This window comes from Ammodytes marinus (genome assembly GCF_949987685.1).
Source record: "Ammodytes marinus genome assembly, chromosome: 15".
Taxonomy (NCBI): Eukaryota; Metazoa; Chordata; class Actinopteri; order Uranoscopiformes; family Ammodytidae; genus Ammodytes; species Ammodytes marinus.
The window spans coordinates 24,395,923-24,447,269 of NC_137219.1; the positions used below are offsets into that span (position 1 = coordinate 24,395,923).

At 40.4% G+C, this 51,347-nt stretch overlaps 3 protein-coding genes across 5 annotated transcripts in view; all 3 read left to right on the forward strand.

Annotated features, from left to right (window-relative positions):
* The window catches only part of atp6v1c2 (ATPase H+ transporting V1 subunit C2), a gene marked incomplete at both ends in the record, with an annotated part of 7,672 nt that extends 3,910 nt beyond the window's left edge, over positions 1-3,762 (forward strand). Inside the window, 5 exons of the mRNA XM_080042084.1 lie at positions 285-377; positions 481-568; positions 1,252-1,349; positions 1,473-1,602; positions 3,673-3,762. Of these exons, the coding sequence (XP_079898210.1) occupies positions 285-377; positions 481-568; positions 1,252-1,349; positions 1,473-1,602; positions 3,673-3,762 (499 nt within the window). The remainder of the gene's footprint in view (positions 1-284; positions 378-480; positions 569-1,251; positions 1,350-1,472; positions 1,603-3,672) is intronic.
* A 1,464-nt stretch (positions 3,763-5,226) lies between these two features.
* Positions 5,227-6,552, forward strand: kcnf1b (potassium voltage-gated channel, subfamily F, member 1b; the record flags this gene model as incomplete). The annotated part of the gene is made up of 1 exon (XM_080043099.1): positions 5,227-6,552. One exon carries the CDS (start codon positions 5,227-5,229, stop codon positions 6,550-6,552), a length of 1,326 nt encoding a protein of 441 aa, XP_079899225.1.
* Positions 6,553-19,699: 13,147 nt separating this feature from the next.
* Positions 19,700-36,043, forward strand: mocs1 (molybdenum cofactor synthesis 1). 3 transcript variants are annotated; one of them, XM_080041916.1, is made up of 11 exons: positions 19,700-19,950; positions 23,297-23,408; positions 23,998-24,165; positions 26,933-27,097; positions 29,385-29,446; positions 30,056-30,167; positions 30,560-30,672; positions 31,003-31,113; positions 32,805-32,925; positions 33,466-33,513; positions 33,786-36,043. In XM_080041916.1, the coding sequence occupies exons 1-11, from the start codon at positions 19,741-19,743 to the stop codon at positions 34,934-34,936; spliced, it is 2,373 nt and encodes a 790-aa protein (XP_079898042.1). In that variant the 5' UTR covers positions 19,700-19,740; the 3' UTR covers positions 34,937-36,043. The 3 variants fall into 3 exon arrangements, with proteins under 3 accessions (XP_079898042.1, XP_079898044.1, XP_079898043.1); XM_080041918.1 differs by having other exon boundaries at positions 33,466-33,528; positions 33,786-33,918; XM_080041917.1 differs by lacking the exon at positions 33,466-33,513.
* Positions 36,044-51,347: the final 15,304 nt, after the last annotated feature.

A 51,347-nucleotide genomic window follows, 5' to 3' on the forward strand; every position in this document is an offset into this window, starting at 1 on the left:
ACAATTGAAGTTTTTTTAATATTTACATGCTGTATGAAATCAGGAACATCAGCTGGCATCATAAAAAACACTACCGCTTTTGCCCAAAGGGGGAGCAAGAATGAACACAAACTGAAAGTTCCTCGTGGCCACTTTAAGTTTCAAATAAAGCCCATCATCACAATTCAATATACCAGCACATTAATATCTTATTATAATGGGTGATTTGCCTTTCTATCAGCCTGACCTTTGGCCGCGTGTTGTCCCTCTAACCCTCTGCCATTATTATTGTGTGTGACGGACAGGAGGCTATACGAGGACGCAGAGGGAGGCGTCTTTTCGGTGACACTCTTCAAGAGGGCCGTGTGCACATTCAAAGCCAAAGCCCAGGAGAGCAAGTAAGCAAGGGACGGATTGCCAGAGAGATACCACCGTCAAGTCAGTGGTATGTGTTGTGTGTGTCCATTATTACCATTAGTGTAGCCTCTGACCCCCACACAGGTTCAGCGTGCGCGAGTACAGCTTTGACCTGGAGGAGAAGAAGCAGCAGGAAATGGTGCAGCTCAGTGTTCACAAGAAGGAACAATACGTGAGTCAAACACAGAGGTGGAATGTTACTAAGTACATTAACTCAATGACTGTACAGTATGCGCTTACTAGATTTTTTTGGTAGGCCTGCTTTAAACTTCTACTCCAATACGCAAATATTCCCCTTTTTACTCTACTACATTCATTGGATTTAAAGGAGAAGTATGTGATATTTCTTTGTTAATATACGTGTTAAAACACTCTATATTCACACAGCAATCACTTAAACAGTATGCGTAGTTCTGATCACAGGTCTCCCATTCATTCAGCTTTGCAATAATTGCAAGATAAACTTTCGAGTATCCCACCGGTTATCCAATCCGGAGACAGAGCGCTATAAAGAGGCGGGTCTCTGTGGCCGTGAACGATGACTCTCTGCTCTCCATCGCGGCAAAGACGGCTGTGTGTTCATGTGGTGGTGACGTAGGGACGAGGGAGGGGACTGCTAACTGCAGTCACTGACAGGAAGTTAGCTTAAAGGACCATATCACTTACTTCTCCTTTAATTTATTTGACCAATTAAAACTAAGCACACGAAACATGAAGAGTTTATAAAATATCGTATACTACCCAAACAGTACGCAAGAATCATTAGTCGATTAATCGATAAATTGACTGAAAAATGTCTGTTTCTGGATATGTGTCTGTGTTGTATACTTTAAACTGAGCAGACCTCCTCCACAGGGGACCTTTGTGCGCTGGCTGAAGGTGAATTTCAGTCAGGTCTTTATTGCCTGGATTCACTTGAAGGCACTGCGGGTGTTTGCGGAATCTGTCCTCAGGTCAGTTCTGAGGACATTAGTGATTTTTCTCTCATTTTCATCGTTGAAAAGGCTTGTGATTCATTTTTCCTGAGACGTACATGTGTCAGTGAGTGGACTCATAAGGGCTGTCTCCTGCTATAGGTATGGCTTACCGGTCAACTACCAGGCTCTTCTGCTGCAGACGGACAAGAAGCGTTCAAAGAAACTGAGTGAAGAACTCTCCTCTCTGTTCACCCATCTGGACCCCACTGCCACCGCCAGCAAGACAGATGTAAGAGGAACACATAAGGAGAACGCGTGTTGTCAATATCACTATTTTGTCATGATCAGTGAATATCTCCTCACAATCCACTACCTTTCCGCACTGTGTGTGTGCACGCTGAAAAGAACAATGTTGTACACAGCCTAGGGTCTGTAAACTGGTATGAAAAACAAAGGGGTACCACCTTAGCTTGCAACATGCAGGTTTACAGAGCCTAAACTGTGTATTAACACTGGATTTTTTTTTCAACGCACTTACAGGACGGATATTCACTAAATATGACAAAAAGTGATTTTGACAACAAAGCGTTCTCCAGAATCACTGACTCCACCTTTAAATAATTATGTGTAATGGATAACTTGTAATTTACTTGTATTGACTTTTTATATGTGACATACTTCTACATAACACCCAGTAATGTTTTACTTAGTTACTCTGCTAAATTGACTGTTGGGGTGAATATGATGCTAGGTTTAGGCTACAACACATACCACCAGGGATAACTCACACAGAAACATTTGGGGTGGCCCAGAGCAATTAGCTTTACCAATGTTACTCCATTAAAGTGGCCAGGGCAGTATTATAAACCCTGTTTGGCATAGTACAGATAGCGCATGTCCCCGTCGGTTGATACTGTGAGTAAGCAGCGAGACACAGCAGTACTGACATGCTAAGGAGGTGTTTGAGGTCATTTACAAACAGTGGTGCTAGTGCATACATTGTCCAGCAGAGGGCCCTGACATGTGTGAAACTTCCCCCTCAGTACATAAAGTGTCTCACAGTCACAATTGAACAATCTAATTTAAAATATCCTGACTTTTAAAATGTAAAAAAAATTGAAAATTCCCTTTGGATGTATCTTAATATATAACATATATAATCCCATGATAGACATACCTATCATGTATGACATCTTGCTGCATTTTATTATTTTTTTTTTAAACTTTTGACCAAAATTATATTCTGTGTCTTTGACCTCATAGGCAGAACAAATAACAAGTAAACATGGACGTGTTTGAAGGCAGCTTTCAGAATAAAAACAGAGCAGCAGGTGCAAATGCATTCAACAGGTTTTGTCAGACTGCAAGGACACACAGTGCATGAGGAACACAACGCAAATAGAATGTTTGATTGCTAACAAGACAAACACCTGTCAGGTGCTGTGCTGGTTATGTAAGTTATTATGCACCTATAAGCACTTTGTACATTTATTTAGAAAGGTGCTATACAAATGAAGGGTTAATTATCTGCCTCTGTTGAAACAAGGTTGATCAAGCAGATGAATTCTAAGTAAAGTTTGGAGGAAATACATAGTTGGGGGATCATTTGTTGTGGCTTTATTGCTACAAGCAACCCCTTCCACATTGTCCGTAGTAATTCTATCTTTTTTTCATATAATAAATATTGATTAGATCAGCTTTAAGACTTGAGTAACATTCTGGATGCAGCACTTTTAATTGCAATGACACTTTTTTTAGTTGTAATGCTACTTCTAGGATTTGAATGTCTTCCATCCCTGCATGTAGCCAGGACATTACATCTTTTTTATTTAGTGTGACACACTTACATTCTGTTTTCCAAAGGTGCCAAAAACCAGCCAAACAAAATCAATTTTATATAGAAAGCAACAAATGGTTCAAGATCATTTGACAACGCTCACATCTTTTTGAATTTAAAAGGCAAATGTCAGCCGGTAGGTGAAGTGTTTTTCCAGTCTTTTTTTGCATGCCTGACCCAAAATGAGCCGTGTGTCAGCCACCTGCCATCCAGCCTAGGTGTAATGATATCTGTCTCACATGCAAATTTCATCCATGGCCCTGTCAGATCACAGGGAGAAAAGTCATTTGTGGGCTAATACTTAACAGCATGCAAATCGGCTGCACGCAAATAAAGCCAGGACAACTCTGGTGAACTCTACCAAATACAGAAATGCCTATATACTGTTTGTGTGTGTGTGTGTATGTGTGTGTGTGTGTGTGTGTGTGTGTGTGTGTGTGTGTGTGTGTGTGTGTGTGTGTGTGTGTGTGTGATCTATTTTTATGTGTTTTCTTTTTGTTTCTGTCTCCCTCTGCCCATTAGATAAGCTGTGACATCCCAGGCCTCTGTCCACAAGAGTACTCCTCCTACATCTGCTTCCATATCAACACCAGTGTGCTAGAGAGCAGCTAGCAGTCAGTCAAGTCAGCAGACAGAGGACACACACACACACACACACACACACACACACACACACACACACACACACACACACACACACACACACACACACACACACACACAGCAATGAGGGGCTTCCCAACCAAAACCATAGGCGGGAACATATGAACCTTCAGCACTAAATGAACACACTTGCAGGGAAGAATACTGTATGTCCTTCAATAACTTGGTTTTTCGTGAGCCATAAATAACTGTGGTGTTGGTTAACAGTGGATGGGGTTGGTTCTTCCTCAGTACACCATCAGTTGCACTAAACCTTTACAATGTGCTGCGTATGGAACTGTGGAACCGTTCACACACTGCACTGTAAATGTCAACGTCAGTTTGCGGCTTCAGGCATTTCAAGTGCGAAATCCCCAAAGCCAGCACGGTGTAATAAAGTGGATTTTTTTTTCATGCCCAGTTGCACATTATTCATATTGATATATTATTAATCATATCATCACTGCATCATACAGTAATATCTGTAAAAGGAGAATAATGAAGGTTTTGAATGACAGATGTGTGAGGATTACTCAAATGCCTTACTGAAGGTGAGTACACATTTTAACTTATAGATATCATCATGAAACTGTGTCTATCGATTACTTACATTAATATAAGACAATATTCTTTATGTATGACAATTGTTTTCCGGACATTTTTATAAACATGCAAATTTGGCAATATCTTACTAATTATGTGTTTATTTAAAAAAAAAATCAAAAAGTACTATGTAGGCTACAGGTCTTTAAAATGCTGTTTTTTTGCCATGTTTTTAAGAAGAAAATGTATATCATAAATCAGACAACAAATCCTTCTTTAATGATCTTCCGAATCCGAATAGTGCTAAGAATGACTATGGAAAGTTTAGTTAATCTAAGTTCTTTAGAAGTCGAGATATGTGGTTAAGGGACTGCTTTTAAACAAAAATATATCAATCAATAAGGTTGCCATGAGAAGGTTTCCTTTGGATATTAGCAATACTGTTAACCCCAGTAGATGAAGGTAAAGCACAATGTGGCAATGACTATCTAAATTGGAACAGGACATCAGGCTTGTAACCACTGCGCCTAATTATCTGCAATACAGGATGCAGTGCTGGTTAATGGTGCTCCTTTAATTATTGACTGCCCGCAGGACAGGAGAAGAAAGACCTGCAAGTGAAATTTGTCTGTCTGTCTGTGTGTGTGTGTGTGTGTGTGTGTGTGTGAGAGAGAGAGAGCTAGGGAGAGAGAGAAAGAAAGAAGGAAGGAGAGAGAAGGGGGAGGAGGGGTGCTAAGGAAAAGCTGGCCGCTCAAGCTATGCCATTCACTTCATGAAACAGTCCAGAGTGGCATCATTTATGCGCCGATATAATGGAATCTAATTCTAGTTGTAGCACTTTTTACTTGACATTATAAGATAAGTATTCATAGAGTCAATCATTTAATAAAAATGTGGACACTTCCTAAGCCAAATTATAAAAGTGGTTTGTGCGTCGAGGGGGAGATCGCTGTGAACATTGGCGGAGTGCGAGTGGTGCTTTGCGGGGACGTTGTGAACCGCTACCCCGAGAGCAGACTGGCGGAGCTGCTCAACTGCTCAACTCAGAAGAACCACGAAGACGTCCCCTCCTCCCTCTGTGACGACTTCGACCCGGGCCGAAAGGAGTTCTACTTCGACCGAGATCCCGACGCCTTCAAGTGCATCATAGACGTTTACTACTTTGGCCAAATCCACATCAAGCGCGGTCTTTGCCCCATCTGCTTTGCCAAGGAGCTGGAGTTCTGGAAAATAGACCCGAGCGTTTTGGACGAATGCTGCAAAAGTGAGCTGAGCGAGAAGGAGGAAGAGCTGAAGGAGATCGCGGTCAAAGTGAAAGTCATCCTGGAGGACCTGGACGAGGGGCGGTGCGTGACGCGCGGCCAGCGGTGCCAGCGGTTCCTCTGGAGGCTGATGGAGAAGCCCGGCTCCTCGCTGCCGGCGCGCGTCATCGCCATCGCCTCCTTCCTCTCCATCCTGGTGTCGGCGGTGGTCATGTGCGTGGGCACCATCCCGGAGCTCCAGGTGACGGACGCCGAGGGAGAGCTGACGGAGCACCCGGCCATGGAGGCGATCGAGACGGTCTGCATGTCGTGGTTCACCGCGGAGTACCTGCTGCGCCTCGCCTCCTCTCCGAACAAACTGCACTTCGCCGTCTCCATCATGAACGTCATAGACTTTATGACTATCATGCCTTTCTACGTGCTCCTGGCTCTCACGTACCTCGGGACCTCGTCCATGATGGAGTTGGCCAACGTCCAACAAGCCGTGCAGACGCTGCGCATCATGCGTATCGCGCGCGTCTTCAAGCTGGCGCGCCACTCCTCCGGCCTGCAGACGCTGACCTACGCGCTCAAGAGTAGCCTGAAAGAGCTGGGGCTTCTGCTCATGTACATGGGCGTGGGGATCTTTGTCTTCTCGGCTCTGGGTTACACCATGGAGCAGAGCCACCCGGAGACGCTCTTCAGGAGCATCCCGCACTCTTTCTGGTGGGCCATCATCACCATGACCACAGTGGGTTACGGAGACATCTATCCCAAAACGACGCTGGGCAAGTGCAACGCGGCCCTGAGCTTTCTGTGCGGGGTGATAGCCATCGCTCTGCCCATCCACCCCATCATCAATAACTTTGTGATTGTCTACAACAAGCAGAAGGTGTTGGAGACGGCGGCCAAGCACGAAGTGGAGCTGATGGAGCTCAAGTCAGGCAAGGACGCGCGCAAGAAGAGCAGCGATTGAGATGAGACACTGTGGAGGCGCACCCACAGTTTGAGCATCCAGGTCAATGTGAAACAATGTTAAAATATAATGCATCAAAACAAATGTTTAACACTGCAGGTGAATATGTTAATTGTTTTAACATTTATTGTATATATAATAATGACACTTTGCCTGTTCATAACTGGCGTTACACGATAATATTTGTATGACGATTTTTCAGAAATGCCTTTTTTTATTTTATAAAAAGAAAAAGAAAACATGTAGCCTTCATGTCTTAAAAACACATTTTCAGCATGTTTTTAAGAAGATAATGTCTCATAAATCAGACAATTGACAATATATGAACAATACCTTCTGTAATAATCTTCAGAGTAGTCCTATGAAGGAGAAATGTAGTTGATACAAGTTGAGTGTTGAAAAAAATTGTGTTGAGATAATGGCCTTAAAAGATGGTTGTTTAAGAGAAATATACTGTCAGAAACAAACAAGGTTTATTCAAATAAACACCTAAATGTAGCCTACATTTTGGTCCTTTTTATTCATATCTAGTATGATTGAAGACATCTTATGGAAGCAAAATAGATAAAACATCTCCAAATCGACCACTGCTTACGATGTTTTTGTTTACCTGTTTCTTGCCTTAAAGTAAAGATAAACTTCAGCTTAAATATGGCAGACATGGATATGATGACATTGAGACTGTGTGAGGACCTGCAGACACACTGGGACATGCAGTGACACCTGTACATAGGTTATAACAGAGATTAGGTCTTAACCACAGCTGTATTGTATTTTTCTATTCACTCCTTGTTCCATGTTACAGTTATTTTGTCCTTTATTGTGCAGGCCCTTGTTGTTCTACAATTAAAAGTTGTGCATGAAAAACACTTGTGTACACTTGTGCATATAAGACCACACTGGTCATTGAACGGTGGTGTGTACTCAAAAATGAAAATAAAATAAAAATCAAGCTTTTAAGCAATCCAAGGCCATGCTTGTGTCTTTTTTAAGATTACCATTAACAATGCCACCCGGTCCAGAGATGCGGTCAAATTTGAACAGATTTAATATGTGTGTGTGTGTGTGTGTGTGTGTGTGTGTGTGTGTGTGTGTGTGTGTGTGTGTGTGTGTGTGTGTGTGTTGGTGTGTGTGTTGGTGTGTGTATATTTTTTAATTTTCCATTCATACCAGCATATTCACTGTGTTTCAATTTCAAAATCTGTCTTCGTCTGAACACTGACAAATTTTTGTCATTTATTCCAAATTCCAAATTCCTTCATGCAAAGATCTTTAGTGAGAATGTTGTAATTGGTAATTTGAAACTGTAGAGAAGAGGTTGATTATTACTGATTCACTAGCAAAAAATTTTTTTTAGGGAGAATTAAGTTGTATGCAAGGCCCAGTTTGTTTGCTGTATGGTTGAATGCCACTGTTGATCCTGTGAGATGTGTGTGTGTGTGTGTGTGTGTGTGTGTGTGTGTGTGTGTGTGTGTGTGTGTGTGTGTGTGTGTGTGTGTGTGTGTGTGTGGATATTGATACCTGTCTATAAGGCTGTCTATAAGGCTATTCATCAATTTTGAAAATGTGGGACCTAGGACCAGATCTTGTACAAACCATAGACTGTATATTAAAAAACTAACAGATGTCCTTGAATGCAAACAGGTCTGAACTCAATACTAATGAGTCTGAAGCTCTCATGTCCTGAGTAAAAGAACACACCGTAATATGACTTAGACCCTCCGCTAGTATAACAGGGCAAAGCAGCAAATACGAGAGCTTTCATCAGTGGGACATATGCTCAAAACCATTGTTTCAACCGTTTTAACTCACTATTTGATAGATATGAACTAAACAGACAATAAAATAGTTGATATTACGAAGTATAACTTTAATACACAGCCTATAGGCTCTGTTAACTGCCATTCACACAAAGGTGTGTTAACAAAGCGGGCCCACAGTGACTAGCAACATGCCAGTTTACAGAGCCTAGGCTGTGTATTGGCTGTGGCTCCCACCTTTAACTGACACTGGCTTTGACCAAATATAGAACTTAATATGTTATGCACCAGCAACCATCACAGGAGACTACCCTGCATTCCAATACCCATACTTCCATACTATTTAGTATGCCATAAAAAATGTAGGATGTCCCAATACATGCATGTCAAATGTAGCATGCAAAAAACACCAAGATGCAGCATGATTTAGTATGTAGTATAATAAAAAGAAAAAAGTATGTGATTTGGAACACAGTGTCAGTCTCACTCATGCTTTATGGCACTGTCTGGGACACACACAGGTTGCAATGATATACTGCTAACCACAGTTTGGAATGACCTTCTAAAGGTGTTACGAGGAACTTTTAAATATTTCTGAAACAGTCCAATGTTTCCGCTGATGACCATAAATTCCATGCAACAGCAAACGAGACCATCAGTGCAAAGAATGCAATTTTTATATAGTTTTTCTTAAAGCCTTTGTCATGGGGACGCTCACCCAGGTTTTTGTCCAAAGGTGGAGGCAAGAATGAACAAAAGCTGAAAGTTCCTTGCAGCACCTTTAAAGCAAAGCGGAAGAGCAGAAAACAACCTTCACTCAAAATACACAGCCAGTATACGGAACATCCATGTTACTGACGTAAACTGTATTTCTTGGGCACTGCTACAATGTTAGATCCACGGCGACCTGTAAACAAATGCATCAAAGAGGAGATGAGCTCCTTGTCAATACCCAGCTCCCTCCCTCTACACCACGTTGCTTTGATGGAGACGTCTCCCACGGTCCACACAGTCCCACAGTGTCTTGAGGCGGATTTCAGGTAAATAGCTTTTGATTGAAGAATGGCTTAACGCTAATGATTAGTTTAGTTTTTAATGAGTTCCCACTGGTCATAGTAATGTAGTATAGTGTAGGCGAGCGCATGGGTAAGTTGAAGTTGAGCAAGCGGCAGTTTCACACACTCTGCACGGTTTCTTGAGCACTGCAGCAATCCACACAGATTCTCCAATCCCCATATTAGAAAAAAAACACACATTTGATCTCATTAAGTTACTAGATAAAAGTAAAGTTTTACAAACCAAACGTTTTCTGACAGAACAGTTGGTGCGTGCAGGCACCAACATGTTATCAAACATTTGGTAAATTAGGTGATTGTTAATGTCACATACATCATGAAAACACTCTGGACAAGTCGAAGGTTGAACTTTAAAAGTCAAGACTAATGTGCGAACTGCAGGTAACTTAGTGGATGGAGTGCATGTTTTAGCTATAGCAACTAAGCACTACGTATTAAGTGGCCACGCTCCACTGGTGACAGTTAAAATGTGGTTCCCAACCTTTTTTGGGCTGTGACTAGCCAGGGATTCCCAGACCTGCCACTAGGCGCTGGCAAATTAAATTTGCTGCGCCTATTGGTCTGGACACTCTCCATTGAAGCTTTTTCAAAAAGACCAGAAATCCGGGCTCACGTTTCAATTGGTTCTATCTAATATGGGCGCGCCAGAGCCCTTTATATGGTGCTCTGGGGAGAACGTAACCGGATGACGACAGTGACGTGCATGCGACGTCGAAGCCGTGATAGTAAACATCAGAGATGGCTGCGGATATGTTGTGTGAGTTTGAGACTGCTTTGGCCTCGACCCTTTACGATTTGGAAGACGGCACTCAAATCTTTCATTAGCAAGTAAGTGGAATGTTCTGTTTTGCCGACCGACCACGGCAAAAGTTTAATCTAACAGTTTAACAGCTGTTCGCTAAACGAACGCGGCTTAATACGTCACCTTGTGCATCGCTCTGATTGGTTGTATTGCTATCCAACTGCGTGCAGTGGCATTTGAAATGAACGAGTAGGAGCCAACCCTTGAGTTGGAAATTACTATTGATCGTGGCCAGACCCTCTATCGTTCAAATTCTTTGAGGTTCTCCATTTTGCATCAAAAATTTCTGAGGACCCCAGAGACATTTTTTTCTATAATTAGTTCTTTGAACATGTTTGTTATACAGTTTTGCAAATGCAGAGTAGCCAGGATTAGTGCACAAATTGACATCCCCGCACATCGTTTTTACCATTTTGATAGCAGCTGGCAACATTAATGTCTCAGCAATACTATGCAGCTTCATAGCCCTAGCAATGAGATATCTCACCTCCAAAGAAGCTTTCAGGGCCCATTCACTACAGTCACAGTCTTTTTTGAGTACACTTTTTTCTTATTCAGCTCGGCAATTTTCTTCTTGTTAAAAGATCTTGGTTTGCAGACACACCCCTTGCGTGTTGTCTGAAAGTGCCTTTTGAGTTTGAATTTGGGACACTGTGGTGGGGACCCTGGACCTTCTAGAAAAAGTTGAACCTTTTAAAGTGAAATTCATCAATTTGGTGCACTTTGAGAATAAAATTGAGGCTAAATCAACTGTGTCCATGTGAGCTATTTAGTACTTTTTTCTTGAACACTTTTTTGAAGCACAGAATTACCAAAAAGCAGAAAGTACAGGTTTAGAACATTTTTAAAATAATTCCTTATCCTGAAGCTCCTTCTCTCTTTGAAGTCTTTTAATGACTCAATATAAGCCCCTGATCTTTGTGGGCCCGAACAATGTTATTTAAAAAATAAATACAATTTACTGCCACATGATAGGCCCCTGATCTCCGCATGCCCCCCTCTACTAAGATCAGGGGCCTATCAAGAGCCAGTCAATAATTTATTTTTACATAACATTTTTTGAGTTCTTCAAAGATCAGGTGCCAGTATATATCTTTTTTTAACTCATTTGTACTAGCATTTCAGGCGACCCCATATAAATTCCAGGCGACCCCACATGGGGGAAACGCTGGACTAAACTGTATGGTCATATGCTACAGTGTCCATGTTTTCTGGGTTTGATTTTCCTGTCAAGTAAAAGCACAGGAGAACATCCCTGACCTTCTCACCAGTAGGCCTATGTGAATATATCTCCATCTGTAGAGCATCTTACATCTTACATGAGTTGAACACTTAGCCCTCTGCGTTTTGTGTATTCGCAACAAATGACAGTGCAGGCAGCATATCCCACAATAATAATCAAAACCTCCCACATCCAATACATTATTTTTGTTAGATTTTAAAGAGCAGATGAAAAAAAAATAATCCTACCAGATATTTTGAGCTGTTATAGAGTTGGACCTAGGGAAGTTGGTGTATCACTTGAAATCTGACCACGTCCCTTTGTGATAAAATATATCAGCTTTGCACTAAGGATATATAACACAACACAACATACAACACCTACAGTATCTCACACCTGTATTCAAATGCTAATAATCATAATGACTGATTCAGTGTGATGCTTAGGCTACATGGTTAATCAGAGCAGTGAATCTGGTATGGTGGGTGGTGTGAACGGTGACGAATGGCCTCTCCACCTTGCTCGATGTATGAGCCCTTTTCAGACATGGAATTCACTGGGTTTCACCTGTCTGTAAAAGTGATGGATTTTTGTCATACAGATATTCTATGTCAACCAGACTCACTCAACTATTACTCTAATGCTGTTTCCTGTAGTGTTCAGGGATCAGATAAACATTCAAACCATACGCAAACTCAACTTTTGATTGTATCGCTGTTACCTCAAGCAACACCCTACATTCACAACACCTTGCATTTTTCTAGCCCAGCTGCCTTTTCAGTCTGAATTATTCGGGGAACAACTCTTTGAAGAAAGTTATTACTAGCGCTACTAGTGGCGAAAAACTACACAGGGAAGAAATCACAAAAGGCAAATGATGCCAAACAATATTTGGTGTTAGAAATGTTATTTATGTGATGCCAAAAACAGTCATAACACTTCTTCCACCAGGGACAATGACTAGATGATTAAGTGTGGAGTGACTCAAGCCTTTCATGTGTCACTTAATGTATGGCTGTGTCTTTTGAGCGTCCATAGTCAAATTGTTTTGGTTTTGGTTGCCATGTTGTCTGAAAAACGTCTCACTTACTCTGGTGCAGAGTCTTTTAACTGTGAGACCTTTCCCTTTGCGACATGGCTCCATGTTTGGTTCAGCATCCCCCCCCCCCCTCTCGGCTTTCTCTGTGCTTATGGAAAATCACAGCACTCTCATCAGCGTGAACTTTACACTCTTTGTGAAGAAATCCTTCAGTTTAGCCGTCAATCTGGGAAATAAATGGTAGCCGTAATCACACACACACACTTTAGCCTCCTTACCTATTAGATTCAGCAGTCCTTCTGACGGCTACATTTATCATTTCTCGGGAATTAATGTGTAAAAAGCAGCAGGATGGTGACCTTTCAAACGTGTGTTTTTTTCTTTTTGTGTGTGTGTGGCGCAGAGCACTCAGCCCTTGCCCACTCGATGATTGCGCGGCACACCTCCTCCTGGCTCACAGCTGGTCACTCCGTCTGGTTTCTGTAGGGCTTTTCAAGGGCCTACGCTGGAGACTCTTTATGCCTCGCTTTTTTCAAAGTTTTTCCAAGCACTTCTTCATGGTCGATAATGCATGTGCGCCCCGGCAAAGGCCACTACCAATGGGGGGTGTGGGTGAAAAAGGTGTTTTTGTTGGTCTGTTGTTTGAACACGTGCTGTGTTGGTTCCTATTAACTCACATAACAGAAGGTGAGTAAGACTTTTTAGACCATATGAGCTCAGTGGTTGCACTCTGACCAGACACTGTGTGCCCTGACAAAGAAATCCGGCGTTGATACACAGCCTAGGCTCTGTGACCTGGTATGCAAACAAACGGGATGTAAACAAAGTGGGCCCACCGTAGCTAGCAACATGCCCGTTTACAGAGCCTAGGTAGAGTATTAACACTGGGTTTCTTTTCAGTTTGTACACTTAGCAAATCATCGAGGAGATATTCACGGATTTTGACAAAAAGTAATTTTAACAACAAGCATTCTCCGGAATGTCTGAGTCCACCTTTAAACCTTGAGGTTACATATTGTTGTGGTGTCCTTGGAAAATGAATACTTCTTCTGCGCGAAAACTGCGGCACACTTTTTTCATGATACTTTGTATCTCCCATGCACTGATCATATTCAGATTGACAAATATGCTACAGCAGTTTAGAGGCTGAAGATGCTTTATTGTATTGTTATTTTTATTTTGTTGAACATATGGTTTATATAATCAAATGAGACTGTTTATATCACCGTAAGAAATGAGTGCCCTCTCAGCCATAAGAAACACACAGGCCAACTTTGTGATTCTTGAGGAAAACCAAGCGTGGATAATGTGTTCGGCTGAACAGTCGTGGGCTGTACGCCTTTCGTTTAAATATCGTTGAGGACACGAGGGGAACTCAATCACATGGTTGAGCTAGCGTCCTATACACATCCGTTTCTTGCTAATTACTCTTTTTAAAATGTCACCGGTTGCAATAATGCAAAATCATTCCTCAGGGAGTAAGAATGGAATTTTTTTTAGTCTGTGGTGTTCTTTTGGTCATGTGTACATATAGCTGCATTTCCTGCCTTCTGAATACCTGGGGACAAACAACTGAAAGAACAACTGATGGGAAGGAAGCTTTTATCTGTGGGCAGATTTTCTCCAGTGTCCCAGTAAGGAGATGTTACACCACGCTGCACGGTCACGTAGAACACCGTACCGGTAACTTTGGAAAATGAATGTAGGCCTATCATTTTTATAAATTGTTAATGGACAGTATAATTTGAAGAGTATATGCTGTATTATAAACATATAATATATTTGTCACTAAATGACTAAATCTCTCCAGCCTGCTGTACTGGTAGCAAACAAGCTATGATTTTGTGCGTTTGTGGTCATTGAGACTGAGAAATATACTGGGTTATAACTCAATTAGCTAAAGACACAGGTTATTTGGCTTATGTGATTTAAGAAGGCAACTATGTTGTGTTAGAGTTAATACTAATCTCTTGCTGTAATTAGTCACTCACCGTGGGATACCTCTGTGTGAACTGATGACTTTACTGTTAAACCTTCTGACAATTTAACTGATCCCATTGCCCCGGGTGTCGGTGAAATGTATATTCAGAGCTGAAGAAATTGCTTACAAATATTTCCATGATTGCATTGCCAAGCACTTCAATAAATTGTATTAGGTCAAGGTTTGAAGACGGAATTTAGCAAAAAATGACGGTTTCTTCAACAAACATACTCAGAAGTTTTTGATATATCGTCATAAATCGGCAACAAACCCACTGCTCCTGCAAACCATGTTCAAAACAAATCTAACCAATCCAATCAGACCCTGGCTGGCCTGCAAAGAAACCTTGAAGGGGTCTCAGCTGAAATAAGAAGTGCAGGGTAAAGTGGGTATCTGTCCGAATTGACTACGGCAATGAAGGAAGAGGACAAACCTAAATTATTCATATATGCTGGCTACCTTTTCATTAATCTCCGAGAACCAGCAATGGCTTCACCTCTGCAGGAGTTAATAATAGCTCCTTTGGATGAAGGACAGTCTAAACTGCTGAGGCCAGGACTAATGTAAGTGAGTGTGGAACCTTAACTTTGATGTAACATGACAAAGTCAATCTCTGTCATCAATATCTGAGGTGTTTTCTTTTTATATAAATTCTGAATTTAACCAAAGAAAATATACCGCTCAGAATAGTCGTGGGTAAGGGTTAGGTAAGGGTTGTTGCATTAGAAGTATTTGCATAAAGGGTATAAAGGGTTCAAGATCAAAATCATCACATTGACATTATATTAAATGTCACCGATTGGTTTTTAAGTGCAAATGGGCTGAAATAAAAATGAGAAAATGTCTCCACACTGAATTCTAGAGCAGAACTGAATGAAGTCTATAAAAAGAGACATGTTGTGCTTAGTTCTTCCTCTTGTGTCTCTCATCCAGATTTGACCTGGAACACTGGGTTGATTCTTGTCATATCACACACCCCTGTCTGCAATCGTCTGCCCCCATATTTGGTGTTGTGTGGTAAAATCCAATGCTTTTAAAAGAAGGTAAAGCTCCTAAGAAGCAACTTTATGGTACGAGGTGACTGCAACCTCGCAATATGCAAGGACACAGTGACCTTTGACCTACAAAATCGAATCAGTTCATCCTGGAGTCCAAGTGCAAGTTTGTGCTTTATTTGCCCAAAAATCCCTGTATACATTCTTAAAATATTGTGCTTGGAAGATTTGAGGTCACAGTGACCTTGACCTTTGAACAAAAAAAATCAAATCAGGTTATCCTTGCGTGGAAATGGACATTTGTGCAAACTTGGCCCAGACTGACAGTTGGGCTACCCAAAAACATAAAAAGCCATCAAAACATTTGAGAAAATAACTAGAATTTCAGTTCGGTATAAACCAATATTACAATAAATTTTACTTTGAAGCATATCAAGAAATCCAATTTGTATTCAGATAACTGACAGCATGCTTAGATGGCATGATCACTTTAACCCACTGCCTGGGAAACGGTATAGACTACGCTGTGATTAAAGAATCAATGGTTATAATCGATGTGCATTTACACAATTCATCATCAGGAAAATCCTATATCCCAAGCCACTGCAGGTTCCTCTTATCACTTGACGTTCAAAGTTATTTGGTAGCTGACAGCTGTCCTCCTCTCAACCTTTGTCTCTGGTTCTCTGAGCCGTCTCTTGTGGCTGACACCCACTCATGGCAGATAATGGATAACGGTTTGAGGATTAGGATTAGAGGGTCCCCATGTCCCTTAACCAAAGCATGAAGTCAACAAAGGGCAATGCCTGGTCCCCGCAGAGCGCTGGATGTCAAACAACCACAGATCTGGAGAATATTGATTATTGATGGAGAGTTGTAGCAACCATGTCACCAGTCATGACACTATGAAGATTCATTTAGCAACTTTATAATAATGATTGATAATGCTCAGTGCAAAGGACAAGAGCATCATCAGAAAGAGACGGATATGAGACAAAGTGGCTTCAAATAAAGCTGCACTCGGCAACTCAAGCTTAGACAATGCTAGAAACATTTGGACATCCTAACCTAACTAGACATCCTTTTTGGACTGACTGAGTTTTTTTTAAATATATATAAAAGGGCTAATTTCTGTGTAGGGGGGTATGTAATGATCTTTTGTCCCTTTGCTAGTGCTAGGTTTCTATTCTTAACATTTAGGGTTAAAAGCAGTAAGCACTAATACCATGGTTTGGACAGGACGATGTCCTTTGAGTATTTAGCCTATACTCCTATAGGCAGCTTTGGTGCAGAGTTGGTGGCACTTGAATAACGTAAATTCCTTCCATCATTGCGACTTATAGTCTTAATGCATTACTCCAAGATACCTGTTTCTATTGCTAGCTTTGTGTAGCTATTTTTAATATCTTGAATAGCAAGTATAACCAAATGAGCACCAAACGAATATACCATCTAGAATGTGTCTCCAATCTGTAGCTGTGCAGAAACTATTCTATTAACATATTTCATCTCAGAGCAGCCTGTACAGACATTACACATTACAGCCGAGGTGGCTTAAACATGGAGGTCACCTTGTAAACATTCAATAGCAATAAATCGCTAAACAGGCGTTCATATGTAATTACACACAGGATTATAGTAGCATCTCTCCATTTATATTTCAGTAGCTGCTGCCGATGCATCCCCATCAGTAGATGTCTCAGTGACCTTGGCATGTAAAGATCAGGGGGATGCTCCATTGGTCATAGATCAATGGCCCCATCTTTGCTTTTGTCCTGCCTGTCTTTTGAATACATTGTCAGACAAGACAAGCAGGTGGAAAGATAGTCTCCTTTGAAATTAGGATACATAACTCTTTTGACTTGGTGCTACGGGTAGATGTACACTGTCAATGCTAAAAAAAAAATACAGTATGTGATATGACATCATGATAAATCTTATTTTACAGAAACCATGGGAAAATGATAGTTGTACGTATACGTATATACTATCTTTAACTCAGAATAGTGGGCATGTTGATAAAAGAGGATGTGTGTAAACTATACATTCCCAGAGCAAAGTCAACTAAAATGTATTTTTCTCATTCAGTTCATGTACAAATATAATCACGGGATGAACATATCTCATGATGATTCTATTACACAGCGCTCAGAAAAACAACTCAGAGACAAGCTGTTACAGTGTGACGGCACTTGGTGTTATTATCCATATGCAAATTCATACTTCAGTACTTCAACAGTAAATCTCGCCCCCACATAGGAGAGAATACTGCTACGACAAGGGTGGGAAGTGAGCCTATCATTTAAGAAGTCTCCTCATGTTCAGCGCTGGCTTTAAATACCTCTGCTTAACTGTTGTGTCATGACAGAATAATTAACCACTGTCATTCAGACCATTCAAGGGGGACTAACAGGATTGCGGACTACCCAACACTTTTTGCCTGTGCCCATGGTTCTGTGCAAATTTTTTTCTGCATCACAAATGACGGTAACATAGAATTCCAACTCCAAGTTCTTTGATTCCAGCTTTGATTGGCACTTGACACTTGATTTGTGCTAATGTATGCACTAGCACCTCGCAAGGCTACAGCAACACCATCCATTTGCCAGACGTGTAATGGTTTGACAAGTTCACATCTAGAGTGGATGTGATTGCATTCTGCTCCTAACACTACTGTGCATCTTTAAAGGGGCATTTCAAAAGATACAACGTGGCTATAGGGACAGGCCATTTAAAAAACATACAAATAAAGTTACTGCAGTTTACAGACATTTTACAGCCAAAACATCCACAATGTCCTCCATATACTGTTTTCATTACAAAGCAAGACACAATCATCTCCTATATCATCAAGGGTATGAGACATTGATTTTGCTTAGAGCTCCTCCAAACGATTACTCCATAAACTGAGTATACTTTTATTAATTGTATTCTACTTATTTGATTGGCCAGAGTGTAACTTCTCTGATAAATGCTGAAGCGCTGTATAAAAAAACAAATTCAAGGCGGTACTGTCATCTAGTGGAATCATTGAAAATAGCATATTTGCAAGGAAAATGCAGAGTGGTGATTAGAGTAGCACTGTGCAGGATACACAGACATGCCTTTTTCTATAGAACCTATAGTTCTAACAGTATATTTTAGCTCAAATATTTTTTATTTACACAGCTTCCTTTAAACATGATAATACGTGCCAGTTTAGAACTTCACTGGGATGGATTGATGGCCGTTGTAACCTGGCATGCTTGAGCAGAAGCAACCAGAAACTCCTCCTTGAATTGACTATTAAAATAATTGCTCAGTGTTCATGTACTGTAGTATTTGACAAAGAATTCTCAGCACAAGGGTCCACTTACTTTTAAACCACAACTCTTTTTCAACCGGGGTCGATGAAAAACAGATAAGGTAGAATAACATTGTAAAAGTGTATAGAAACAAGATCTCCATGTTTCCCCATATTCTTTCTTTAATAAGTAGGCTATTTTGATGAAAGTGAAATCACTGCTTTAGATTATTAAGAGGCATACAGCCAGTGTTCAGTTTATGATGGCACAGCCCCAATCATGTCACCATGTGGTTCTTGGTCACTACACAAACTACACAGGTTCATGGGGCATGTCACATGCTAAAAGAATAATGTATTGTGTTCCTTATTTTACTTATTTATTATGTATATGTTCTTATATGCATTAATAAAATAAAATGAAAAGGTCTTAATGTTGTAACAGAGACTAGTGAAAATTGTGTCCATGCAAAAGAGAATCCGGTTCTCTTCTTGCAATGTTGAGTTATCAAATCGGCAAGCCTGCAACTAACCTATGCCCCACAATCCAGGGGCATGTTCACACATTGAGTGCAATGCAAATTCATTTGAACTATGTAACTAATATATTATAAGCACAACTGAAAGGGAAGAAACAGGTTGAGCAACATTAATAACCTTAAAATGTAATTTGAGTTAGGCCTACTTATGTGTTGATTATAGGCCTACTATATGTTTCAGGGGATCACATGAGTTTTTATTTTACTGTTTATAAGTTTTTCTTTGCGTTTTTATTATTTTAACGTGGTCAATAAATTGACCAAAGAAAGAAAAAGGGGTTTCCGAGTCAAAAATGGAAGCCTTGGCGGACTACACTACCCAGCGTGCACCAGCACTTTGCACGATTGGCTGACGTAACCCCGCCCCTGTTCCTCCTCTACTAGCGTCAGGGGCTAACTGATATCTGTTTTGGTTTTTACTGCAGAGGAGTGGTTATCAGGAGCCCGGTACAGTAGAGCAGAGGAGCCCGGTGCTGTCAGCATATAACACTATGGCTACTACTCACGCTAGCGTGTGTTGCCGCGTGTTTGACAGACTTTACAGTTTGACACATATCAGAAAACTCACACGCGGCGTTAATGGGAACGTTCGGCGAACATACTCCAGTGCTACGCACAAGGAAAACCAATGTGAACTTGGAGACTCGACTTTATCCTCTGCCAACTTCGCCGCTTCACCGAAAACCAGGTCAAAACAGGAGGTAATAGTGACTCCACACACTGTCCACGAGTCATACCTTCTATTATATACAGTATATGGTCATACATGGTGCTGCCTAGGCTTATAACTGAGCATGTTTTATCACATTCACAGGCTAGTTATTGCCAGTGAGTTAAAGATGTGAGTTGATGACTGAAGGCATGGTAGGTGACAAGTTGTCAGGTTGTAACAAAGGGCCGAATAAGGGATTAACTAACAGTGTTGGGGACTAAACATTAAACCAGCAAGTCATTGAGTACGACTAGTGTTGCAAAATGTGTTTTTGTTGTTGTACGACACCAACAAATTGTAATTTCATACTGTTTATTTTCCCTGACCTGATATATCCTTTAGCTTATTCATTACAAAGGAGCCTAAATAGTAAACAATTGCTGTTTTTAGTTACCAGTCTAACATTCTCCTCACCATCACCACTGTCACTAGTTCAGTCCCAGGTCAATGAGCTTGAATCAGAATAGACCTCATAATGAGGCTCGGGGGACTACTTGCTTATCCATTACTTCCTCTGGCAAAATTAAAATGTCCTTAATAAACTATGCTGTATGTCTGGAGCTATTTTCAGCACAGCCAAACCTCAGGATGTTATTTGCTGATATTATGGCAGATAACATACAGCCTTTGCAATGTAAAGTTCATTGTTCATCTAGTTACTGTGTTTGCCTACCTGGCAAGCCCTTCTACTATCAGTGAACACAGGGTTAACACACTTGAAAATCTTTTCTCTAAAGTACTTTTTAAGGGTATCACTGAGAAGCAAAGATGACTGTTGTTGAAGGGACTTTCAGCCAGAGGATATACAGTATCTCACAAAAGTGAGTACACCCCTCACATTTCTTCAAATATTTCATTATATCTTTTCATGGGACAACACTGAATAAATGACACTTTGATACAATGTAAAGTAGTCAGTGTACAGCTTATATAACAGTGTAAATTTACTGTCCCCTCAAAATAACTCGACACACAGCCATTAATGTCTAAACTGCCGGTTACAAAAGTGAGTACACCCCTGAGTTAAAATGTCCAAATTGGGCCCAAAGTGTCAATATTTTGTGTGGCCACCATTATTTTCCAGCACTACCTTAACCCTCATGGGCATGGAGTTCACCAGAGCTTCACAGGTTGCCACTGGAATCCTCTTCCCCTCATTCATGACAACATCACGGAGCTGGTGGATACTGGAGACCTTGCGCTCCTCCATCTCCTGTTTTAAGAAGCCCCAAAGATGCTCAATAGGGTTTAGGTCTGGAGACATGCTTGGCCAGTCCATAACCTTTACCCTGAGCTTCTTTAGCAAGCCAGTGGTCGTTCTGAGGTGTGTTTGGGGTCATTATCATGTTGCAGTACTGCCCTGCGGCCCAGTTTACGAAGGGAGGGGATCATGCTCTGCTTCAGTATGTCACAGTACATGTTGGTATTCAATGAACTGTAGATCCCCAGTGCTGGCAGCACTCATGCAGCCCCAGACCATGACACTCCAACCACCATGCTTGACTATAGGCAATACACACTTGTCTTTGTACTCCTCACCTGGTTGCTACCCCACACTCTTAACACCATCTGAACCAAATAAGTTTATCTTGGTCTCATCAGACCACAGGACATGGTTGCAGTGATCCATGTCCGTAGTCTGCTTGTCTTCAGCAAACTTTTTGTGGGGTTTCTTGTGCATCATCTTTAGAATAGGCTTCCTTGTCGGACGACAGCCATGCAGACCAGTATGATGCAGAGTGTGGCGTATGGTCTGAGCAGTGACAGGTTGACCCCCCACCCCTTCAAGCCCTTCAGCAATGCTGGCAGCACTCATACGTCAATTTTCCAAAGCCAACCTCTTGGTATGACGCTGCAAACGTGCACTCAACCTTCTTAAACTGGGCTGCAGGGCAGTATTGCAGCATGATAACGACCCCAAACACACCTCCAAGACGACCAGTGGCTTGCTAAAGAAGCTGAGGGTAAAGGTGATGGACTGGCCAAGCATGTCCCCAGACCTAAACCCTATTGAGCATCTTTGGGGCTTCTTAAAACGGGAGATAGAGGAGCGCAAGGTCTCTAATATTGACCAGCTCCGTGATGTTGTCATGAATGAGTGGAAGAGGATTCCAGTGGGAACCTGTGAAGCTCTGGTGAACTCCATGCCCAAGAGGGTTAAGGTAGTGCTGGAAAATAATGGTGGCCACACAAAATATTAACACTTTGGGCCCAATTTGGACATTTTTTCTTAGGGGTGTACTCACTTTTGTTGCCTTCAGTTTAGACATTAATGGCTGTGTGTCGAGTTATTTTGAGGCGACAGTAAATTTACACTGTTATACAAGCTGTACACTGACTACTTTACATTATATCAAAGTGTCATTTCTTCAGTGTTGTCCCATGGAAAGATATAATGAAATATTTGAAGAAATGTGAGGGGTGTACTCACTTTTGTGAGATACTGTACATCCAATGGATTTAAACTATAACCCTCAGATTGCTGCTATCAGTCCACTACACAGAAATAAACAGGTATGTAGGAATGAATGATATTTAATATCTGGTCATGTCCAAATATTCATGTTTTTCACATACCTGAGTCCTGAACATTGTGACATAACAGCCACAGCTGTTGACAGTCAAAGGTTATGAGCCATTTACAAACCCATGTGCAACTCCCCCAAGTGACTGATTTAAAGGTGCAGTGCGTGTAAAAGGAGTTGGCGTTTTTCAGAACAGACTTGGTAGAAATGGAATATAATATTCACAATCGCAATGTTAGAATAAAAGTTGTTTTCCTTATTTCCCTAAAATAAGCCTATATAGGAACGGGCGTGCCGCCATGTTGCAATGCCATGATCCTACAGCAACACAGAACGGACAAACTTAACGGCCTTACACATTTTTATATAACGTGTCCTAGGGAAATGCACCTGCTGGAAGACAAGGAAGAGGTACTATTGAATAAATAACTAAATACACCTTCATTGCTCTCATCACTTGATATTGTGGAAACACTTTCGGCATGAATGGATGATGCCATCTTTAGGAACTAGCTTCTCCTTAAAGGCCACTTTAGGCTGAAGGCTTCTGTACATTCTCCCAAAGAGAGGGGTTAACAAGGGAGCAATCTAGAACTTTCACCAGTTGATGATGCCAATACTCCATTATATTTCTCTCTGCAACTTTTAATGAAGCCTTTAATGACTTTATTTGACAGTTTATGTTGCCAACTCAGGTTTATCACATTTACACAAAATGTAGTACTATATATAATATAAACGAGTGAACTGTTTGAAAAAATGATACATCAAAATAATAGAGTGCCATTGTGCTGTTGTCTTTAACCCCAGGAGAGGCTCAGAGGTGACAGCATTCTCCCCTTCTCAGCCTTCTTGACGGACAGCTTTGGTCGGAAGCACAGCTACCTGCGCATCTCCCTGACTGAGAAATGCAACCTGCGCTGTGAGTAGTGTTCCCACTGTGTCATATTAAAGGTGTCTTCATCCAGCTAGACACTACATTCAGCAAGAAGGATTCAACTACTGCTATCATCTCTGCCACCATTTCTTATATTCTATTTTTTTTATTTTTGTTAGGCTTTGAGGCTTCTTGTCTGAACTATATTGCATTTAAATTATGTGACATTTTGTACCAATAATTGCATTTAGCACTACAAGAAGGGTTCTGTTTGTCCAAATCAGTAACATGAAAAGGGCTTTTCATTCCAAGTTGGCCTGACACAGAGACATAGGGAAACGTGTCAACTTATATCCAACCAGAAGTGTAAAGTTTTAAAGACATTATTAAAATGAAGGTAATAAAAGCTCTACAGCTCCAGCTTGTAGATGATGAAGTACTGCTCAATAAGGAATGAATATTAAATATATCTCTATTATGATTTGGCTTAAATCCACTGGAACATCATATGCATTTGTAGACAGGTCCATAAGCATTTTGTCTCCAGACTGAAAAATAGGTGAATTTGGGATTTATGTTCTTAGGTTGAGTGGCACATGACATCTTTGCTACCTTGCTGCCATGTTGTTTTCAGGTCAGTACTGCATGCCAGAGGAAGGGGTGAAGCTGACACCACGGGGCCAGCTGCTGTCCACCTCAGAGGTCCTGGCCCTGGCCCGACTCTTCGTCCACGAGGGGGTGGAGAAGATCCGCCTCACTGGAGGAGAGCCACTCATCAGACCTGATGTGCTGGAGATCATCGGTAAGGAGCAACCAGTGAAACATTAAGTGGAGAGAGGCTGGTTATAACAGTGAGGATTAGGGTGTGTTGTTCTTGTGATTGATTGTGGTATGATGCCAGTCTGTCACATTGGTTTACCATCATTTATGAAGAAACATAGGTGTGTCTGCTGCTCTAAGATTGCCGTTTTCTTTCTTTCTTAATGGTCTCTTATTAAGCAAATTGTACTTTTCTTATGTTTGTTCAACTTTTATATATATAGTCCCCGGGTGTCTAGAGACTCCCAAAGTATGAGAAAAAACAACCATCTCTCTTTTCCTCCACCTGCTCCTTTCTGAAAACCTGTGTTCAAAAACCCAAGATCCCAGATTACTCAACCATCATGATGTCATAAGGGGAGAAGCCAACACCCCCTCAGCTCCAGATTTCCCCGCCAATCAGAGCAGACTGGCCTTTTTGGAAAGCGGGGCATAAAGAGTCAGGCTCTAGAACGGAGCGTTTCGGAACAATGAGCATTAATATGTTACCTTTTAACCTAGCATTAAGCCAGGACATAGAAAGCAGTTTCAGGTTGTTTCAACACTTGAACACAAACTGCTGTATGCGGTTTACCAGTTGTGACTAAGTGAAAGTAGTGTCAGTTTTATCATAGGAGTGATCCTGCGTTTAGTGTCTTGTCAATGATTCATGTTGTGACCCTGTTGACCGGAGCGGAGTCTTTCAAAGTGACATGAAGGGGAGAGAGGAGAGGAGCTGATTTTCCATGAATTCCTTCGGGTTAGGCCGTACAGTCTGCGTGCCAGAGGAAATGATTTGTCACACAGCAGCTACACGCTCAGTCCAATGACACATTATCACATTTTTTAATTTCACAGCCCGATTTGTAAATTGACCGATGCAGTTGTCGGCCAAGGGACACTTTCTGAGGACGGTGCTCGTGGGAGCAACATTAAAGCAGAACATTGATTGACAGCAATAAAGTGTGACAAATAAGTAAATGTTTGAAGAACGAGGACCATAGGCTAGGGGTTACACCAACTAATCAACTAATCGAATGGCTGCTGCTACTATTATTATTTAATCAGCCACTTGTACCATAACATAAAATGCTGTGATACAGTGTTTAATGTAACTTCATGCATTGTTTCATACATAGACATTAGGTGCCACAACATGTGAAGCTTTGTTTGTGATTACGTCCGTTGTCATGGGAAACCAGCTGCTAGCCTAAACCGGCATGTCTTTGATGACGACTGCTTATTTTGTTATTATTTTGTTTATAAAGCCACATTGCTAAGCTATTTATTTTCTTGTCATAATTATTAAATGTAACCCGGCATAGTTTGACACAGTGGCATGCCTGAACTCTCTGCAATACAGAATACACTTTTGATCGTTCAGAAGAACACCTCTTTGTCTGTCGTTGTTACATAACTGCTAGTTGACTGAACTTGGCAACTAGTAACGATTGGTAGTCGTAAAAGCCATAGTGTAGGCTGCCCTCCGCCCCAAATGTCAGCAGAGATATCCCTGTGTGACATGTGACATACCACCTCACTCATATGACCTCACATGACCCTGGCTACAGTTTACCAGAGAGAATTATTAGCTCCAAGAGGAAAACGTTGACCTTTTTGATGTTGTTGTTCCCTGACAGTATGTGAAATGAGCAAAATAGGGTTTTTAACATTTGATTTTGTATCAGACCTGAGCCGTGTGGTTAAAAGAGCAGTAAGTGATATGGTCCTTTTTAGCTAACTTCCTGACAGTGAATGCAGTTAGCAGTCCCCTCCCTCGTCCCTATGTCACCACCACATGCAGACGTATTCATCAGATAGTGCCGCGATGGAGAGCAGCGAGTCATAGTTCACGGGCACAGAGACCCGCCTCTTTATAGCGCTCTGTCTCCTGATTGGATAAAAACCAGCGGGATACTCGAAAATGTATCTGGCAAGTACTGCAAAGCTGAATGACTGGGAGACCTGTGTTATGAACTGTACATACTGTTTAAATGATTGCTGTATGAATATAGAGTGATTTAACACTCACATTAACAAACAAATATCACTTACTTCTCATTTTAATATTGGGTGAATCATTTGCATCCATGACATTATGACAAATATAAGGGTTTGATGATGTAAAGCTTTTTCCTCATGACTTCACAAGCTAAAAATTCAGCCAACAGATGTTGTACATTAAGTGATTCTCTCCTTGGTGAAGACAACCAGTGATACTCACCTCACTAGAATACCACATGAACCAGGTTGCACCAGCTCTTTGTAAATTCATTTTCCAAGTAAGGTCTTATCACATCCTTCACGGTCTGCAAACTGTGATCATTTGTACATCTTTGGTCATTGTGCTGACTCCTGCACAATTGTACAGCCTTTAAAAAAAAAGGTAATCGCACATAATGAATTTAATATTTTCCTTTTAATATTTTTGTCTATTGTAAATGTTCTATTTATATTGTTTTACTTGCTTTTTCTCTATGTTTATGTTTATTGTATGTTTACTGCGTGCACCGTCAGACCATGGCAAATCCCTTGTATATGTGAACGTAACGGGCCTATAAACGTGGTTTTCATGTTGGCTCTTTCCCTCTTCAATCTCAGAGGGGTCGTGTAATAGCAAGCTAACTTAAGTTTTGCAGGTTGGATCAGTTACATCTCGCAGGTAGGGGATTTAAACATTTAGCACCACCATTTTCCCTGTGTCTTACTCTCTCTCTCTCTCTTTCTCCTTTCGCTCTCTCCCTTGTTCCATGTTTGCTCTCCCTCTACAGCGGAACTGAGGAAGCTGAAAGGCCTGAAAACCATCGCTGTGACGACCAACGGCATGAACCTGGCCAGACATCTGCCCAAGCTGAAAGACTCAGGCCTGGACCTGATCAACATCAGCCTGGATACACTGGTCCCTGCCAAGTTTGAGTTCATCGTCAGGCGGAAAGGTATGGGGGAAAATGTATTGACCCACCATATGTCTACTGCACCTCTTACAGCAAAGCAAAGTGATTGAAGCTTATAATATAAAAAGATATGTAATGATCCCCGGAAGTCAAGTACAAGTGTCAGAGATGATGATGCCCTGCTACAGTTAAATCTAATAATGATAGTAAGTGTTTGACACTACAGCTGAGGCTCGAACAGATCAATGTGAAGTTGTATGTTGTCCTTGCTGGAGTAGAGAAAAAGACATACAGTACAGTAGCTGACCAGTCTGCCAGTCAGAGCTTTGGCCAAACAGAACCTTATGCACATAGGCTTATTTACTACACTCTTCACATTGCATTGAATTAAATATAATTTAGCTGACGCTTTTATCCAAAGCAACTTTCAGTAAGTCCATTCATCCATGCAAACCCAGAAGCAAAACTAATTGAAGTACATTAGCTTCAAATAATTGCTACATATAGGCCTATGTGCAATTTATTATTTTATTTACAGTCATATGAAAAAGTTTGGGAACCCCTCTCAGCCGGCATTATAATTGACTCTGCTTTCACAAAAAAAATATAAAAGTGGCAAATTGCACTGAATTGTACAACCATGTACAGATACACAATCTGCAGCCAGATGTTCTTGCAGGTCTTTGGAGGTGATCTTTGGGTTGTGTGCAACCATTCTCACAATCCGCCGCATATGCCGCTCTTGTACTTTTCTTGGTCTGCTAGACCTGGGTTTAACTGCAACTGTGCCTGTGTCCTTCCATTCCCTGACAACGTTCCTTACAGTAGAAATTGACAATTGAAACCTTTGGGAAAGCTTCTTGTAGCCTTCCCCTAAACAATGACAATGAATAATCTTTGTTTTTAAGATCTTTTGGGAGCTGTTTTGATGATCCCATTCTGTCTCACTTCAGCAGAGAGTCAAAGAGAAGTGCAACTTGCATTTAGGCACCTAAAATACATTTTCTCATGATTAAACAGACAATTATATGAGGTTCAAGGCTTAACAACATAATCCAACCAACTTTGTGTTTAAAATCATCAGTTTTACATGCTGTTACAGGCATTAAAATCAACAAAACCACAAGGGTACCCATATTTTTGCACAGCCAGTTTTTCACATTTTATTTTATTTCATACAACCAAATACTGCTTTTCAAAAAATCTTTGTTTGGAAAACATCCCAGTACTTAGCTGTTCCTGGTAAATTAAAGACATACCACTTTTATATATTTTTTGTGAAAGCAGAGTCAATTATAATGCCGGCTGAGAGGGGTTCCCAAACTTTTTCATATGATTGTATCTCTCTAGCTTAGCCAAGGTGCAGTCAGAACAGATGTGTCTTTATCCTGCAGCAAAATATAAACTTTCTGCTGTCCTGATGTCAATTGGATGCTCATTCCACCATTTGGGAACCAGGACAGCAATCAGTTGTGATTTTGCTGAGTGGCCAGCAAGCTGCTCCCCACGGACTGTGGTGTAAGGCTTATGAAACCGGTCCTGGATATAACCTGGATGAGCTGCAATGTTCGTATGGCACATGCAGGGATAGCAGTCGGGAGGAAGTTGTAGTAGTGAGATGACAAGAGTTTACTCATTCATTTATTGTGTGGCAACCGAATAAATGAGTAAACGTGGCGTGCTGTCCTTATCTTTATTTATTTAAAAATAAAATACCACAATTTGTTGACAGCCTAAATCAATACGGTGTATCGGTGACTATCGCAGATTCACTTAGTAGTGTTTTATAACGCTCTAAACACACATGGCGTGGAAGTGACAGCAGCAGAGCCCCGGGTGGTGGGCCAATGGAAGGTAAACACAGGTGGACTGTATGAGATCAGGAAGAGAAGGAGAGAAAAAGGAGTGGCAGTAAAAAGGTTTATTAGACATTAGGTCTGTGTGTATACACTGTGTGTAGGAAGCTTATGTAGGATTGTCAGTACAACACATGTGGCATTTAATTTGCAATTATGAGACTAAACATAAGCCTCACCTACACAGAAGCTTACCAGTCAGTGTCTTGATTTCTTGGTTTTGTGTAGATGAAAACAAAGGATGAGTCTGTATGCTGTTCAAAAGCTCTGGCTGCTGCTTAAGGCTTGGTTGTAGATGTGGTTTGTGATATCCGAGTATTGGCTTTTGCCTGTTGTGTAGCTCAATACATTTTCTACCTACAACTTTATGCGCCACTATACCTTAGATTGATGTATGTGTTCAATACAAAATGGTGACATCTAATCTAAGTTTAAATAATTCCCCATCAAATCCTCTTCTTTTTTCCCTCCAGGTTTCCACAAGGTCATGGAGGGCATTGACAAGGCCATAGAGATGGGCTACAACCCTGTCAAGGTAATCTTTTCAAACTTGCTTTTACATTACACAAACACTTGTACATGTGTACAATGTGTATAGATAGATATCTAAAGTATTATAATACCTGAAGCATAATTGGAATTAATAAAAGGGAGGAATGAGAGCTTCAAAAATAAATACATTTTAATGTTAAGAATTATCCAGGAAAACCCTATTAAAATCTTTAAACAGAATTAGGAGTTTAAAGTTACCATGAACAGATACTACTGCTTACGGTTGACAGTGTTTTTCTAAGATGTAAATCTTTTCACCTTGAGGTTACTGGCTACAAATGGCTGTACTTACTCCTTTGCTCCAGACTCCAGATAGACATTCATTGGACATGGAAAAGCTGTATATAGTTAGTTAGAGTCTTAAACCCAGAAATCGCTAAATTAAAATAGTGTGTGCTTATGTCTTTATAAATTAATTTGGATTTCATTTTCATTTCTAACAACTGTTTGGTTTTGGCCTTGAACATTGACATTCCTTTGGTTGAGACATAACAGTCGTGTGTGTGTGTGTGTGTGTGTGTGTGTGTGTGTGTGTGTGTGTGTGTGTGTGTGTGTGTGTGTGTGTCCTCTTGTGGTGTGCTGCCCCCTGCAGGTGAACTGTGTGGTCATGCGAGGCCTGAACGAGGACGAGCTGCTGGACTTTGTAGCGCTGACGGAGAAGAAGCCTCTGGAGGTGCGCTTCATAGAGTACATGCCCTTCGATGGTGAGCGCCCACTCACTACACATGTCTCATCAGACAGGTCTGGAAATATATATGGAGATTCTGATTATACTACTGTGTCATTTTCATACATTCTTTATACATTTAGTCAGATCTCAGTACAATGTTCATTGATCCAATTGAACATTATATATAAAGAATTCGGGTAACTCTTTTAAGGATTAAGTAACACCATGAAATGGCATTACTAAAATACTTGCAGTGTTTTATAATACAGTAGTATACTATGTTTTTGGCTGCATTTTAATCTATGCATAACATTCTCCATCTGAAGTAACTATGGTCTGTTCAGATTCACTTTCAGGAATATTACTGATCATAAGTTGAACATAAGTCACAGGTTGTTGTATTGAATCCTCATCTCCTCCCTGTAGGCAACAAGTGGAACTTTAAGAAGATGGTGAGTTATCAGGAGATGCTGGACCGCATCAGGCAGCAGTGGCCAAACCTGGAGAAACTTCAAACTGATCCCACAGACACTGCCAAGGTCTGTGTCTCCAACTCTACTGCACTTCTCAAGTATTGAATGACGTGTTAACAATTGTTCAGAAACTGGCATATAATTGAATCCTTCTGATCACCCGTTAGTCACTTAGAATCAGCTTTCAACACACACTGTGGTATCTTATCATCAGTTGTAGTGTTGGAATTGTTCACTGATCTATTATTGAGACAACAGAAACACCTTTACAACATTTCCGTGGCCAGATCTGAGAAAAACAGAAAAAAAATGTCTTAGAGCCAAATTTGTTTTGAACGTTTGGAAACCATTTTTTAAAGAGGTAACTGTTTCATACTCTTCTTTGCCTTGAAACAGATATTTAAAGTGCCAGGCTTCAAAGGCCAGGTGGGCTTCATCACCTCCATGTCCGAGCATTTCTGTGGCTCCTGCAACCGCTTACGCCTCACAGCAGATGGCAGCCTTAAGGTAAAGCTACAGTTTTTGTCTGTCTGGCTTCAAGTATCTCTTAAAGAGGACCTATGATGCTTTTTGACTTTTATGACCTATAAACGTTGTTATGATGATTCATAGTCATGCTTAACCATACTAAATTATCAAATAATGACTTACATGCATTTCGACGTATTCCCTGCTGACCGTCTGGGGTGTCTGTGCAGAGCACTAAACACTATTCTAGCCAGTCGAGAAGTCACGTCTTCAAAGCGGTCTACCCTTTCATAATTCGTGACGTCGCATAAACATTTGTGACGTGACCACGCGGATGTTTCCATGTATGGTAATGCTGTCACTTCCCTGTTCGCGTCTGCCTCGCGCCCGTATAGGTCCATGCTCGCGCTTCCCGCCACTGAAAGTGTTCCGGAAGGAAGGTAACCAATCACAACGGCGTGGGGTTTGCAAGAGGGGGGGGAGGGTAGCGGAGATGGCCGATGCACAGGCGGAGGGAGCGGAGATTGCCGAAGCACACACACTCAAGTGTTGACAGGACGTGCTGGATCGCCAAAATAAGAGAAAGAGCTTCCCGAAAATCTACATAGTTTTTTGTGATGTGATTCGTGTCAGGTTGCTCTATAGCAGTGTAAAACAAGAAATTAAGACCAGAAAAGTAGTATAATAGGTCCTCTTTAAGGTGCGAACACACTACACGCGTTACACGCGTACAGACACGTATAAAATCGGCAATATTTCCATAGGGAACCATTGGTTTACGCGCGTACATGGTGCGTAGATGCGTTAAACGCGCCAAAGCAACATTTTAGGCGCGTTAGCCGCGTATGAGCCACGTATATACACACCTAACGCACCTACGCGCGGAGTTCAAAGAATTTTACTTTTTACGCTCCTACGCGTGACGATTAGCCACGTTGGCCAATCAGCGTAGGGCTTGACCCGACGTCACATACATTGGCGCGGTCGGAGAGCAGTGTACTGTACACAGAGGCTGAGATACACCGAGGAGGAAAATGTATTGCGGGCGGCCGGTGCTGTATGACAGCCGTTCGGGAATGGAAGACGTGGGGAAAGTAAACCTGGAGAATGGACTTCCTGGTTAATTCAATGAATATGTGCGGCTGTGCTTTAGCCGATAAACCAAGTTAGCACCGTATATCATTAGTTAACTCACCCGGTTGTGTGCGGGCGGCTAGCGCCTCATATTATGAACCCAAACATGACGGGTATGTCCGGGAAACTTTCACGACAAGTACCTACAGCGAAGCACCGGTGTTGATCTACGCCAGCCACGGTCCCCTGTCACAGCCAGGTAGGGTAATGTTGGTGCCGCCGTGCACCGATGCTGCTGTAACTGTGTTTGCTATGCTGTTTTAATGCTAGGCTATTTGTGGTGTTCAGTTTGTCTTTTGGCACAGTTGTTGGCCGTGTTGTTGTTGTTTTTGTGCGGACATGCACGCTGTTGTGTCGGGTCGGGTCTGATCGCAGCCATGGTTGATTAGGGGAAATACAATATCGGGAGGGAGACTAGGCACGTTACGCGAGTAGAACCATTTTTTACACAAAATGATCAAGCAACATTTTAGCTGTGTTACGCGGGTAACGCGTGTAATGTGTTCGTACCTTTAGTGAGGGCTGTTTTGTGTAAATGAAGCGCACCCTATAGATTCATATATCCCCTACATTCTAACCTGTTTATGGTCTCTCAGGTGTGTTTGTTTGGGAACTCGGAGGTGTCTCTGAGAGATGTCATGCGCTCTGGAGCGTCTGATGAAGAGCTGCTGCAAATCATTGGAGGTGCTGTGGGCAAGAAGAAGAAACAACATGCAGGTAAACGTCCGTACAGTTAGTTTAAATGCAACACGTGCTCTGTGGGCTATACTCAGTCACGCCCTTAACATGGCATTAGACCCTGGGACTATGAGGTTTTCTAGGCCCCCTAAATGGAGAAACACAATAGAAATGTGTAAAAGTGATTAAAAAATCTTAACTAATATTTTGAATAGCTCCTTATCACAATGCTCCTTCTCTCGTAATGCTTTTCTTTTCTGAGCACCACTCTCAAACCTGTTCTTTTCCCACATTTTGGCCTGTCACTCAGTCACTAGCATTTGAATAGGTCACATGCCAAAACTATTCTGATGAGCTGTTGTGCCATCGTGCCCACATGGGTTACTTGTTAGTTGGCAGCCACACACATTAATTTCAAGTGATCGACAGAAAATCTTACAAATTACAAAACAATGTGATTTTTCAATTGGGTCATGATATCTTCTTAGGCCCATTAACGCAGCCGTGGCTAAACTTACCGATTATTTTACAAGTTTAAAGTTCCACTGGAATGTAATATCTGCCTCTTTGTGTCTTCAGGCATGTTCAGCATCTCCCAGATGAAGAACAGACCTATGATCCTCATTGGTGGGTGACATAGCTGTACGTACAAATCTCTCACACTCAGTTTGTCCTGTTACTACTCACTCATCCTATTTGTGATGTTATGGTCATCATGAGTTGTACCACATTGTTTTTTCCTCCCTTCTCATTCTTTTTCTAGTCATTGTGCAGACTGAATATGCATTACATTTGAAGTGATAAGAATAACTTTTATCTGAACAGTAAATAATGCATCTTCATCTCAATATGAATGTTGTTTTCTTAAAGTGTATTTGACTTGTATTCTCTTTTTCCAGCCGACACCACATCCCAAAGGCATTTGTATCTGGCAGAGTCACAGTCCAGCCGGACAGCTTTCCCCATTGTTTCCCAGTTTACAAACAACACATTCCTCTCTCCAGCAGCAGCTCCTCACCGCGGCCATGCAGGCAGCAGGAGAGTCCTGGACAAAGAGGGCTTTTTGTGCCTTCCAGACTGCACTGCTTCAATACAGGCAGACCAAGTTAGCTGCTCTACAACTTGTGGCCATGTGAGATCACATATCAACAAAGAAAGACCTAATGCGACGGACAGCCCCAACAGCGTAGCAGACCTTCACTCCTCTGAGTCTGGTAGTGGACTCCCTTTCACCAGTTGTCAAACTAAGATTTCAACTATCATGTCTTATACTAATGAAGACTGTCTCAGGTACGCACAGGCCAGGGCTCCTAAGGCAGTGCAGAGCCACTTACTCAGGAACCCTGGAACAGCTATGTTTTGCACACTACTAACAAATGCCAAAATAAATCTTAAACATCACAGTGTTAGACTGTGCCACAATCGAAGCTCCGGCGAAGACCCCATTGTCAAACTCGGTCAATTTGCCAACGTTAAGAGCATTTCAGGCACAGATGAAAAGAGCATTTCAGGCACAGATGAAAAGACTGAAGCCCAGCTCACGCATACAGACGCCCAGGGCCGAGCCACCATGGTGAACGTCGGAGGGAAAGTCCCCACGCGTCGAACAGCGACGGCCCGCGCCACAGTCCTCCTGGGCCCCGCTGCCTTCCGGCTGCTCCGCGACAACCAGCTAGCTAAGGGCGACGCCTTGGCCGTGGCGCAGTTGGCGGGCATCATGGCTTCCAAGCAGACCTCTACCCTCATCCCACTCTGCCACCCGCTGCCCTTGGACCACGCTTCTGTCACATTTGAGTTGAAGGAGCTGCAGAACGCGGCGGTGGTCACTGCAACATGTCACACCACAGGCAGGACGGGGGTGGAGATGGAGGCCCTGACGGCGGTTTCCGTGGCAGCGCTGACCCTCTACGACATGTGCAAGGCGGTGAGCCACGACATAGTCATCACCGATGTAAAGCTGCTCAGTAAGACGGGCGGCAAGAAGGACTTCCATCGTCATCCTCCTCACCCTACTCTCCCACCAACGGATCAAACCCAGGAACAAAACTAAAATTAATAACTATGATAACACAACAACCTTTGCAGGAAGAGGTTACCTGATTTTTATTTTTTATTTTAGAATGACATTTTGCCAGTTGAATCAGATTTCAAGTTTACTGACAGGTACATTCACACATACAAGCAATTTGCTATGGTCTGTGGGAGCACACAATTAACATACAATAAACATAGAAAACATACGTTAAGTCGGGTAAAATAATACAAATAGAAATCTTCCAACAAAAATATATATATATATAAATATATATATATATATGTATAATTATTTATTCTTTAAAAATAAGAGCTGTACAATTGTGTGGAGTAATCATCATGATAAACATTTTGCAAATGATAATAGTTTGTAGCTTGATAAGGAAGTGTGTTGATGTAACGCATTGATTGTCAAGGCAGAAAATCTGATCCAATTACTACTAATGACTTGATTTGTAACTTAACTTAAAACAAATCAAATGAATTCCGTCATCTGTAAACTTTAACTTTGCAGTGCCATGATGTAGTTTATTTCCCGTATTACAGATCAGAAAGTTGTGCAAAACGTGGTTGTGGGGACAGATGTAGGGCTGCAGTGTTTCCTTTGGTCTGTAGAGGGCACTCAAATATTACAATCACATGCCTCCCTGAAAGTCTTTCACTGAAGTAAAAAATAATACTGAGGATGTCATTAATACTTTTCACATACGGAATCTATTATTTTATTAACCTACATGAGCTTCAAATGAAGCCCAGGTACCTGACCTGAAAGCTTGCAGTGAAGGAAGCAACAACAGAGTAATGAGGGCAAGGGAGTGTATGTTTCAATATCTTGGGGACTTTTCCCAGGGCTGCTGGTACACATGAAGTCCAACTGTTAAATATCACACACTCTCTATTTTCGTTACTTACCTGCTTTGCATTGTAGTAATTAACAGCTCTATCATGTTTTAAATGTGAGATTTGGGGTTAATGCACTTCATGAAATGTACTGTAACTAATCTCACAGAGTATCTGGTCAGTGATAGTAATTGCATAGAAACCCTCAATTTAGGCATTAACAGAATTCATATATTTTTAGCTTTTAAATAATCATTCACACAATGCTTGATTATAAAAAATAAAACATTACACAACTTGTTTTGTTATTGATTGATTCTATTTCTGTTGATTTTTATGCCAGCTCATAATTTTTAACTGAATGAAAATGTCTTTCTTCTGCTGTGTGAAAATGTGCGGTTATTGGGGTGAATTAAAGGTGTGAACTACAGCCTCCATGAAGCCTATTGCATGTTGAAATTAATTTAGTCTGTATTACTGTCGGTTTGCTCTTCTTTAGTCTGCACTGAAGAACTGCAGTTCTTGTTATCCTTCTTATACTTATTATTGCCATTTTTGTACCATTGCAAATAGTTTATTGTTTTCACTCTGAAGGCTTCTGAAGCTTTGACATTTATTTTATTTAAACGTGTTATTACTTATGCCTATAACAATTCAAATAGACACCTCTTCAAACTTTATTTTGTGATCCCTTCATTTCGATCCGTTTTTTCCCAGTTACAACATTAAGTGTTCCATCACAGTGGTTTTAAATTTGGTAATAAAAAGGGGCATCTGTCTTTAAGGACATTCATACTTCATGGCTTTAATTTAAAATGTATATCCTTTCTTTTTGAAATAGGCCTACACATTGCTGATTCTGCTGAATATTTCCTCCCACGTTTCAAATTTAACTATATAAAATTGTATTAATTTGTCAGACTCAGCTCAGCTGTTTATTCTGACATCAATTCATACCCAGGGGCAAAACCCTCTTTTTTGGGAAAACAGACATGTGCTGTTGTAAAAGATTGTTCACCAGAAATTATATCTAGGACCTTCAAGGATCACAACCAGGGTGGACAACATGGTCAACTACCTGCTGGAAAGCTACAGGGGGCCGAAATAGAAAATCGGAACCATGGTTTAATGCGAGGGTAATTTTTTTTTTTAAACATATAGATATCATCATCAAACTTTGCCAGTTGATAACTGGCATTAAAACAATTATTTTTTGTATTGAATTTTTTTTTTAATTTTTTTTTAATATAGGGGAAGGTGGGGTGATTTGTGCATTTTGGAAGTTGCAAAACCCCTTGTTTCTAGAAAACCGTGGAAGAAATTGGAAATGTGACCACATATTTAAGAAGAGCCATCCATTTGACTCATCCTGTAAAGAAGGAAGACACAAGGAATAAGATATAAGCACATTTAAGCTCAAAAAACTGTGTTTTGCCTTTCAAAGTAAAATTTCCATGATCAAGGTTTTTTGATTATTGTGTCTGAACAATTATAGACACGTTTGAAAACATTTGACACATGTTTTAGTGCTTTGGTGTGCTACACTTTGAGTCTATATAGTTAGCACAATGTCAACCCTAAATTGCTGCATCATGCCTATTATCCAAAATTCTGGGGATGGGGTGATTTGTGCGCAAGGGCCTGGGTGAGTTATAAGTAAGTAAGTAAGTAAAATGTATTTATAAAAGCACATTTATGACAGTTTGCACTGCCCAAAGTGCTGTACATAGTGCATTCAGTAGGTAAACAATGAAGGTAAAATAACAATAACCAAAATAAAAGACGTAAAGCCCATACATCCACATAAACACAGATAGTAGTGCAGAGGTAAGTAAGTAGTGCAGAGGTTAATGGGGAGGAAACACCAGGGTGTACATATGGGTTTTGAGCCTTGATTTAAAGGCAGAAATGTAGGTGGAATCACATTTGTCAGGTGGCAGTTGGTTCCACAAGCACGGAGCAACTAGTGCAAAGTACATTTCTGAGAGTTGTGCCAGTGGCATGGCTGTATACGCTGGTCACCAAAAGAAAGTGATTGTCTACAGTAGCTCAGAAGAGAGTGACATCTCAATTCCACTTAACGACACCACTGATGAGAGTTCAGATGGCCAGAAAGATGATGATGGTGACTTTGTCATTGTGACACAATGACGCACAAATCACCCCACTACGTGGGGTGATTTGTGCGACAAGACAACTTTTTTTCCGAAAGCTATATTTCTTAAACAGTTTATTCCAGATCCAAAGTTTTTATTGCCAGGGATGCACAACATCCTGAAATATATGTACATATTTGAGTTGGAGACATAACTGTCAAGGCCTCACTTTAAAATCACTTTGAGTAAAAAGTTGCACAAATCACCCCACCTTCCCCTATATGCAAATGTGGCATATTTCACAAATTTACACATCTTTAAAAACCAAAAATCTAGAAATAGGCTAAAGCCAGAGTTAAAATCTTTATTGCATTTTGACATTATATAGCCGAAGTGTGTTAAGTTTCTACATAACAAACTTCCTCTGTGAGAAATGGTGTGATAATTCTGGTTTGATAGTGGTTAGATTTAGCCTGGCTCCTCCTGCCTACCTACTTCTGGACAATTGTCATTTTCCCTTCAGTAGTAGGCCTACAAATGAAATGAAGTAGCCTACGATGGTCTGGTTGGACCAGGCTAAAATTTGCATGTATATTCAAAAAATTTTGAAAAAAACTTCAATACAAAAAAAATCACTGCTTTAATGCCAGTAATCAACTGGCAAAGTTTCATGATGATATCTATAAGTTAAAAAACTTCAGTTTTACCCTCCCATTAAACCATGGTTCCGATTTTCTATTTCGGCCCCCTGTAGCTTTCTAGCAGGTAGTTGACCAGGTTGTCCACCCAGGTTGTGATCCTTGAAGATCCTAGATATAATTTCTGGTGAACAACCTTTTACAACAGCCCATGTCCAAAAAAATCAATGTGCCCCCTAGGTATCGTCGTGAGGGAAAATGCACATAGGGTCGTTCTGACAATACATACCCGCGCGCTTGTCTTGAAGGCTGCAGTTACCATGACCACCGTCGACCAACGAATCTAAGCGCCAAACGAGAATCGTTTGAAGTTCCCGGCCTTTGTATCGGATGTGAAAAAGTCCTGAAGAGTGATACAATGTCAGAAGGTAAAGTAGGCTGAAAATTGTTAATATAAAATGAGAAAAGGCTTGCCAACAGTTTGGTTTCGTGCGAACCTGTAGCTATGTTTGTCAAGCTTATAGTAGGCCTACGTGTTAATGCTGAACAGTAACATATTATTGCTAAGCTACTGTAGCATTAAATAGGCTACACATTACATTTAAAGAAGCTTCAAGAGAACGTTCAAGGCAATGGTTTTATTGAAGCATGAACTATAAATAACATAACCTTTGTCGACAACATTCAGCAGAAATGTTGCATTTTTCAAAACAAAACTAGCTAGCTAACGTTGCTTGCATCATAGGCCTACCTGTAGGCCTATACTCACATGTTGGAATAGCGCGTTCACCTGCAGTGGTAGTCCTGCTGTTTCAATAAATTCGTGCTGATTTTGTACCGCTCGACATATATTTAAGGAGTCTTATTGTGTTGAAAACCCATAATCTAATAACTGGTCAATAAATTTACATTGTGAAGCAACCTTTTCTCTCGCTCCATAATGTAATAGCCTACGTTATGAGTTGTATTACAATCAATCGTCAAATCATCGGGATTTGTATTAGCCTACTATTATTTTTTTTATCACATTATGGGTTGGTTTTTCTACATTATGGGATCTTACTAGACTGGACCCGGTTCTCTGTCAGAATCAAGGGAAAAATACTTGTTTTGCTTTGTGTAGCAAGATTAATTAGTACAACTTTGAAATCGATGCTTCAAGCTCCTTGATTACATTTTTGAAATCCTTGGGAGCTGTTTGTGAGCCACAAATATTTTTAAATTTGATTCCTTTCTGCAACTCCAGCCACTTTAAATACAGAGCCAGTGGAGGACCAGGGGCCAAAAGAAATCTCAGATATGTCGTCAGCACAGAAAGGTAAGTATCTGTTATTAATATGTCATGTTTATCCAAATAAAATAAGATAGGAAAACATACAGGGGCGTTTCTAGGTTTCTAAAACATCTGGGGCTTAGCCCAAGAGGGAATAGTGTAGTGCGCGCAGAGCTACACAAATCTTTTTTATACTTTATTGCGCATGCACATTTTTTTTCATAATGCTTTACCTAAATAAACAAAATAGGCAGGTAATTATAGCTTTAAAGGGTAACTGCACCCCCTGTTTGAGCTACTGCACGATTTTGAAAAATGCTTTCAGACCATGGATTCTGGATTCCGTTTGAGAACCATTGTTTTTAAACATTCCGACATCAGCCGGCCGACTTTCGGGAGGGAGGGGGCGCGCGGTGTCTGTGAAGGAGGGGGCTAGCTGCTAGTAGCTGTCACTCAGGAAGATCTGAATGACATGACTTCATTGAAATATCGAGTGACACAAAGTCTAACGACACTATCGCTACACAGTGAGCTCATATGCCACACAGATGGATCGTCTGAGGTGGAGGACTTTCTTATTCTAAATTGTTGGCGGGTGTTTCTATCGTAGTGTTAGGAGACCGAGTAGCGCAAGTGAACGAGCGGCAGTCTGTGTGTGTCTGTGTGTGAGCGAGGAGAGCGAGCGAGCGAGTGGTAGCGTGTGTCAATCAAGTGAAGTAATGAACAAGTCCGGGTCCGTGTGTGTGTGTGTTATACAGTGTGAGATAATGCAGACACTGCCGATAGAAGTGAAGTGTGTTAACCCCCGAAATAACATCGTTGGAGGGATGGTATAACAGTAGTAGCTCATGGATCAGCCATGGACCTATGAAGAGCGTGACCGGCTTTGCGGCGACGTGATGACGTACTACTGTACCAAAAGTACAGTAGTACGTCATTTTTCGAACCCGATGGAAAAAAGTTTTTTTCAAATCTTAGTAAAGTTCTAAAATGATTTACAATACAAAACATTTCTTAAATTGCCGATATTTAACATATTGCAATTTTTTTCAATGTTAACACCAGCATGTATGTGTTCCTTAACAACATAGTGATTTAATTCAGCTTCTATCTAAAAAAACAAGTAAAAGGGTTCAGTTACACTTTAAATAGCTAACTGACTGCTGATTATCCCCAAACATTTAAGGTTCCATTCAAGTTATTTCATAGTAAAATGAATACAAGTGAGACAGACCTTACATTACCCATATCAGGGGTGTCAAACTAATTTTCACAAAGGGCCACTCTACAATATGATAATCACACTAAGGGCCGACATGGAGTTTACTGACATGCCTTCTTTTCTATCCAAAAATTAAAAACAACATACCTATGAATATATTGTATACAACCTGTGTACAGGGTCAAAGGCTAGGTTTCATTTCAACATTTGGGGGGACAAATTATAGGTGGCGGGTATGGGTTTGCTCCCCCAGAGATTTTTGAGCGTCAAACACTTAATTTCCTGCATTCTGGTGGATTTTTATTCATCTATCTGTGCCTTTTCTGCATCAATTTATAGTGGAAATATATTTTTTTTTCTGTGAAGGAAAAGACAACATTCGGGTTCCTAAAGAAACAACTATAATGGAATATAATGCAGTAAGGCTCACAGGCATCCTGGATTTTTCAAAACTTTCTGCACATTCAAAACATATCACATGTTTTGGGCATTTCTTTTTTAGGAATCATGACTACTTATGACACTTAACATTGGTAATGAAATGACAGCCACCATTGGAAATGAAAAGGGTGGGCAGCTAGCTAACGTTAGCTAGTTAGCTAAATTGTAACTTAAAGCTACTACGAGTAAGTCGGCACGTTGGCGACACCTTTGAACAAAAGCGGTAGTATTATTACGACGCCAGCTGTCGTGAAGCTGTTTTGTAGCTCGTGCCGGGCGTGCAAGATTCAAATAATCAGGAAGCAATATGGTGCGTGTCCGTGTGTTGAAAGTGTGAGGGCACCGGACTCTTTTCGGCTCCGTGAGTCTATGGGTGACACAGCATCAACTAATCCCAGTAAGTGCTAAACACACCTGATTGGGGGAGTCTTGGGAACAGGAAGAATCTCTCCAACAGTCCATGTTTCTAAAGCCAGTCAAGGCCAACGAGATTAGTGAGATTTTACTGGGAATGCAACCAAAGACCTCAAGAGACTCGCTGGGGCTTCACATGAAAATAATAAAATCAGTGCAAGAAAGTATTCTTCAACCTTTGACACATATTTGTAACTTATCTTTTCAAACAGGAACTTTTCCTTGTAGCATGAAAATAGCTAAGGTTATACCATTACATAAGAGTGGAGATGAACATTCATTTACAAATTATAGACCAGTCTCAATTTTGTCACAATTTTCTAAAATTTTGGAAAAGCTATTTAACAATAGATTAGATGATTTCATTAATAAACATCAAATTCTTTATAACAGTCAATTTGGCTTTAGAAAGAATCATTCCACGGCGCTGGCCTTGGCTGAATCGGTAGAAATTATTAGTAATGCTATTGATCAAAAATTGTACTCTATAGGAATTTTTATAGACCTGAAAAAAGCTTTTGATACTATAAATCATGAGATCCTTCTCAATAAGCTTGGGAATTATGGCATTCGTGGGATAGCACGGGACTGGGTCAGAAGTTATTTACAGGACAGGAAACAATATGTGAAATTAGGGGAGTTCACATCGAGATGCTTGGATATTGTTTGTGGGGTCCCTCAAGGATCAATTTTAGGGCCGAAATTATTCCTGCTTTACATAAATGATATATGGAAAGTTTCGAAGGTCTTAAAGTTAATTTTATTTGCTGACGACACAAACATCTTCTACTCGGGGCATGATCTGAATAATATGGTTGAGACTGTAAACATTGAATTGACTAAATTACATGGGTGGTTAAACCGAAATAAGTTATCATTAAATTTAGAAAAAACTAAATTTATGTTGTTTGGTAGGAGAGCAGCAGAGGTCACTGTGAAAATACAGGTAAATGGGATTGATATTGAAAGGGTCAAGCAACACAAAGTACTAGGGGTAATAATTGATGACAAGCTAAGTTGGAAACCACAAGTTAGCCATCTTAGGGGCAAAATAGCCAGGAGTATTTCTATACTTTGGAAATCACAATATTTTTTCAATCAAAAGGCCTTACTTGTTTTATACTGGAGTTTAGTTTCCCCACATCTGCATTATTGTGCTGAGGTGTGGGGAAACACTTACAAAGGTAAATTGCACCCCCTGGAGATCCTTCAAAAAAGGGCAATAAGAATAATATATCAAGCAACTTACAGGGCACACACCAATAACTTCTTTATTGAAGGTAGAATTCTCAAATTACGGGACGTAGTAAGTTACCACACCGTACAAATGATGTACAAGGCTTCAAAAAAAAGCCTTCCTGTCAGTTTACAAGCAATGTTTGAAGACAGAGGAGTTTCGCATGATTTAAGAAGAAAAAGAAGATTCACAGAGAAAAATATACGGACCACACTTAAATCATTTTCGATTTCTGTAAAGGGTATTAAATTATGGAATGAACTTGATGATGATATCACAGGGAGTTGCAGTTTGCAAAATTTCAAAAAAATGTATGTCTCTAAAACTATGGAAAAATATACACTGAAAGCCGAGCACTACTAAGCGGAGTAAAGGTGAATGGCACTATCATAACATTATTGTAAAAGAGAGGTCAGGAGAATGACTTGTTTGGGTTTGAATACTTTGGCAGTTGTGTTTAGACTACCAGATAACTGACTTTGAAAAGGCCTGAATAAAAGGGCAAAACTAACTCTGCATTGTACAGAATAATCAGAACGGAGCAGAACTGATCTTAAAAGCTGAAGCAAGTGGATTAATCATGGAACTACTATCTTGGTCGCTGAATGCCATTGACCGCGTGTTTTCAACCAGAAAAGCGGGAGCTGGAGAGATACCGTGTCCTGATGGCACCTTCCTGTCCGGTTACGCACTGGATAGCTGGAAAGAATGGAAAGTGGTTTGCCTGGCTGCATTGGACATTGAGGATGTTGAAGATGTATACATCTTCGCTGGCATGACGGTGGGGATGATTGCTTTGGGAATTGCTTTGGGAACTGCTCTGTATGTCCAGTATCGCAAACTGAAGAAACTGATTGTTGCACAAGCGGATGGGAGGGACGGAAGATTTACAGCGCTGAAAGATATGGATGGAGCAGCTGTTCGGGAGGGGATAGCAAACCTTGCATCCAGTATTGCATCTATCAAAGGAGACATCACAGTTATCAAAGGAAAAGTCGCTGGAATCGATGGCATGAAAGGAGACATCGCAGATATCAAAGGAAACATCCAAAAAATGGCTCCAGTGGATGGAGAGGATATCGATGAGTAATTAAATTCATCGGGAAAATGGAAAGCATGTCAGTTGTGCAAGGTCAATGGATATGGAGAATGAAAAGTTGACTGTGTATTGGACTGCAGCTTAACAGACAAAAAAAAAAAAAAAAAAAAAAAAAATATGCAAAATTGTGTTTTCTTCCTTTTTGTTTTCTTCCTTTTCATTTTAATTTTTTATTTTTTATTTTCATTTTTTATTTTTTTATTTTTCTATTTCTTTAAAACATTTTTTAATTTTTAATTTTTTCTGTGATCAGTAAATGTGTATCTGATTCTGAATCTGATGAAATTGGGGGCGGGACTCGATAAGCCTTAGGCTTCTTCCGTCACCCTTCGGACAACACAAATTAAGATGTATGATGTGAAAGAGATAATTGTGTATTGTGTGGAATTGTCCGAAAGAATAATAATAAATAAATAAATAAATAAAAAATTGCAATGAGTTGATGCATTGTCACCTCTCACGGAGCTGAACGAGTCCCCGTGTCCTCACACAAAGCGAATGAACGAGAGATGGCAGTTAGTTAGTATGGATCACGATGAGGTAATGTGTTTATGTTGTAAATAATGACTATTTCCGATGAATAATGGTCATCTGATGATGCTGGTGAGGCAAAGTAAACTTTGTTTTAGTAGGCTACCGCTCATTCATTTAGGAGTAAACACTGCAGTCTAGTTTCGCTGCGTGAAATTGTGTATACGTTGCTTGGCAACGCCCTCCCGCCCGACTATCACTCTCCCTTTTAGCTTTTCTTCATTGCATTTTCTTTTTTTTTCTTTTATGGTTCAGCCCCGTTATCGGTCATTATGACGACAAACAACTGTCTCAAACAAGGCTCCCGCTCCCCTTCCCTCACCTGGAGGGATAGGCTTCTCAAATCGCGTTCCTGCGCCTCACTGAAATCTGTGACCAATACGGATATGTGACCATAGAGCATGCACGCGTGAACCGAAAATCGGACTGGGTGTACGACCAGATCAAATGCAGTAATAAAAACTATATAAAAACGTCTTTCTTTGCACTGATGGCAAAAGTTGGAAACAGATCATGTTAGCATTCATCCTTATACACTTGACACAATTAATCATCAATATTGGCATGCTATTTAGCCTTATAGATTGGCCTATTTACAACCCACACAAACCTGACATATTTTCTTCAATGCGAGTTCATCAATTCATGGCTTAAAATCTTGAGCAGTGGAACTTTCAACAGAAATTCCTAGCAGTAAGCTACGCGAGTGTCCTAACCAATGGGAGCATGTGCGACGTGCGGATATGGCACAGGCTCTGCATGCATAAAAAAATAAATAAAAAATGTATAATAATTTATTTATTTTAATCTAAAAAAAAAATCAAAAAAGATTCAGGGCTAATCAAATTAGATCCAGGACTTTAGCCCCGAATAAAACAGCCTTGTGACGCCACTGGAAACGTACAACTTCAGAAAACGCAATGTTTAGCTTGGTTTGTATGTACATTAACATTTACTATTCATTCTGTGTTTAGAATTGAGTGGGACAGAGACAGAACAGAGCCTGCTCAAAGTGCCAGAGAGTAATGGCATGTCTGCAGAGGTTATGAATGAAAAAGAGCACATACAAAAGGTTGGTGTGTGTTTAAGCACAACTGTGTATGCACGACCCAACATTTTCAACATTCATTGCATAGTAGTGGTCTTATGACTAACTTTTTGCTTGCCACAAGTGAAAAGTGGATATTTGAGATTGTACTGCTGTTCTCCTTCTTGCTCAGGAACTGAATAAATTCTTGGCCGGACAAGTGGTGGACGAGGAGGGGAAGCTGACGGTTCCACAACAGGCTCCCATAGCTCTCCCTAAACAAACACAAGACAGTCCTGGCCTGAAGATGACCATGATTAATCGAGGTGGGTGGAGACAGAGCAAAGAGTCAAAACATGTCAAATGTCTTTAAATCTAAAACTTTTGGTTCGAATAGATTGTCTGCTTTTCTGTTAAGAATCATCTGTCCTTTATCCCCAGATGCAAATAAGAGAGAAAGAAAACGGGACTTACTTTTCATTGAACGTCAGAGAGCACAGCTTGAGGTAAATTACTTATAAGGACCAACAAGGATGCACAGACTGTGTGGACATCTCCGATTGCACCTGCCATTTTGATTCATGTAGATCAGGGGTGTCCAAACTACGGCCCGCGGGCCAACTGCGGCCCGCGGCCCGCTTTTTATTGGCCCGCGGCCGATTTTAAGAATATAATGTAATATGGCCCTTTAAAAAAAAAAAAAAAAAATTTTTTTTTTTTTTTTTTTTTTGCATTTCTTAGTTAAGCCACTAGTGCAGGGGTGTCAAACACTGATTGATTGGCCTGTGGCACATTTTAAAAATATAATGTAATATGGCGCTTTTAATTTTTAAATAATTTAAATGCACTCATTATATTACAGAGAAATATGTCCCATAAAAGAAAAAGAGCCCATCCCAGAGGACCCTGCATAATATTTTATTTTAAATTAATATTATTATGGAAAATCTATGTCCTTCTCCAATAGCTTCTAATTCATCTGACACAGTGTCTCCATTTTTTTTTCATACAAAATTAATACTTAACACTTAATTTCCCTCTCAAAGTGCACCAGATTCATTAAACGTAAAAAAATCTCCTGGGGGGGCATACCCCCGGACCCCCCTAGGAGGGTCGAGACCTCGGCTGGATACTATTTTCACCCTGCTGGATATTGGATGCAAAGGCAGAAAACACTGGATGTATCATTGGCATATAAGCAAGAGGGGAAATGTGTCTGTTTAATGTGCAAGGAAAGTGTTACCGTGAAGAAGGATTACAATTTACGAAGACACTATGAAACTAAACATCAGAGCAGCTACATGTCCTGATAAATGTGTTATTTTTGCAAAGTGGCCCGGCCCTTCGTAGATTTTTCTGTATGTGGCCCTCAGTGAAAAAAGTTTGGACACCCCTGATGTAGATGAAAGGGCTGGATGAAGTGGAGTACAAATTAGAGGGTTCCTTCAGATGGCTGCAAGGATACAAATACAACTAACTAACACAGGTTTCCCTAGAGCAGGGGTTAGTAATAGGCTTGCTATAGTAGGCCTGTCAAAAATAATCTACCCCAGTGAATAATGCCTATGTAAGGAGAGTAGCGTGATTTAAACAGGAATGGCAGTATGCGTTCGGATGAGTGAAGTAAGTGCGGTTGAGCGGGAGTGATAGCGAAGTCGCATACGGTCTTAGGGTGTATTCACACATGCCGTGTTTAGTGCGGTTGAAACAAACTCGGGTGCACTTCCGCCTTCGGTGTGCATCTTTCAGGCAGGTGTGAATACAGCAATCGCACTCGGGGGCGGACCAAACAAGCGCTCCGAGACCCAGCTGAAGAGGTAGTCTCGGTGCGTTTCCAAACGCACTCTGCTGCAGTTCGTTTGTGGTGTGAATTTGTCCGGACTCGATCCGACCCAAATGCAGGAAGCACTGTGCCTTTTCTTTTTTAATAAATTGCCGTCAGCTTCACATTATGGGAAAGTGTTGTTGTCGCCATTGTTAGGACGATAAGTTGTGGTTTGACCGGGAGCCCAGAACAATATATTACATTTGATCGAGAGGACGCGTAAAAATGCGTAATGCGTAAAAACACAGCTTAACCCTCTGAACCCTAGGGCTATTTTGGCCGTTTTGCATAATTTTGATCAATCCTTACTAAACTACAGTAAGAAATGTTTATCATGCCAAAGTTTGGTATCTTTTTGTTCAGAACACCCTAACCTACATGACCTGATAGTTATTTATTTCATTTTGACATGATAAATTATCATATTGGACCAAAAACCACATGATAAATGTAAAAGCGGATAAAAAAATATATTATTGCTACCATGGGTAACTCAAACATTCATATTGAATTTTTTTGAAAGCTGAAAATAAATACATGGAATGTTTTTATGGTAATTTAAAAGTTTGATTGAGGTGGCATCAACCTTCATACAAATTTTATGAACAAATAGCAGGTGAATACATAGGCGTTTTCCCCAAATTCCTCAAAGTTCTGTCAATCATAACACAGAGGGCACATACAAAAATGTTAAGCTTGCTGTGTTTGGTATATTTTGTTTCAGTAAAACTTCACCTACATTACCTGCCAGTTTTTTTTTTCAATTTGACATAATATTTGAACATTATGGACCCAAACCACAAAAAAAAGGAAAAAAAACATGTTTTTTTCATATATGCCTTTTTATTAAAAAAAGCTAGGCCTAGGTAGACCTATGTAATAAAACATACAGTATATGGATACATATATGACACGCTACTCTCCTTACATAGGCATTATTCACTGGGGTAGATTATTTTTGACAGGCCTACTATAGCAAGCCTATTACTAACCCCTGCTCTAGGGAAACCTGTGTTAGTTAGTTGTATTTGTATCCTTGCAGCCATCTGAAGGAACCCTCTAATTTGTACTCCACTTCATCCAGCCCTTTCATCTACATGAATCAAAATGGCAGGTGCAATCGGAGATGTCCACACAGTCACTGAAGGGAGCCTAATTATCCCCCAAGACATCAAGCAGAGCAGGAGCTTTTCCCCACGAAAAGACTCAAACCCAACTATTTTGCTTAAGACACAAGCACCCGTACTATCTCACTGCCCTCTGCAGCAGGACAGATTTAAAGAAAAAATGGCCCACAGCAGAGCAGCTTTTCAGCAAAAAGGTGTAAAATATTTTCAAACAGTGAACCATGCAAAAGTGATTTGGGACTCAAAGAAAAAAATGAAGGGCATCACAGGTGGTCTTTTGAACATACGAAGTATTATACCAAAGATAGATCAAATTCAGCATTTGTTAACAGACTCCAACTTGGATTTTTTGGCCTTGACTGAAACCTGGCTGTCAAGTCACACCCCAACAGCCATGATTGATGTGCCTGGGTACACCTGCTTTCGCAAAGACAGACTGGCAGGAAAAGGAGGCGGAGTGTTAATCTACATGAAGGACATTTTTAAATGCACTCAAGTTAGCTTGGATACCTATGGATTAGAATGTTTAATTTTAAATGTGGTCTTGTCACCTAAAATGAATTTTAATATAATTAGTGTGAATGCTGGAGCATTCACACTATTGTTATCCAAATCTTATTAGTGTGAATGCTGGAGCATTCACACTATTGTTATTCAAATCTTTATTATTATTATTTTTACTTCTTCCGTACGTTTTTTGGACCTTCATACCTCCTTCAAATCTTCAGCTATTTTAACCATTCAAATACCAAAATGTTCAGCTCTTTAAGGACTTGTTTGGAGCTCTTTTAAAATGTTTCTACCTTTTCAAATATTTCAAATATTCAGCTTTTAACAAATTATTTTAACATTGACGCGGATGGGAGCAGCATTCCAAACCGCTAAAACTTCATCCTCTTTGAAACCTATCTCCTCCCGCATTTTTTCAGCTACAACCTCCATTCAAACTTTAAACAATTCACATTAATTACAGCTATTCAATTCCTATTCAACTTTTTAAAATCTTAAACAGTCTTTGAACAAACATAGTTTTAGTTTTAAGCTTTTTTCAACCTCTTTCTAAATTTATAATGGGATCCGGATGGGACGGAATGTTCAGAGGCAGACTGGGGGAACCAACTGTTACAGTGTAGAATTGTTGTAAAAATACGCCAAAACCTTCCACATAACTGCCTCTCACTCCCACAAATTAAACCCTACGCGGATAATTTTTACATAAAAATGTAGGACATATTCTGCCGGTCGCATAGATGTGACTACTGAAGCAATCGGACCTACACAATGGGAGTTTTGGGCTTCCAAGCTAAATGGTGTCCAACCAACTGCCGCATAGACATGACATTTCTGGAGAAAGGCAGACAGTACCACACGTTTAAAAGGCTCTGGTTCTCAAATTATTCACACTACAGACACACTCTTCACACTGTGTCTTCATCAGATTCTTCTGGTTCTAACAATAAAATAATTTTGTCAGTTAGACTCACGGTCCGTCAGTTAGAGGCAGCGGTTTGAGGTGAAGTTTTGGATGAAATTACCTCTCTGAGGCCTCTAAAAGGTGGGATTTCTGTCTGATCACAGACCCACAATAAGACATACACTCAGCTGGGTGACTCACTCTGCCCATTAAAGGGCAATTTCACTTTTTTTTCTTGATTTTTCTTTCTTCTTTTTTCTGATTTATTAGCCAATTTGGAGAAACAAAGTTGAAATGGGGCAGAAACTATGCTATCTGAAGGCCTATTTCACACATTAACATTTTTTTCATGTCTTTCAATTATAATTTTATCTAGAAATGTTTAAATATTCAACATAATTCCTATTAGAGTTCAACAATTCACTGCCGTTCATACTTAAGACTATTTCTTAATTTTCCACATCTTCATACTCCTTTAGCGGATTCATATAAATTCAAGCCATCAAGGTAGTTTATCTCTAATTCTATTGAATTACTATATACAGTTTTAAGTTTTTTATCAATGCCTTTCAACTTATTGATAATTTCAGCAAGACATATTATTCAAACCTCTATTTATTCAACTTTTCAACTCCTTTTAAATTTCTTTAATATAATTATGACCTTTATACTCTTTAACAACTTTATAAACCTTTTTAAACTTTTTCAAATCTTCATACTCAGCTATCCAGTTTAGCGTAAGCTGTTTCAGCATTCACACGCATTTTCAGCAGGAAATGCATTTTCTAGTTATTTTTACTTCTTCCGTACGTTTTTTGGACCTTCATACCTCCTTCAAATCTTCAGCTATTTTAACCATACAAATACCAACATGTTCAGCTCTTTAAGGACATGTGTGGACCTCTTTTAAAATGTTTATACCTTTTCAAATATTTCAAATATTCAGCTTTTTAACAAATTATTTTAACATTGAAGTGGATAGGAGCAGCATTCCAAACCGCTAAAACTTCCTCTGCTTTGAAACCTATCTCCTCCCGCATTTTTTCAGCTAGAGACTCCATTCAAACGTTAAACAATTCACATTAATTACAGCTATTAAATTCTTATTCAACTTTTTAAAATCTTCAACTGTCTTTGAACAAACACAGTTTTAGTTTTAAGCTTTTTTCAACCTCTTTCTAAATTTATAATGGGATCCGGATGGGACGGAATGTTCAGAGGCAGAGTGGGGAAACCAACTGTT

Coding starts and splice junctions, on each gene's coding strand:
- mocs1 (XM_080041916.1), top strand. CDS start 19,741: ATGGCTACTACTCACGCTAGCGTGTGTTGCCGCGTGTTTGACAGACTT. Junction 19,951..23,296: donor AAACCAGGTCAAAACAGGAG/GTAATAGTGACT, acceptor CTTTAACCCCAG/GAGAGGCTCAGAGGTGACAG. Junction 31,114..32,804: donor CAGCAGATGGCAGCCTTAAG/GTAAAGCTACAG, acceptor ATGGTCTCTCAG/GTGTGTTTGTTTGGGAACTC.